The 72089-nt window shown below is 41.8% G+C and overlaps 2 protein-coding genes across 2 annotated transcripts; one reads left to right on the top strand and one right to left on the bottom strand.

Moving 5' to 3' along the window:
* The first annotated feature begins 17082 nt into the window (after positions 1-17082).
* LOC143715951 (uncharacterized) lies at positions 17083-19520 on the top strand. The gene is made up of 4 exons (XM_077207886.1): positions 17083-17370; positions 17693-17824; positions 18839-18976; positions 19252-19520. The coding sequence occupies exons 1-4, from the start codon at positions 17253-17255 to the stop codon at positions 19392-19394; spliced, it is 531 nt and encodes a 176-aa protein (XP_077064001.1). The 5' UTR covers positions 17083-17252; the 3' UTR covers positions 19395-19520.
* A 9007-nt stretch (positions 19521-28527) lies between these two features.
* Positions 28528-61167, bottom strand: fcgbp (Fc gamma binding protein). The gene is made up of 23 exons (XM_077207885.1): positions 61029-61167; positions 60819-60873; positions 59282-60517; positions 58693-59030; positions 51475-52039; positions 50979-51394; positions 50182-50361; positions 49501-50071; positions 48879-49144; positions 48109-48441; positions 47370-47952; positions 46526-46725; positions 46268-46409; positions 45754-46082; positions 42855-43431; positions 40895-41493; positions 39928-40495; positions 32450-33045; positions 31361-31922; positions 30192-30391; positions 29329-29709; positions 28902-29182; positions 28528-28730 (listed from the first exon to the last, which is right to left on the bottom strand). The coding sequence occupies exons 1-23, from the start codon at positions 61032-61034 to the stop codon at positions 28721-28723; spliced, it is 8994 nt and encodes a 2997-aa protein (XP_077064000.1). The 5' UTR covers positions 61035-61167; the 3' UTR covers positions 28528-28720.
* Between the last annotated feature and the right edge of the window lie 10922 nt (positions 61168-72089).

Genomic DNA, 72089 nt, shown 5'->3' with positions numbered 1-72089 from the left:
AGAAGTTATCCCTCTGGCCACAAGGGACAACCTTCCTGGTCTATAACAATACTGTTTAAAATTCTGAAAATTAATGAATGTTTGGTCATTATGATTAGAGCTGATGCTGGTTAAAAAATTGATGTCAGTGAAAGTGGAAAAAAATATAAATCTATAATATTTTTATGACAGTTTTTGGATACGGACATTTTTGTCCTCTATGTACCTATGAGTAACTTTTTTTAATTGATGCACAAGGGTTAAGTATCAATAAATGTTGTAAAGCACCTAGCTTTGGATCTTTATACATTAAAGGGACATATGAGCGAGAGACAGAATCAATAAATGAATATAATAAATTTAATTAAGGAAACTACATATACGGTAACTAACGTTACAAGGAATAAAAGGTATTTACAACAAAATACAACGACAATGAAAGAGAATGCATCAATAAAGAGAGAGAGAGAGAGAGAGAGAGAGAGAGAGAGAGAGAGAGAGAGAGAGAGAGAGAGAGAGTTCTGCAAAGTTCACCTGGACCAAAACCCTCTGAGAGACCACAAGAAATCAATATCATCCTAAACGGGGATAAACAAATCTTACTGCTATGAAAGCTAGTAAACAAAATACTTGCACATTAGCTCTGTTGTGTGGCTGATATGAAGAAGGCGTGTGTGTCTCGATCCTGGGAGCGTCACGTTCACTCGCTCTGCCAGAGCGAGCCAAGCGCGGCGATTAATGTCCGTTTGAGGTGAAGTTGCCGGTTGATGATTCAGGCTAAGTTCATTTCACTCGTCGGTGGAAATGAACAAAGGAGAATTCGGAAATGGAAAATAAAAACTTAAAGAAACAAAGGAAAAGATCCCCTGAGGGGGAATCGCATATCTGTTACATGATGCTAGGAGGAGGAGAGAGGGTAAGAGAGATAGGAAAGTGATGGACTGTTCTCTTTAAGGAACTCAGTCCACGCCTCTGTGGAGTGCCACTGACCAATAATCATTCAGCAAACCTTGAGCGGGAAAGTTCCTTTTGTCCTGTCGGGAGGCTCATTTGCATGGTTTATGACAGTGTCAGAATTTAGTAAGAATCACTCTAAATATGGTACAGTATAGTAAAATACTTTTTACAGTATGTTCATATACATATATGGCTTGGCCAGCCTTAGGGCGTTCTGTACATATCAGAAACGACATGTAAGGAGGATTATATTGCAAAGTTACATTAAAAGCATAATTAAAAACCCTTGTAGTTTGTTTAGAACTACTATACACTTCCCAGATACCTTCATAGGACCTGGGCAATCGTACGAACATAACAACATATCAAATATATTTCAGTAAAGTCTTTATATGATGAAGTTAATGAAAGTTTCATGTGTGTGTGTGTGTGTGTGTGTGTGTGTGTGTGTTGGAATGTGCTCTGGTGTGTGTCGTACACAAGTTCCTTCTCGTTGGAAACGGGGAGGCTTGGTTTTAACTCTGTTCGCCATGAAAGTGTCAATGAACGCCATTAGGGGCAGACTCTGTGGTGCCCAGCCTGAGTTATGAACCAGAGTCAGAGAAGTTAGAAGCATTCTTACATGTATAAGTGCATGAGTCGTCCTGACACAGTCCAGATACCCTACAATCCTCTGGGTCAGTATCAGAATTTTGCTTTCGGGAAAATTGCTCCACTCCATGGAAAATGAAAAAGTATATATATATATATTTTTTTTATTAAGGGGATTTTACAGTACTAAATATTTACCTCTAAATCATGCACCATTTTTCATCTGTAATACTCTGGTGTAAACAGTAGATGACTGTATAGCCCTGTATATACAGTAAATATACATCCATGACTGTGTATTCCCTAGTTGCTTGGTGTTTTCAGTCATAATTACTTGCATGTATTATGTTGCAACTGAAGGCAAGCCTGGCCGTGTTGTGCGGTCATTGGCTGAGGTGGTGCCAACACCTTGCACTAATGTCTGCAGCAACGGCAATTTCGGTGCTGTCATGAACATAATACAAGCGTGGTTAACACAGTGCAGATGAAACACGAAGGCAGCTCTTATACTGGTGCCAATCACCCAGTCAGTCATTTACATAACTTAGTCGAACGCGCCAGCTCTGCTGCTGCAACAGTTTAAGATGAATGCTGAACATAGATTAGTTAGCTTGAGTTCTGCACGGACAATACATGCGTTGCAAGTAACATCCAAATTATAAACACGTATATAAACACAAATAGCAACATGCAAAGGTGCCTCATTGCCCACCTGGCATGGGTTTTCCACAAAGGGTACTTGGAAGAGAAACCACAAACGATGATGGATTCCTTGTCTATGCTTTTTACACCGTGGTTGCCTACCTGCCTATATTTCAACATGTTTCTGTCGATTTTATACATTTTAGTCTGGCAATAGTTCAACCAGTAAAATGTGTACAAGTTTATGTAACAATAACACATGAGGTTAAAGGTGCAGTCTGTAAGAATGACAACTAGTGGTCGAAATCGGTGCTGCAGTCCAATTCGGCGTTCGTTGTTTCTCCCGCCACCTGCTCCTCAGACTGGACGGCGCTCACACGGCGTGCCAGTTTGAGCACACGCAACAGGAACGAGCATAATGGACAATGAAAATTGGCAAATTGGCAAATTGGCAAGGTGCAGTATCACAGACCAAAACAAAAACAAACATTCCAGCCCGGAAACGCGCCTTGCAAAGACAAAATAACTGTCTGTAGAAGTGTTTTTCAGAGAAACGAATATGTGAACTTAGTATGTTTCTATAATATTTGCAAACATTAATGTAGTTGCTCATCTACTTCGAGGCAAGATAGCGAAACTATTGAGCAAAGGGGCCATAGAGCCTTTATCTCAAGCTCAGAGCGAAGGGGGTCTATACAGCAGATATTTTCTGGTACCGAAAAAAGACGGGGGTCTCAGACCCATTCTAGATCTGAGACAGCTGAACGATGTGCTTGTGAAACGCCAGTTCAGAATGCTCACGACCAGGAAAATCCTCGCGCAGATTTGCCAAGGGGACTGGTTTCTGTCAATAGATCTGAAGGACGCGTATTTCCAAATACAAAAAGATTCACGTCACAGGGGATTCTTGAGATTCGCCTTCGAGGGCCAGGCATATCAATACACAGTCCTGCCGTTTGGCCTGTCCCTGGCAACCCGTACATTTACGATGTGCATGGACGCGGCTCACGCGCACTTGAAACTCCGGGGCATGCGAATATTGAACTACTTGGACGATTGGCTGATTCTAGCTCAATCACACTCAGAGCTCATAGAACACAGGACCATATTACTCGAACACCTCAAGAATCTAGGTCTCACAGTCAATTGGGTGAAAAGTTTGCTGTCTCCCAGTCAGAGAATATCTTTTCTGGGCACAGAACTGGACTAGCTGTCTATGACAGCGCGCCTGTCGCCGGAGCGCAGACTGAACATTCAACGCATCATGAAATCCTTCCAAAAATGGCTTACGCAAAAAAATATTCAGACATATAAAACTGTGCGTACGACGGAACCTGCGCAGAATTCACTTCATAAATCCCAGTTAGCGTAAGATTGTGCGCACATGTGTCTCCTCCCCAAAACAACCATATATGGAGCTTACAACGCCTAGTTTTACTATGCATATCCTCATCTGCATATTATTTGCATATGATTATTCATCCACGTTATAACATGTTTAGGTACAAGACACTAGGAATATATGAAATGCGGATGTGATGTCACAATAGTTAATCATTTAGTAGCCTATCCTTGCACTGTTTTTGAATAAATACATTAAATAGTGAAAAAAACCTTTCGGAGAAAGTTTTTCTCAATCTTTTCCACTGGCCAAAGAGTATTTTTAATTGATTTATGTTTTTAATGGAAAAAGATAGACCTTGTTGTGCATTATTTGCACGAAACTATTTTCTCAGACAATCTGCTATTATCATGATAAGCAATTATCTCTGTAGTTAAAACATTAAAACACAGGATGCCACAGCAAATATTTCTATTTATTGAATATAAAAAATGTTGTAACTTCTCAGTAATTATTTCATGTAATTGAAGTGTTTAACTCCATTAATCAGAATGGCATATTTAATCTAAATATTTACAACAGAAGAAAAACAAAGTTTAAATCATTCTTTTATTTATTTAAACTGTTATTGTGAACATTAACTTTATTTATTATTAGGACTTATAATGAAGATTTACGGTTTTAGATGTGTTAGATGATATGCGTCAGTTTCACTAAACGGCCCAACGCGCTCGCTGGCGAAGACATTTAAGAAGGGATGGATGTTTGCTTCATGTGATAGGCTTGGTGAGTGAAATTATATTTGTATTATCTTTCTGTATATGTATAATTTGTTTTTAGATTTTCTGTCTAAAAGTGACCAACAAGACATGTAACTCCAGCTCACCATCGGTGTCGCCAAACTGCTCCATCTACCAAAACGTTCGTACGCATGGGTCAGAGTTTGCGTGCAGGTGCGCACATTTCCCCGTCAAGTTTGTTTTTATAAATCACAACTTGTGCGTCGAAAAGTGGCGTACACCTCTTTCAGGGCCTGTTTTGTGCGTACGCAACAGTTATAAATGAGGCCCCTGGGCTTAGTACAATCTGCTCTCACTAAGAACAGCACATGTGCCTGGTCACCTGAATTTGGGACCAGACAGACTTTCCAGAAACAATGTTCCAGTAGGAGAATGGTCTCTGCACCCGCAGACGGTGCTACTGCTGTGGGAGACATTTGGCAGAAAGCAGGTAGACCTGTTTGCGTCCCAAGAAAACACTCATTATCCCAAGTTTTTCTCCAAGAGCAGAGATGCGCTGGCCCACGTATGGCCACGCTGCCCACTCTATGCTTTTCCCCCCGTCTCGCTCCGGCCTCAGGTATTGGATCGAATCAGGGAAAATGGATGCTCAGTGCTGGTTGTGGCTCCGTTCTGGAAGAAACTGGCTTGGTTTCCAGTTCTGATGCAGCTGACCAAAACTGCCCCATGGCCATTACCGATGAGGAAAGACCTCCTCTCTCAGGTCAGGGCTCGATTTGGCATCCTCGCCAAATCGAGTGTTAAACGCGATCCCTCAGGCTAGAGCCCCATCCACTAGATGACTCTACTCCTCAAAATGGTCAGTGTTTTCTGGTTGGTGCAAAGCTTGAGGCTTTTCACCTCCAGACTGTGGAGTTACGGAAGTTCTCTCCTTCCTTCAAGAGCTACTGGATAAGGGCAGAACCCCATCCACGCTCAAGGTTTATGTGGTGGCCATAGCAGCGTTTACTAAACCAGCCACTGGTCAGTCACTGGGGAAGAACTATCTGGTTATCTGCTTACTTAAAGGAGCTAAGAGGCTGAATCCTCCCAGACCCCCTTCAGTCCCCATGTGGGACCTTTCTACGGTTTTGGAAGCCATGAAAGGTGCCCCCGTTCGATCCAATCCATTTGTCAGACATGAAACATTTGTCGTTCAAGACAGTGTTTCTTATGGCTCTCACTTCAGTGAAGCGCATAGGGGATTTACAAGCGCTCTCAGTAAGCGTGACGTGTATGGAATTTGGGCAAAATGACTCGAAAGTCATACTCAAACCCAGGCACGCACCTAAATCGCGTGCCTAAATCCCTCAAAACACCGTTCAGGGCTCAGGTTTTTTCCCTGTCTGCCCTGCCGGTTTACAACGAGGAAGAGGATGCGGGCCTCCTTTGCCCTGTCAGGGCATTAAGAGCTTATGTGTCCCGCTCATCCTATTTCAGACAGACTGAGCAGCTCTTCGTTTCGTTCAGCGGACGTGCTAAGGGGCTAGCCGCTTCAAAACAGAGCCTATCCAGGTGGATAGTTGATGCCATAGCACTGGCCTACACTTCTAAAGGCTTGCAGTGTCCTTTGGGTGTCAGAGCGTACTCCACAAGAGACAAGGCCTCGTCGTGGGCGTGGTTTAGCGGGACTACCTTGCAGGATATATGTATGGCGGCTGGCTGGGCCTCGCTGTCTACATTTATAAGGTTTTATAACTCAGAGTTTCCCGCCTTACAGGCTCAACTACTGTCGATCTAAAAATCAGTACTGTCTGCCCCATTGCTTCGGCTCAGAATACTGAAACCGCTTGAGCATCGCTTGCCGATCGATAGAATTACCCCATGGGCATTAAATAAGACCCATACTGTTACCCAGTTCAGGACGAATATTTTTCACCCTGACTGTGTGGAACACTGTTGAAGTACTTAGCTCCCTGAGGATGCTACTTGTAGGGAATGATGCTTCTAGCCTCCAACTCTTCTAACTCTGTGAGTCCCTCGTGATTATACACTATATGAGCCCCGGGCACCTGCCCTTGGGACTTTGGTGTAGCACGCACAGCGTTTTACATTGTGTTCCCCTAGCGTAAGATATTACGCAGTACGAGGGAACCTCTCGTAAGAGAACGTACTCGGTTACTAACGTAACCTCAGTTCTCTCTAGAAGAGGGAACGAGTACTGCGTATTACTGCAACACGCTGGTTCGCTTCGGCGATGAAAACCAGATTATATCAGCCATCGAGCTATATTTATAGGCCCAGGCCACGCCCGTTTCGGCGGGATGTGACGTAGTTGGCGAGAAGCGCCCCCATTGGATCTGACATCACATGGGGCCTCTCTCGATAGGCTGCTGCTGTTGCTGCAGGGCAGCCAATAGCCACGCGAGCAGTCTTACCTATGTCTGCATGCTGCTGCAACACGTTTTACATTAATTTAATATTAAGGATATTTTTTTTGCTTCAATATCTCGTGGAAAAGAGTTTTTCCCCTAGCGTAAGATTTTACACAGTACTCGTTCCCTCTTCTAGAGAGAACCGAGGTTACGCTAGTAACCGAGTACGTTTTCTGAGCTTGTGAACATGGCAATGATGGTATATTTTAGTGATTAAACCATGTAAATGGAAGAAACTCTCCTTTGCTTTATTTCCTTATGATATTGTGAGAATATTTCAAAGTTTAAAATACTTTAAAAAGTGGAAATATTAGTTAGAAAATCTATATAATATTTACCATTGAGTCTTGCTTTTTTGGATGTGGAGTGTGCCTTATGATAGCTATCCTTCCCTGTCTTGTCATTACATTTAAAAAATACATTAAAGACTTATAATGTTAACAAAAATTTCTATTTTAAATCAATTCAAATAATTCACATTTCTATTTTTCTTTTCATAAAAACCTCACTGCTGACATTCACTTCTGCTATATAGTAGTGATGTGACGTTCGGCACCGAGGCTTCGAAGCTTGTATAAAAAAAACGAAACATCTCACATGAACCACTGTACCGGAGCTTGATTCGTCTTGCCATAACCATGTGATCAGTGACGTCCGAAGCTTCGTTTCGACACACAACAATGTGACTTCATGCACTTCGGTAGTGAACTGAGACCGACTCAGACAGAAACTGAGAGTGAGCTCTTTTGAATTTTCAGCATAAAACCAGCCAAGAAAAGAGGCCGTTCGGAAGTCTGGCAGCATTTTCATAATAAACAATGTTAAATAATAGGCCTACATTATGTATATTAAAAAAAAAAGTACTCAACATACATGTGACCTCCTTCTGTAGCTTGAGTGCCTAATATGTTCTCAACAACTTTCTTAATAATATAACCAAGGTATAAAACTTCTGATCAGTCATTCATTTATTTGTTCGTCAATTTCTGTATTTAATGAGGTATCTTAAATAGTGCATAGTTATGTAATAATCAGTTATATTTTAAATACTTGACTGTATTGCAGGGATCAGAAAACAAATGATTGATGGGGCTACTCAAAAGGGTGTCTATCCGCATTCATCGTCTTGCCCTGGAATTTTTATGCACTCCTGCCTCCTCAGTCCCATGTGAGAGAATATTCTCAAAGGCAGGGGAAGTAGTAAATAAATAAAAAGAAGTAGACAGCCCTCACACTGTTGAACATGTCCTGGTCCTTAATAAAAATCTTTATTTCTTCGATGATATGCCTATATGAGCCTTGCCTATGAATGTCATGATTCTGTCCTGTATCCTTGTATTATTCTAGTTCTGAGGCAGGATCATGACAGACTCAGGTTGTGTGTGCAAACACATGGCCTAATGTTTTGGCTATGTGTTTGCGTTGTCTTGTGTCGTTTACCACGCCCCCTTGTTCTCCTCGTTCAGTCATTATTGTTTCATCAGTGTCACCTGTGCCCTTGTGATTATCTCCCTTATCTCCTTGTGGTTGTTACTTGTTGCTTGTTCGTTTTGTATCCTGTCTGTGAGTAATTCAGTCTAGTGTATTGTCAGGTCAAGCTTATTGTCAGAATTGCTCTATGTTCATTGTCAAGTTCGACGTCTAGTTATAATCAAGTCTTGTCAGTGTTTGTTTTGCCTTGTCAATGTTCGTTTGCCCCCTTGTGGGTTTTTGTTTCTGTTTATAAAATAAAACTGTGTTTAGAGAATACTGTCTGCGCTTGGGTTCGTATTTGAAACCGTGACAGAACGAACAAGCCATTTTTGAACCCAGCAGACAGTATGTCCCTTCCCGCCAGACGCCAGTTAGATGACCATGAGCAATGGTGGCAGTCGACTACCGCCGATATGAAGAGGGACAAGGCTCCGTTTTCTCCCCAGGGAGAGAAGTCCCTGGAGAGATATGCCCAGGGCCTGGAGGAGAGGAGGACATTCATGCCGGAGATCCTCCTCAATTCCTACTTCATCGCGGGTCTCAATGTACCTCCTCCTTTGACTGAACGGGAGGGGCTGGTCCGACGCCCGTTCCGTGAAGTGGTGGACCATGTGTGTCGGGAGGAGCCGCAGGGTCCCACTAGGACATTGCCATCTTTCTCACTGCCAGTGATCCCGGAGGGTCGCGTCCTAGCTGTCGCAACGCTTGGGGACCATGTTCTCTCCACCTCGACTCCCGAAGCACCTGCCATAGCTGTAAGCCTCCGCGGAAAGAGAGGAAGATGGGAGTCTGCATCGGAGGCCTCTTCTACTGAGTCGGCTTTGCCTGTGGCAGTCCTTCCAGTTTCAGCAACGGCCCATGCGGTGATCACCTTACCGATCACAAGTCCTGCTATGGCTTCTGCCCCGCGGCCAAGGAGAAAGAGGAGGAAGAGAGCTTCTTGTCCTCCGTCTCAGTCCCCTTCTGGGCCCGTGTTGGCTCTCCAGCCCGCTGCTGCTATTTCTGTCCATGTGGAGGTTGATGGGAAGCTGACTGAGTCCAGCCCTGTCCCAGTTAAGAAGTCTATTCCTGTCCACGCTGAGGTTGATGGGAAACTGACTGAGTCCAGCCCTGTCCCAGCTAAGGAGTCCAGTCCTGTTCCAGCTTCAAGGCCAGCCGCAGCGCCTTTTGTCTCTGTTCCACAGTCGCCTGCTGTACCCCTTGTCTCAGCTTCACGGCCAGCCGCACCGCCTTTTGTCTTTGTTCCACAGTCGCCTGCTGCCTCTGTCTCAGTTCCGTTGCTGACTGCAGTGTCCCCAGTCTTGGTTTCTGTTATGTCTCCGCTGCCAGCTGCAGCGGCACCTGCTTTGTCCCCTGTTGTTCCCCCGGTCACCCCTGCTACTATTTTACCCCGGTCTGTCCTCCCCAAGACTGTACCTTATGTGCCTCCGCCCAGACCTGTTCGTTTTCCTTGTCCTCAGCCCTCGCCCACGTCCAGTGAGTCTAAGACTTTTTTCCCACCCGTCCACTCTGGACCTCTGCCCCCCCCCCCCCCCTCCCTTGTTTGTTATTTTTATTGTGTTACCCAAATCCTGTTATTATGTATTCTTGTTTGCCAATGTTGTTAACTGTTATGTTTTGTTTGCTTGTGTCTATTTTGCAGTCTGTTATGTCTCATGTGGAGCGTCTGGTATCCGCTCCTTAAGAGGGGGGGGTTCTGTCATGATTCTGTCCTGTATCCTTGTATTATTCTAGTTCTGAGGCAGGATCATGACAGACTCAGGTTGTGTGTGCAAACACATGGCCTAATGTTTTGGCTATGTGTTTGCGTTGTCTTGTGTCGTTTACCACGCCCCCTTGTTCTCCTCGTTCAGTCATTATTGTTTCATCAGTGTCACCTGTGCCCTTGTGATTATCTCCCTTATATAATCTCCTTGTGGTTGTTGCTTGTTCGTTTTGTATCCTGTCTGTGAGTAATCCAGTCTAGTGTATTGTCAGGTCAAGCTTATTGTCAGAATTGCTCTATGTTCATTGTCAAGTTCGACGTCTAGTTATAATCAAGTCTTGTCAGTGTTTGTTTTGCCTTGTCAATGTTCGTTTTCCCCCTTGTGGGTTTTTGTTTCTGTTTATAAAATAAAACTGTGTTTAGAGAATACTGTCTGCGCTTGGGTTCGTATTTGAAACCGTGACCATGAACTCATAGGTTTAGGACAATACGGCTAAAGTTTTAAGGCTGCATTTGTTGTACAAAGCAGAGTTAATTTGTCCTATGTATTAATTCCTTCATAAATTAATAGACTCATTTGTTCATACATTGTGTAAACATCAACAGTAACACTAATTGTTTTTATTGCTTTGTGGTTTTCATAGCACAAAGTGATTTATTACATAAAACAATTAAAAAAAATGGGAAAGGTAGCTTTTCCACCTTTTGACCACAAGATCTCGTTAGTGTGCACCGTGTTGAAAAGCTTCGAGTAATGAACCAATTTACGATACATTTGAGGGGAAAGCCTCAGTGCTTCACAAACCTTCATTTCATCACTACTATACAGCAGACAATAAGAGCACTACTTCATGTTCACATCTCAGATTCACAATGAATTAAAAACAAATCACATAGTCTGCTTAGAATATTCTGCAATTTCTTCTCAATCCACAGACAATTCCATATAGTGTCCACGTGGATTAACTACGCTAAATCATCTCCTAATTATTGAGATCGTGAACCCAGCTCTGCTCCTCCAAACTTAATCAAACACACCTTCTTCTTCTTCAATGTTTAAATGGCGGTTGACAACTATTTGTTGCATTACCGACACCGCTGGACTGGAGTGTATAACAGGATTTACATATTTTCTATAAAATTAAATTCTTTTTAAAAGCCTAGTATTCTTTAAAAACAAAAAATAAAAATAAATTCCCAGCATTTCTTTGTAAAATATTCCTGTATTCAAAGATAATTTCATTAGCTTCTACTTGAGCAATAAGCCTATCATGATAATATTTTTGACAATGAAGCAATACATGCTCTACTGTTTCAGGGCTACGCCTGATACAATACCCACAGTTACCATCAACATACTTTTTCATTAGAAATAAGGTACTATTAAATCTGGTATGCCCAATTCTCAGCCTGGACAATACCACTTCCTCGTGTCTAGTTCTGATCGAATCTGCAAACTTTTTAACTTTAGGCTGTATACTAAAAAGATGTCTCCCAAAGGATTCATTATCCCAACAGAATTGCCATTTTTCATAAGTTCTTGTTTTAATAATGCTCTTAACCTCTGCTTTGCTGTATTTTATGTCAACATCAATATTGTCTTTCCCTGCTACTTTCTTGGCATATATATCAGCCAGCTCATTCCCCTCCACCCCTATGTGGGCTGGAACCCATAAGAAGTAAAATTTGAAACCCGCCTTTTGGAATCCATTCGCTAACTATAAAATATCCAGAAGAATGTCTTTCCTGGACCCTGAGTGGGAATTCTGGATACTTAGAAGAGCAAAACTAGAGTCAGATGCAATAACTACTTTTCTATTACCCCCATTACTTTCTACCCATAACAGGGCAAACCATATAGCTACAAGCTCTGCCGTATATACAGCCAAATCATCATTTAGCCTTTTACCTACAGCCAACCCCAATTCAGGCACCACATGCGCCACTCCCACCCTTTTATCAGTTATTTTCGAAGCATCTGTAAATATGATCATGTCCTGCCTGTATTGTTCTGCTATATATCTACTAACTCTCCATTTGTCCACTTCCTTATCCTGCTTTTCTTCAAGTAGCCCTAGATCCACTTTTAGTTCCTCAAAAGTCCAAGGTGGAACGTATGGTACTGTAGTACAGATATTAAGTTCACTTAACCCCATATTCTCAACTTTTTGTTTGATAGACCACCCAAAGCTTTTAACTCCCTCATTCAGTCGCTTTTGACAATTTCTTAAGACTGGTTGTGCAATGTGATCATCATTATGTCCCATAAGATTAGCCCAGTACACTAGAGTAAGCTGATCTCTTCTCAAATAGAAGGGCATCTCACCCACCTCCACTTGGATGGCTGCCACTGGTGAGGTTTTGACAGCTCCACTACATATTCTCAGTGCTTGGTTTTGCATTACATCAAGTTTATATAATAATGACTTGGAGGCTGACCCATATGCTACACACCCATAATCAAACACTGATCTCATAAGCTCAGTGTTAATTGTTCTCAATGCTGACCCATATGCACCCCACTCAACCCCACACAAGCATCTCATTACATTTAGAATTTTCTTACACTTATCAACCATCTTCTGTATATGAAAGGCCCATGTCAACTTCTTATCAAACCATACTCCCAAATACTTAAAAACCTCTGCTCTTTCCAGCTCTCTACCTGACAGGTGAATTTTAAATTCAGGACTTATGTTCCCCCTAGAAAAGAACATAACTTTTGTTTTCTCTACTGAAATCCTAAATCCCCACTGTACTGCCCATTTCTGGACTTCATTTACTGCAATCTGCATTTTATTTACTATGAAGTCCAAATTCCTCCCTTTCTTCCACATGGCTCCATCATCAGCAAACAAAGCTACTCCATCATGCCCCTGTACATTTTTAAATATCTGATCTATCATTATAGCAAACAATATAGGGCTAACAATACTCCCCTGAGGAGTACCATTCTCAGTTATATATTCAGCACTTAATTCCCCATTTATTTTAACCCTTAAACTTCTTTCAGACAAAACGCTTTTATCCACTTTAGCATTCTGCCCCCAATCCCCATTTGCTGCATCCTAATTAACAGGCCATTTGTCCACATTATATCATACGCTTTATCAATATCAAAGAATACTGCCACCACTGATTCTCTATTTACTTTAGATCTCCTTATAACATCTTCCAAGCATACTACAGGGTCCATTGTACCTCTACCTCTTCTAAACCCACCCTGGTAGCTATTCAGAAGCCCCTTAGACTCTACCCAGTAATTCAACCTATCATTTACCATTTTCTCCATAGTCTTTCCCACCTGAGAAGTTAAGGCTATTGGCCTATAGCTACTTGGATTGTGAGGATCTTTACCAGGCTTCCTTATTGGAACAATTATGGATTCTTTCCATTCCTTAGGAATCATTCCCTCCATCCATATCTTATTAAATAGCAGCAACAGCTTTTCCCTACATCACTCAAGTTATCCAATATATCATAACAAATGTTATCCCTCCCTGGAGCGGATTTTCTTAACTTCTCTAGGGCAATATTTAGTTTTTTTCTAGTAAAAAAATCATTAATCCTGCCTCCTTCCTCATTCACACTCTCATATGAATTAGAATATCTTAAAATTGTCTCTTCCCTTCCTTTCTTTTCCTACAGACTTAGGTTATCAGAACTATGCACTCTTGCTAATGTTTTTGCAATCACTTCTGCTTTATCTTTACTCGTAGTCACAATATTCTCTCCATCTATGGGCATAGGATAACCCAACGCATTCTCATCCTTTGGCGTCATATAGGTGACGCCATATGACATTTCGTCGAAATCTTACGCACATGGCATCCTTTAGCGTCAATATAACACGCACTGTTATGGGTAGGTTTAGGTCTGGGGTAGGGTACGGTTATGACGCCTTGGGATCTGCGTCTCATATTCACGCTAAAGGATGCCATGTGCGTTGGATTTAGACGAGCGTCACCTGTATGACGTCTTGGGTTCTGCGTCTCATATTGATGCTAAAGGATGCCATGTGCGTAAGATTTCAACGAAATTTCCAAAGCGTCACATGTATGACGCCAAAGGATGAGAACGGGCTGGATAACCATAGTTTCTATCTATTCCTTTCATTTTCTTGATCATACCCCAAATCCGCCCCACAGTATCACAAAATCTCCTCCAGTATTCCTTTTTTGCCTTCCTGACAGCTCTTCTCACCACAGCTTGTGTTCTCTTATACTCTATCAAGCACTGAAACTTATGGGACTTCTTCAATTTCCTAAACGCTCTATTCATTTCTTTAACTGCTTCCTGGCACTCTTTTGACCACCAAGGTACTATTTTATTTATAGACCTGGGTTCTGACTTTGGAATACCTACCCCTGCTGCATCTACTATACTTGAGCTAATTTCTCTACATAGCTCTTCAGCACTCATACTTCCTTCAACAATTGACAACCACTCATCACTGAATTCTCTAAACTTCTCCCAATCAGCTTTTTCTAATATCCATCTTCCTCCTCTCATTTCACCGTCTTTTTGTAACTCTATCCCTACCTGAACTCTAATGGGGTAGTGTTCACTCCCAATTGTATTATCCTCAAGAACTTCCCACTCACACTTATCAGCTACATTCCTGGACACTATAGTCAAATCTATTGCTGAATCTGTTCCTTTAGAAACATCTACCCTAGAGTTATATCCATCATTTAAACAAACTAACCCCTCCTCCTCCATAAACTCTTCTAGGACAATCCCATTACCGTCGTCCCTATCACCCCACAGTGTACTATGCGCATTCAAATCCCCACACCAAATTATTCTCCCAGACAGATCCCTCCAAATTCCTTCAAGTTGTCTCATTTCCAACTGTCTACATGGATTATACATATTAATAATCAATATTTTACCATTTTTAGACCAAACTTCAACAATAATATACTCCAAATCATCTCCTTTCCTTACTTCCCTGAACTGGAACCCCCTCTGAATGATTGTAACTACCCCTCCACCTTTACCAGATTCCCTGTCCCTTCTTACTGACATATATCCCTTTATACCAAAGTCTAACCTTGAGATCAGCCAAGATTCTTGAATACATATATCATTTGGTTTTACCTCAAGATCTTCAACATATTTCTTAAATTCTTGTCCATTAGAAATCAAACTCCTTGCATTCCATTGGATGATATTTAAAACCTTTAAAATTATCCTTAACATGACTGATCTTGAGATGACTCCTCGACGGTATTATCTTCTGATTCATTAAGATAATCTACGACATTCCCCCATTCCAACCCTTGCACATTCAAAAACTTTTAGCTGATTTAACTATGATCCTGATCCTATCTGTTCTACTTTTTATTTGTGCAGCTCCATTAATAACATCTGCCATAAAAAGCACAAAATCCAGTTTCTTTACAATCAGAGTGTCTTCTTGATTTTTTTTACATACTGTACACTGTCCTTGCATTTTGCTTTTAACCTTCTTTGCCTCGGGGATTAGTTTAGGGATTTGCCTCACTGCTTCTGCATAGGACATTCCTTGCTCTGCTTTCATCTTCTGAACTTCTCTCATGCGTTTATAAGCCTCACATCCTCCATACGCTGCACTGTGTTCGCCACCACAATTGCAAACTTTTTGAGTTACCCCTTCTTCGCATTCACCATACTTATGTTCTCCTCTGCACTTACTACACCTAATCTTCCCTTTGCACACAGCAGCCACATGCCCATACCTTTGGCAATTGAAAAACCTCAATGGAGGAGGGATGTATACCCTGACATTATAGCTCATGAATCCAATAAAAACCTTCTCAGGGAGTTGGTTTTCATCAAACGTTAGCAATATTGACAAACTATCACTCAAAACACCATCTCTTTTCATTATCAGATGCTTGGCTTCCTTTATTTTCACATTTTTTATGTTTCTCATCAGCTCTTATATATATAAGAGCTCCTCTGACCAATTCCTCGTCACAAGCTATTACACCTCTCACTCCGTCCATTCATCTTTCTTATCTTAACTCCTTTCTTCTGTTGTTCCTCATCAATACATTCTACCAACAGTGACCCCTTTCTCAATTTTTTCGCACTCATTACTTCCCCTATCTCCTTATGTACACATTTTGTTAGCTGGATAGGACTCCAATCAGAAAAAGATGCTCCCTCCTTTACTATGGAAATAAATACCTTTTATGTTTCCTTCCTTACAAACATATCCATATCCTCATCATCTGGGGCCTATACCATGAAGCCGGTTTAGGTGGCTAGCCAGCTATGTTTCAGTTTAGTTTGCGTCAACCCTGGGTTTTAGGGACCATGAAAGTGGTTTGACTCTTAGCTGTGTTCATCGCCATAGTAACTTACGCTCCACGGCTAACCTGGTCCGGGGCAGGTTATGTTCCAGGTAAGAGGTTGCAAACCGAACTTGGACCAATCAGCTGTGAGCAAAGTGTCACATGACTGATGCGATAAAGTCACTCCACCTGTTTCTACTCCAAATTAAAGGTCACTACATAGCAAATGATTTTTAAAGACAAAATCGTCTGGTTTTTAGTGATGCTTATTTAGAATAATAAATTTGTATGACTTAGATATTATTTATGTAATTATTATACCATTAATCACACATGTACAATTTTAGTTAATTATTATTAAGCAGTTTAAATGAATAAATATATAAAGGTAATATAAATTCGCTTTAGCATCAATAGATTAAGCTATAAAATGACTACATGTGAGCTTAAATGTTCAATTCTCTCTATACCTTTATCAACTGTATAAAATAACTTCACAACTTTTACTTGCACTGATATACAGTAGCGAGACTTGTCCTCTTTCATAGATAGCTATTTTCTTCCTGCTGTGTAAATTTGTTTAAATTCTTAATATTTTAATATTCACTTAATAATAAGTGATAATAAGTGATAATAATAATACTTAATAATAAGTGAATTGCGTTGCTTCTCTCGCGAGAAATTAATCTCAGTTTCACTCTTTCTCAACATGTGATTGGCTGTTCGATACTGATTTCACACTTAAACTCAGGATCGAAGCCTGAGTTGACAGAGAAAGTTTATGATCAGTATCATGGTACCAACAAAGCCTGGTTGAGAAGCACCCTCAGATTCATCCATCCCCCACTTCCTACAATTAACTCCAATCCAGCCATCAAACACACCTGAATAAGCTAATCAAGGTCTTCAAGATTAGGCTAAAGCTACAGGCAGGTGAGTTTGATCAGGAGTTATTTACCCAGACCTCACTGGATCTTTAAAAATGCGTTTTCAAATATCCCTTATAGCGATTTATGTTGCGGGATTCAGCAGCTTGTTTTTAGTGAATTTTGTGTCGATGTCCCTCCTGACTCACTAATTCAGCGCGTTTTCCAGAAGAGTTCATTGAGTTCACAGGTCGAGAGGATGACAGCTCGGGTGTACTGCTCGTTGAGTGCTGTTTTAATGTGTCTGTCTGCATGTTTGAGCACAACAGACGCTGGATCTTTTGGCTTCATACAGCCGGAAGAAGATCGCTTTCAAAGTATGACTTTTGTGTTAGGTACAGTAGGCTATCTTTAGTTACAATAGTAAACTTATGGAAAACCTATGAACTGTCTTCTATAAGCAACTGTTACACCCTTTAGGTGGAAGCAACTCTATTTGTCTTTGAAACTAATTGACATAGTGTTGATAAATGGTATTTCTACTTGATTTAAAACAGATACATTTACACTTAATTTACATTTACATATTTTCACATTTGAAATTCATATTGCAAGACCCCTGACTTACAAATGCTGAAACAAACTAATACAGCACTCCCTTGATGTCCGCTAACGATCCTCTTGAATCCTCTTCTTTAGTGTCCGGTCAGTGTCCGGCGAAGCTGAAGGTCGTGCCGTCCCGTAGAGGATGTTCTTGTGATAGAGACTGTTCTGTAGGACACAAATGCTGTCAATTTCCCCGTGGGCCCGCGTGCGTGCTGCCTGTTTTCAGTGAGTTTCAATTAATGATGGATGCTAGAGGTCTTCCAAAGGAAACACTGAAAATAAAGTTTTCACTCAGAAATTGCTAGTAAATTTCACGAATAATTGTAATGAAATCACAAGTAACTCGTTGAACTAAACATGATACTATCTAGTAGAAAGACTGAACTAGTATTTTCTTAAATTAATAACTTAACGACAGTGTTTTGTGTAATGGCATATTTTTATGAATGAAGGCCAGTATCATGGATACTGTACTGATGTCTCTATGAAATAGATTTTTATTTTTAAACGATGATAGAAATTCAACATTACAGTAGAATTGAAAGCTATCAATTTCAACACTTATTAGGCTTTAAAAAATAACTTAAGTAAACTTAAAACAATCTTCATATAAACCCATTATAATAAGTGTAATTTACCAATGGTCTAACAGGTAGGAAATATACAATTGAGTAAGGTTATCAAACACTTTACAGTCTTAACTACATAAATTATAAATTAAATGTAGATTAATCCTTTTTAAAGCAACAATGTTCTTTGATTAACATTTAATGCCAGACATAGCAACTGGTTTATTAGGCTGGTGTGACTTTAAGACCTGTTACTGATGCACATGATGTGGATCTGACGCATCTCATTTTCTTACAACTCTTTCTTAAGTTAATTTAAGACTGCTCTTTTATAAGAATACTTGACAAAACAACGGGCATTTTGGCATAATTGTGTGTTATTGTTTGTTCAAGTGCGAAAGTTACAGCAGTACATTCACAGACAGTGCTTTTTTTTTGTCCCGCTTCAATGGTTTTAAAATATTTGCATGAAGAGCATGATCATATAATGTAACTTAAGCCAAAGGATGACGGGAAAAAAATGGATGCTGCGTTAATTTGTTTTTTAATGTTAAATTGAGAATTAATCGCATGCTTAACACAAATTTTGACACCTCACACTCACTATTTAAATGGTAAATGAGACCTTTTAGCATTCAGTGATGTGTTCACTGACATGTCTGTATAACAGCAAAGCCAGGAGAGTGTCCAAGCACACCACCAGAAGCAGGAGAGTGTGCCCAGTTGTGTGACTATGACAGTGACTGTCCGAACAATGAGAAATGCTGTAGCAATGGACGTGTACGTCAGTGTATGGATCAATATACAGGTATTTTTTATTATATTAGTTGTTTTTTTTTCTTATCAGTTTGTCTTTTATAATGATCATATCCTACTCTGACAAAAGTAGGCCTACCATAATTCAGCCCAATAGCAGTTTCAAGCACCGAATAGATTTACAAAATGAATTCCAAAAAAAAGAAATGCATAAATTACAATTTACTCTGTAAGGAAAACTTGCTATTCATGATTTGAGTGGATGAACATCTGAGACTGAATGCTGCTGAAAGGATGGAATAAAGCTGACTATCTGTTTCCATGCAGTGATGCCTACAGCTGAGCCTGCAGCCGAACCACCGAAGCCTGCAGCCGAACCACCGAAGCCTGCAGCCGAACCACCGAAGCCTGCAGCCGAACCACCGAAGCCTGCAGCCGAACCGCTCAGTGCACAAGTAGTACCGCATTAGCAGTGATCACTGTGTCAGTTATAGCTAATGTCAGTAAGATTGATTTTGCGTAATTCATTCTGGTGTTCTTTCACAATCAATTTAGTACTTGGTTCAAATGGGATGTTTTCCATTTATGACCAAATAAATCTTTTTGGCCTAATTGAGGTTTGTATTTGGTACAAGAAACCCTTCTCCATTGCCTTGTTTTGCCAAAAACTAGCATGAAGAAAACCCTTATTGTTGCAATACTCCTAGATAAAAATCCCTTGCCCCAAGGTTTCCCCAGCCAAGAAACAATGGCTTCAAAAAAATCTCAAGTGTAGTATTATTGATGCATTTATGTCTTGCAATAAAATGGAAAATATCTTGTGCTTTTTCACTACAAACTTTATTTTAGCCATTTACCCAAAACCCTGTTCAAAATTGGGACATTCAGTACGATGGAACTAGAATCTGTGGATAAAATTGCCATAAATGTGTAGTCTCATTCGATTCGAAGTAAACACTCTTTTAGTGTTGCAACAAATACTTTTCCATGGAGCTTGGGCTGTGTAAAAAAACATATTGGACGTTTTATTTATATTTGATTCTCAACCTTATTGTGTTTAGTGATGCATATTTAGGCCTTCACCTAAATTAATACATATGGGAATTAAGTTTACTTTAAGTAACATAGAAAATATGATTAGAATTTTAGATTATAGGACAGAATTCATAAAATGTTGAAACCAAAACAGGCAACTATAACCATAGAACCCACATTCAAAAAACAATTTCTATAACTCAAAAACACCCTTGTAATACATTAATATTCACATATGCCCTTCAGTATATTCATATGCATTTGTAAACTGTGCTAACTGAAATCTTTCAAATGTTTTATGTATTGCTAGAGGAGCTCAAATCTATCAGGTTACTTTTGTCTCTATTTTATGAATGTAAATATTTAAAAAAGGCTACTCCATAATGGGTGGGTCACAGTGTTGGGTTTGTGTTCCCCAGGTGTCCACTAGATGTCCTCCTTCCCCACGGTGTCATCCACTTTATGAACTGCATTCCCCACAATCCTTGTCTGTACCCATCATTGCACTCAGCTGTTCCCCATCTTCATTGCACTCAGCTCTTCCCCATTTTCATTGTTAGTTCTGTGTTATATTTACCTTGCCTGTTTAGTGTTTGTTACGGAGTCCTTGTTATTCATCACGTCACTTTTGAAGTCTGTTCTGCTTTGTGCTAGTTTGTTTATTGTTTTATGTTTTTGGATTGCTACGTTGGTTTTGACCCCTGCCTGGACTGGATTTATGTTTTGGATTACCCTAATAAATAACTGCAAATTGGATCTCTCTGTTTCCCGTGTGTGCATCGTGACAGGGTTGTTTTAAAGTAAAATAATGAATGCTGAGAAGTTCCGTGCTGATTCATGTGACCAATGTGAATCTTTCTCAACTTGTGTCAGATATGCAAGTATTAGTTTCTATATAAATGTGCAGCAGGATCATTGTTGCTCCTGTGAATTGACAGGATCATTGTTTTCTGTAAAATTCAGATCTTCAAGTGGATAAGCTGAAAGAAAAGGCAAATGACAAATAAATGAAATCTCTACAAATATATATCAAATTAATACTGAGTGTACAGGTCAATAGATTTTTTTCAAATAACTACTTTACTAAGTTGTACTATGGCTTAAGAAAAAGACTTGGTTGAATGGACTAGTAGGGTACTTTAAAAAAAATTGAGCTTGAAAATATGACTCACCATCAACTAAAAATCTGCTTGAGTAAAAGATAAAAGTTAGTTTTGGGTCAACTATACCATTGAAACTCACTTGACATTTCTCACTTTGTTATCTGGAAGAGCCAGAAGAGCTGCTCCATTGTTGACGTTCCTATTTCATTCCCAGATAGATGCAGCTTACTCAAGTGTGAGGGGTTTGTTGTCAGAGCAGAAATCAAAGCAGCACAACCTTCATCTCTGACACCACAATCATTCAACCTGCAGAGGCAACAAAGACATATCTTCTCTGTTCAGATACACCACCCATAGACAGAATTGTGATTCCTGAGTTTGACTTGCAGAGTCATTTAATCACTGTGACTTCATCTCAGTGTCTGTAGTTTACAGTGGGAATTCTCCAGTGCAGTAGACAACCGCTTCAGCCCTGAGTCTCCTATGACGTTGCTTGATATAGATTTAGCTGTTTCAGCTGTGAGAGGTTTGATGTCAGAGCCAAAGCCAAAGCTGCACAAACTTCATGAGTGATATCACAACCAGTCAGCCTCCGTAGAGAAAAACAACACTATTTATCAGTGTAGAGAATACACATCATGCACATATTATTGTTGAGGGGGGACAAGTGACAGTCCTGTGTAGGTTTAGTGGTATGATTTTCATTTTGTGTACATGGGGACCTGGTTTAAAATCCAACTTAATATACATGTTTGGTAACACAGTTTCCTTGTTAAACTTTACATGAAATTACTATAGTAATAGTATTGCTATAGTAAAATGCAAATAACCCTAAAACAAACCCTAATTCTAACCCTATGCAAAAGTGTAGTTAATTAATATTACTAATGTTAATATGTATAATTAAACTGTAAAATAGACACCTTAAAATAAAATGTAACCTAATTTTTGTTTGTGTTCCCATCTAATAATAATATTATGACTGCTCAACCCCATTCGGGCTATGAAGCTATAATATTAGCAACTGCTAATTTAACGTTGAAAGTAACTTCTGTTATTCATGGTCCTACTGTACATCTGCACAGGTTGTTGACAGATGGTGAATTTGAGAGTGATGACCACGACTGCCTGACCAGAATCCAAACTGCGACTGCCTGCAGGCCAGATGTGTTTACATCTGTCCTGGAGGAGGGAGATAATTGGTATATAGACGGATCCTGTTTCAAGCCAAAAGACAATTTATACTTGTGTGGATATGATAATGTTGAATTACCTGATCGTGTAATTGAGGCATATTAGTTGCCATATAAATCAGCACAAGTAGCAGAATTAATTGCTCTAACGAGAGCTTGTCAATTGGCACAAGGTCGGTGATTCAATATATACACTGACTCCAAATACGCGTTGTCCATGATTTTGCTAAAGTGTGGGAAGAAAGAAATTTCAAAACCTCCGACAGAAAACCAATTTCCCATCACAACATCGTGGCCGAGCTCATCAGTGCAGCACAGCATCCATCGAAACTTGCTGTCATTAAAGTAGCTAGTCATAAAACAGGTGAATCGGATGAGGCTAAGAGAAACAGGTTTGCAGATGAAGTCGTGAAATGTGCTGCTAAAGAAGTAATACTTAGTCCATACGTAAATGAACAGAGCACCGAAGTGCCTATGATGAATTCGTCGCTGATTAATGATTTGGACATTAAAGTACTACAAGCTAATCCTACGCAAGCCGATTTGATTCATTGGGCCGCGAACGAAGTAAAACCAGATCAAGCTGGTATTCTAAGAGACAAGCAGGGTAGAATCGCTCTACCATCATCCACCGTTGTAATGCTGTTCAGGCATTATCACGGGGTATCATACGTGTCAAAAGAAAAAGTGATCCAAAATTTGAATCAATCATACTGCATAGCAAATGTTCGAAAGAATACTTTGTTGATAATGGATGCTTGCTTGGTGTGTGCACAAACTAACAGACACAAGGCAACCCGCCATGACGCTTTACCGCATCCTGAGCTTCCTTTTCAATATTTACAGATCGATTATACACACATGCCTCCATGTGGAAATCACAAATATTAGCTCGTGATTGTTGATCGATTTTCAAAGTGGCCAGAAGCTTTTCCGTGTGGTAAAGAAAACGCGCAGACGGTTGTAAAGGTTCTTGAAAAAGAAATTATACTGAGTTTTGGTATTCCAACCGTTATCGCAAGTGATAATGGAACTCCGTTTGCTACAAAAGTCACACAATTATTAGCCAAAGAGCTTAATATTAATTGGCACTTCCACATTCCCTGTTCGCCGCAATCATCAGGCAACGTAGAGAGATTTAACAAGACGATAAAAGAACGTCTGAATAAGGGGTTTCTAGATACAGGCAGAAATTGGGTTGATTTGCTGCCTGCCGTATTGACGGAAATGAGCATGTCTCCATCGGCAACCACAAAAATGTCTCCATTTGAAATTCTGATGGGTAGACCTTTCCTGACCCCTTAGGTCAGAGGTCGCGCTGGCAATTTCTCCACAGGTGACACATAGGTGATCATCGCGGATTACGTGGATTCCCTAGTTAGAACATTGAATGGCATAAATGGTGATGTCTCTCTCTCTCTCTCCCTCTTCCTTCAGAAAAGCCGACTCATCCTTTCGTTCCAGGACAACAGGTGCTGTTAAGGTGTCCGAAGGCCACGAAACTCGGTGAGCCGAACTACTTAGGACCATCCACTGTTATCGCTGTGACGAGGACAGGTGTTCTGACTGACCTCCAGCCCCAGTAGATCCATGCCAGCCGAGTGAAAGCAGCTCCATCCCAGGGGAACGCATAAGCCTATGCGGAAGCAGTCATCGAAAGGAGAACGAGGAAGAGAAGTAGACGAAGAACGAAATTGCTGATTGAGATTAGCAATAATTATCATTGAATCCATTAAACCATGTCTGCAAAGTTGATACTACACCTGATCGTGCTAACAAGCATGCTCATATATACACAATCACTTATTATCAGTGGCAATGAAACTTGGTTGAAACAAGAAGACGAGCCACATGCGTTTGCCTCCAATATGTGGTGGAGGTTAGCCAACTTCACTGCTAAGCAGAAGGGGAAAAAGGGTGACTGTTATGTTTGTACTAAAATGCCACAAAGTGCTTTTTGACCTCATGTAACTGTTCAATCGCCAACGACAGAAGAAGAACTGTTCTGTCCCTTATATCTTAGTAATATTGGTGCACTTGCTGCCCAAAATTCAACGGGAAATTGGACTTGTTCTGGTAATAGGGTACTGACAGTTGCAGTACAAGTACATGTTAAAGTGGCAACTGTAGGTCCTATTCCAGACTCATTGTTCTGTATGGAAAGAAAAATAGGAGCCGCTACATTGGGTTCAATTCCTGAGAATAAATGTAATCAAATATATCGCCGTTGTGAAGTATGAAATATGCCCTGTTGTTTGAGCTGTTTGACGAGAAAAGGAACATTTGACGTGGAAGAATGCTCAAAAGGATCTTCACTCCATCTAACTACCCTGCATGCTTATGCAGGGGCAACTCCCGAGGAACAAGAATTATGTGATTAGTATTGTGGACTTTATTCGGGTAAAAATTGTAATAGGTATGTGCCATCTGTAAAAGGAACAAGAGCTTTGAAAGATTGGTTTTGGTTATGCGGGCACATGGTTTATACCTCGTTACCTTTTAACTGGAGTGGACGATGTGCCCTAGTAACTTTGGAAGAATATTCTATGATTATTAGACAACAAAGAAATGATAGAGTAAACAATCAAAGAAACACACGTGCTCTCTCTGACCGCAGTTCAGTTAGACTTTAGACTTTATTTGTCCCCATAGGGCAATTGGTTTTGCAGCAAGATAAACACAGGACAGTCACAGATGCACAAATACAAGACAAAAACAGGCCCTGGATATAAAACAGAGTATTGAGAAAAATAAATGTGACCAATAAAACCATTGTTACAATAACATCTGACAATTCCTATTAAAGCAACATTTCCGTAACCATCCCTATTTCAGCAGCAACATCATCAAAAACAAGCAATACTATACATATCATAATAGTAATAACCCCATCACTATTTAATAGTTATAGTCTGTCTACTCCTCCGGGCAGAATTAATGAACAAGATGGCTCTCGGGACAAATGCTTTTATCTGTTATACTTCACTGGAGGTAATCTGTACCGAGACCCGGAAGGCAATATCTGGAACTCAGAATGAAGGGGGTGGTAGCTATCAGAGATAACTGCATTGGCCTTCCTATGTGTATCATACAGGTCAGCGAGGCTACTCTGCCGGACACCTATAATTTTACTGCTGACCTTCACTATATTGGAGAGAGCCGTTTTGGCCTTGACAGTGAGACTACCATACCAGCAAATTAATGAGAATGTTAAAACAGACTCAATGTATGATTTATAAAAAAGGGTCATGAGAGTCTTATCTACACGAAATTTTGACAGTTTGCGAAGACAAAACAGTCTTTGTCGGCCTCTTTTGCAAAGAATTTCAGTGCTCGAATTAAAATTTAACTTATGGTCAATCAAACTGCCTAGATACTTATATGTTTCTACAAATTCCACCGTCTTCCCATTTATAATAGTGGTCTGAGGAGTTGATGACTTACGCCTGAAATCAATCTGCATATCCTTTGTCTTTTCAACATTTAGTTGAAGGAATGCCCTATCACACCAAAGTGCAAAATCATCCACGACAGGACCATGATCACTTTCCTCATTGGAGAGGAGACTGACAATAGCAGAATCATCTGCAAATTTTTAAATGTGTCTATTTTCATGCTGGCTGCGGCCAAAGTTAGTAGTTTGGGAAGAGATAATCCAGTACCAAAAGAACACTGATTATGGACTGGTACAGAAAAATTCTTTGAAGGTATTTTTTCAGTGATAGGTGTATCCAGTCTGCAAATTGAAGTAGAAGTGACAAGATACGAATTGATGTCCTTTATTTAAACTACAAGGTACACCTTAGCTGGTGTCAAAGAAGAGCTTCGAGCACTTCGCTTAACTGCTTTACAGAATCGTTTGCTATTGGATCAGCTTACAGCGGCCAGAGGAGGGGTGTGTGTTATTGTTGGAATTTCATGTTGTACATACATCCCTGACAATGACGCAGATGGTCACATTATAGCTGACGGTATAGATATGACAAGAATTACTGACGAGTTACAAAGAAGAGAAGTGAGTGATAGAAGTGGTTTGGAGATTGGATCACAAACTGGAAACAAATGCTTATATCTGCTTTAATCCCAATAGGAGTCATACTTTTAATCCTTGCATTTATTGTTTGTTGTATTATTCCATTTATTAGGATGTTGATTCATCGTGCTATGAATACTTTTGTATCTTCTCAGTATGCTTTGATGAACAGAACTGTCAAGTACTGATGATGATGAAGGATATTTCCTGTATTATTGTAACAGAATGAGTATGCTGAAGAATGATGTGATATGATAATTCTATTATATGATAATTATCGTATCAAAGTGGCCATTGTTAGGATATCTTTCTCCTTCAGCATACGATATAACAGTCTATGTACATTTCTTTAATCTAGCCAGCACAACTGCCATGTCTGCACATTTTTTCCTTTTGAGTAAGCTAAACATCTGGTATTCATTAAAGGAGGATGGAATCGCCTCTTCCCCTGAATGTTCGTTCTTTCTATACATTGTGTGTTTGAAAAGCTTCTAGGGTCCCAGGGATATGTTGGAAATCTAACAGGATACTGCCCATTTTAAGAAGCTGTTATATGACGTCTATATGATATCTATGATGTAATGTTTGATTTTATTGGTTAGACTTGTATTCTTTTCTTTAAGACTATCACTATATAAACCCCAGACAAAGGATATAGGGTTGAGCTTCTACTCCAACCGGCGCTGGTGTATTGTGTTATCTATTCATAATAAAAGACCAAGGTTTGGGGCACTTTTCGTTTGGACCATTTCATTTCCATTTCTAACAGGTGCTCTAAGCGATGTTGGGGGATGTCACTTCTTGTTGAAGTTTAAAGTATTGTCAAACAAAACGGAGGCTAGTTAGACCCTCCCTCCTCCTCATCCGCGCACTTACCCCTAAATCCTTCTTGTTGGTTATTGGCTGGAACAGTTTGTTATGTTTCGTGGTTTGTTATGTTTTGTTTTTGTTGGCGTTTTTGGAGCCTGGGGTGTCTGCAGAGACCGTGTTTTTTACAGTTTGTTCAGGGGACAGGCAGCTAGCGGATAGATGTTTGCTGTATGTGACAAAAAATGTTTTGGCCTAACATCGCTTGCATCTGCGTTACATCTCTTACAGCACCTTTAAACGAAGGAAGAAAACAACTTCAACATTGCATCAGGTTGACTCTGCAGGAACTCCTCCCTTTCTTCACAATTCCTGAAACCTTACAGGATAAGGGCAGTAAAACAACTGGGCAATTGTTGTGAAGTATGCAAATCGCATGCAAATACTGACGAGCCTTTGGGCAGTATAAAATGCGGAGTAGCGACAATTGCAACAGAATCTTCTTCACGCTGCCATCATTGAAGACGCAACAGAAAAAGGCGCAATCAAAGTAAATTTTTATTTTCTCAGAATTACTATACTGAAAACATTTGCTCATTAATACTGAATAAGCTATGTGTTGTACCTGGCTGAAAGACATATTAGCTAAAATTAATTATGATACGTTTGATGCAGACTGGGTGTTTAGGAAGGCATGTGGGAAAAAAGGGGGAAAAAGACATTCAAGTAAGGAATTGTTGGTTGCTGCCATCCACCGGGGCTTTCTGTACATATCTATTTTAAGCTATACTGTGTAAGATTTTCTCCCATATAGCGGTGAAATTTAATATGACTACCAACTGAATATTACTTTCTAGCCCCTCCCATTCCGAGGGCGTTTTAACTCCTACGGTGGCCGTATTATATATCACCCTTGGAATCTGCTACCCCAGTATTATCAGGTTAGGCTACATTGTGTACAAAGTAAAATAACAAAAATTAACAGTGTCCTTTGATATAGCCTACAAATGGCGCCAGTAAAACTATTCTTCGCCTGTGATCCGTCGCAACACACATATTTATGCTATAAGGTAAACAATCCTTTTTCATCACTGACGCAAGGAAAAGTATCCTAGACGTAGTTCTAGCATTATGCACACCCATGCTATACGTAGTTAGGCAAGCAACTATACAACTATTTTCTATAAATTTACTCAAATAGGCTGAATTACCTGTCGAAAAGAAAGCAGGCAACTTCGGCGTCCCTTTTAAAATCCTTGCTCCTCATGAGCTCTTTCCATCTTGGAAATGCCACTCCAATATTGACTTTGGTCTGGTTAGATTTGCTTGGAGTGTTTTTTTGCTAAGAATCAACTTAAAAAATTACACAGTGTATCAAGCAAGCTTTAAGCAAGATGAAAAGAAATATGAAAAACCATCACAATTGTGGAGGTAGATTTCAGATGTGTATTTTAATGTGCATAATCTTAAATCATGTGCAGAAATACGATCAGACTAAAAACATAGTATGTAGAAATCATTCAGTTTACACCAAAGCGTCATTCTAAAAACCCAATGTGCAATTAAATATAATTTACAATTTTCTATTAGAAATCTCTGTGGTAACAAAATCTTGCCCAGGTATGTTACACATCACTGTAATAAAAGCATAAGAGGAGTAATAGGTTAGCCATTGACATTACATTTGAAGATTATAATGTGTTTGTTTTACAATGTCCATTGATGAAGGAAGCACAATTACATGGCTTTAGGATGACAAAACTAGCATATTTTGTTATTGTCAAAAATTATACGTAAAGTACTTACCATGTAAAGAAGTCTTCAGCCTGCCAGGATGATATAGACATCATAGTGGAGTTTCTCCCATCTGAAGTTCTCATATCATCTGCAGGGTCTCCATTAAAGTTGCCACAAGCGCCACAAACCTTGTCTGTCAGGTCTCTGTTTACGGATAACACGACCCCTCCAGTGACAGAGTAAGTCAGTCTCATGGTAGACATCTTCTCAATGACCACGGCCTCATTTCTGTATGTGACTGACACCCCCTCTTCAGGCATAAAGGGATATGAGACCTTCTTTCCATTCACCTGTTTCAATAAGATACATCTTTTCTCAACAGTTTCTCTGTCACCAGCACTTTTTATTTCTTTGAATCAAATATTTTAAGACTATGGTTAATGTACCACAAAAACATAATGCTATATTTATAATCTTTAAAAACATATCCACTGACCCAGCTGTGCTGACGATTGTTGACTGTGATGATCATGTCCTGGAAGAAGACGTGGACCATTGTCACTTTACCAGGATCATTCCTGGCACATGCAAGTGCATCTAACACCACACGGAACCAGTCATGAGACTCTTGATCACATAAGAACGCCATTTGAAAGGCTACTGGCCTGCCAACCGTCTCCTTTACACCATTAAATGACTGCAACCGGTCATCTGCATCAAATACACAGTGGCCTTGATCAGGGTAACAATCTCGTTTGCCACCCTGAACATCACAGATGTCTCCTCTGTCACAGGCTTGTTTCATACACTTCAGCACCCCTGCGGAATGACACACACACTTCATGTCGCAGGTGTCAGTCACTGAGACTTCGCCAACCTAAGAAGACAGAGCAGAGAAAAGCTTACCCATAGTTTCCTGCATCATCACATTTATTATTGAAATGCAATATAGAAATGTGTGTGTGTGTGTGTGTATGTGTATGTGTGTGTGTGTGTGTGTGTGTGTGTGTGTGTGTGTGTGTGTGTGTGTGTGTGTGTGTGTGTGTGTGTGTGTGTGTGTGTTAAAATACATTTTCTTATCTCAGTTTAATATAAACAGACAGGGGATGATATAGGTAGGATGATGATAGCATTATTCTGCAGAAATTGCACTTGTCAGCTTGAACAATGTTTTGAGTAAATCAAAAGACACAGAACAATGGATTTATTTAAATATTTCTAAAAAGACATTAAAATGGCTGGCAGTTAATTTGGAGAATCATAGAATCTGTGACAAAGGTTTGCAAAAAAGAGGATAAGCAGCTCTTATCAGACACAGAAACGATCATTAATGGATTTAAGAAAAGCAATAAATCCCACCTTTAGGTATTTGCCATTATGGACACATCCACAGTCTCCCACGGACACACACTTATCGCCATCTGACAGCAAACCTTCATCACACTGACAGCCTTCCATGCAAATATTTGGGCAGTTGTAGGACCCACTAAGGCTTGCACAGGTGTTGGCACAGTTATTAGAGCACTGTACATAGTGACTGTTAGCTGGACAATCGGCCGCTTACAGAAAGAAAATGCACAAATATGTATGTTAATAAAATGCATCATCATATTAGAGGTTATACAATACAGTTTAGAGTTGGAGAAATATATTTTTTTTTTACTGTTTTGAAAAGAAGTCAGTCACATGATCCTTCAGAAATCATTTTAATATGAAAATTTGTTGCACAAGAAACTTCTTATTATCATCAATGTTGAAAACAGTGCTGCTTAATATTTTTGTAGCAACATACATTTTTTCTTAGATTAATAGAAAGTTCAAAAGAACAGCATTTACTTGAAATAGTAAAGAGATTTATAATGCTACAAAATATTTCTGTCACTTTTAATGCCTCCTTACTGATTGAAAGTTTTTTTTTTTCCAAAAACCTTTGAAAGGTAGCTTATATACATTATTTATATAGTCATATGCAGTGTTGGGTTAGTGCATTACAAGTAATTCAAGTTAGGTAATCAGATTGCTTTTTTCAAACAACGATTAAAGTAAAATTACTTTTAAATTTATGACAAAATATCTTTAAAAAAAAGTTACTTTTTCAATAAGTAATGCAAGTTACTTTGTTTTGTCATGTATTGACTGGCAGGCAGTAAGTCCAGAGGCGTTGTGTAAACATTATGATTATTATAGTTCTAGACTAAATGTGAGCATTAATTATTCATTTCACTTGCACAAAAACAGATTCAGTATTCCTCAAAATGAACAAAAACAGTCAAATGCAAACAAAGAATATTACGCAAAAAATGTCAGAAAAAGGTCAGGAAATGTAACACAAAAGTAATGTAATGCATTACTTTCCATAAAAAGTAACTAAGTAACGCAATTAGTTACTTTGTTAGGGAGAAACAAAATTTTGTAACGCATTACTTTTAAAAGTAACTTTCCCTTATATGTATATATAACAAATTGAATATGACGCAAGCTTAAATAAAGTGGTAAAAAGAAAAACAGCTTTAGCTTTACAAACTTACAGCAGAATGAACTATTTCTCCATGGCATGATTGGTATCCCTGCTTGTTGGCAGATAATGGCATAAGCCTGAAGATTTTGACATAGCATGGCTCTGTCTCCATCCATAATACACATGTCAAATACACAGTTAATCACATGGTTCTGAGGATTCACCCAAGCATGACATGCACTGAAGGGACCATCGGCAGTTGCCATAAGTCCACAGGCATCTTCTCTGTGGTATCTCTCGGCTTCGGCCTGATTGCACTGCTTCAGGGAATCGACGTCTACACACTGAACACCAGTTGCCGGCAATGCCCACGCCTGTCCAAACGCATCTACACTGGAGCTTTGGGTCCCATTGGGCAACAAGAAGTCATCGACTGGGTTGCCATTGTAGTTGCCACAAAGGCCACACATGCTGCCTTGATAGTTTGAGGGTACATGAACTTCTGCATGGTAATCGGCGTCATACAGAACTCTCAAGCCGAAATCAGTTTGCACTACGACAGTGAAACCAACCTGGTTAATGGTGACTTGATGGCCAAGCGATGTAGGGAGGTTCACAAACTCGTCATTTACCTGTCAAAGAGAACCAACAGCAAACATGATTTCAGCTTAATTTTTAATAAGTAGAAATAAGTGAACCATCAGCACATATTATGTATTATATTTTCTATTATTAGTTTCTTTCATATTGGTTACTTATTAATCATGTATTAATATTTGATCTTAATTTCCTCTTGCTTATTTCATCAAAAATAGAGTTAAAACTGTAATTGTGGAATATTATTACAATTTAAAATAACTGTTCTATTTTAATATAATTGTAAATGGAATTTATTCCTGTGATGGCAAAGGTGTTACCACATGATCCTTCAGAAATCATTTTGATTTGCCGATCTTGTCTTCTTATTGTCAATGTTGAAAAACGGTTGTGCTGCTTTATATTTTATTTGAGGAAACTGTGATGCATTTTTTTTTATATTCTCTGATTAATATAAAGTTCAAAAGAACAGCATTTATTTGAAAACGAAATCTAAGATCAGTATAATGGATACTTGCTGAATACAAGTAATTTCTTACTGAGGCTAATGATGAACACTTACGATGACTCTCCAGCGTTCACCTCGTCTGATGCTAATTGTCAAGTTGTAGACATCCACAGTCAAGTTCTTGATGACAGAAACTCCCATGTTTCCAATCTGCTCATTCTTGGTGTCCACAGAAAAATCCAACAGCCGCCCTCTGTTCCGATCACACACCTTAGCGAGTGTATAAGCACATGCACCTTGAAAGTCAAACCTCTTACCATCGAAAGAAAAATAGTGAGGGTCACCAGTGGCGACACATCTTCCGTAACCTACAGGGTGGCATCCTAATACTCCATTCACAACCCTGCAAGCTTCCCCTGGGCCACAACTTGATGTCTGGCAGGAAACGGTTCCATTTTCCCCACACCTGCAGAGCTCCAAGCACGGCTCATGGACGTAAAACATTTGGTGTTTCTTGTAATAACGTCCTTGATAGAAGCAGCCACATTCTGCTTGTGGCACACAAGTTCGGCCGCTCAAGATGTATCCATGATCACACTGGCAGGCCTCAGCACAGGGTCCGCTGCAGTTGAGCTCAGAGAGATTAACGCAGGTCTCGGGACAGTCTGGGGCACATGGGTTGTAGTGGCTGTTGGGTGGGCAGGACGGAGCTGTGATAGACAGATTGGAGACATTGTTCATTTTTATTTTAGTCATTTTTTGTTATTTTGATCAGTGTTGTAATTGTTAACATTAGAGCATGGCGATAGCAACAGCAAGGTCAGGGATTTGATTCCCCGAGAAACTGATAAAATGTGTACCTTAAATGCAATGTAAGTCGCCTTTTGGATTATGCATATACAGTATGTTCACTAAAACTAAAACTATTAAAAATCTTTTTTGGTCATTTAAATAAAATGTATAAAATAAATGAAAAACTTAGTTTACACAAAAATGAAATTTACTTCCCCCCTCATGTCGATCCAAACCTTTATGAAAAGATATTTAAAAAAATGTTGGTGACCAAACAGTTTTGGTGACTATTGACTATAGACAAAATAAATAAATAAAATAAATACATAATAAAAAACAAAACAAAACAACACTGAGATACTTCTAAAATATATCTTCTTTTAAGTTCTTGAGAAGAAAGAAAGTCATACAGGTTTGAAACACCATTAGGGTGAGTAAATGATTTTTGTAAATTTGTAGATGTACGATGAACTTTGTCCTTGGCAATAAACTAAAACAAATACGATTGTACTATCACTAAAAGTGCAATAAATAAATAAAAGCTATATAGCAATATATAAAAAACTACTAAAAATGACAAAAGCACATTTATTTTTATTTTTTTTACATTTAGTCAAGTCAGAATTATAATAAATCAGCATCTAATTTAAGTAAATTACATTTTATTATGCTTTCCCCCCTAATATTATCTTTAATGTAGTGTGTAATATAGCTGTTTGTGAATGTGAAAGGTCTGCAAAGTTTCAAAGATCAAAGTACACAACAAATGAAGGTATTGTCTCTTAAAAGAAAGAATCGACTCTGAAAATGCTGATGATTCGTTTCAGCAGTTCACTTTTACTTCCTGTTACATATCTATGTAACAATGTAATACATTTGCATAATGCTCAACTATGGTCTTCATTAACTGCCCTGTGAACATCTACTTTGACCCTCCTTCAAACACTGTAGTTGTAGCAAAGAGTTTGGTTCGTGTTGCCGACATGCCGAGAAGACGCTGTTCCCTTTCAAGGGAACTCGAGCTGCGTTGAGACGCGGTGGGAACGCTCTGCGTGATTGCGTCGTGAAGCACGTGTATAATCAGTCCAATGGAAGAGCGAGACGTCATAGGCGGGTGACGTCATAGACCAGGAAGCTATAAAGCACCCCTGAAAACAGACTGCGACAGCTTCTGTTGCCTTCAGCAAGCGCTCTCTGTATACTGTCCGTGTCTATTTACTGTTGTCTATCACAAGCACATTATATATATATATATATATATATATATATATATATATATATATATATATATATATATATATATATATACAGGTCCTTCTAAAAAAATTAGCATATTGTGATAAAGTTCATTATTTTCCATAATGTATGATGACCTGGGCTACAGAGAAGCAGCACTGGACTGTTGCTCAGTGGTCCAAAGTACTTTTTTCGGATGAAAGCAAATTTTTCATGTCATTCGGAAATCAAGGTGCCAGAGTCTGGAGGAAGACTGGGGAGAAGGAAATGCCAAAATGCCTGAAGTCTAGTGCTGCTTCTCTGTAGCCCAGGTCAGGCGTTTCTGCCGCTGTTTCTGGTTCAAAAGTGTCTTGACCTGGGGAATGCGGCACCTGTAGCCCATTTCCTGCACACGCCTGTGCACGGTGGCTCTGGATGTTTCTACTCCAGACTCAGTCCACTGCTTCCGCAGGTCCCCCAAGGTCTGGAATCAGTCCTTCTCCACAATCTTCCTTAGGGTCCGGTCACCTCTTCTCGTTGTTCAGCGTTTTTTGCCACACTTTTTCCTTCCCACAGACTTCCCACTGAGGTGCCTTGATACAGCACTCTGGGAACAGCCTATTTGTTCAGAAATTTCTTTCTGTGTCTTACCCTTTTGCTTGAGGGTGTCAATGATGGCCTTCTGGACAGCAGTCAGGTCGGCAGTCTTACCCATGATTGCGGTTTTGAGTAATGAAACAGGCTGGGAGTTTTTAAAAGCCTCAGGAATCTTTTGCAGGTGTTTAGAGTTAATTAGTTGATTCAGATGATTAGGTTAATAGCTCGTTTAGAGACCCTTTTCATGATATGCTAATTTTTTGAGATATGAATTTAGGGTTTTCATGAGCTGTATGCCAAAATCATCAGTATTAAAACAATAAAAGACCTGAAATATTTCAGTTGGTGTGCAATGAATCTAAAATATATGAAAGTTTAATTTTTATCATTACATTCTGGAAAATAATGAACTTTATCACAATATGCTAATTTTTTGAGAAGGACCTATATATATATATATATATATATATATATTATGGCGAAACAAGAGTTCAAGCGTTGTGTTGTCCCTTGCCCTCGTTTCATCACGGGTGGGGACACACATCAGCTTTGTGTTGCTTGTTTGAGAGTGGAGCATGCCCAGTCAGTTCTGCAGGGAGCTGACTGCGAGCCTTGCGAGAAGTTGTCCGTGAGGACGCTCCGCTCTCGCCGGGCGTTCTTTGAGGAGGACGGTTCGGTTCGCGCTCCCCGAGGTGCGGGTCCCGCTACTGCCGACGCACAGCGAAGGCTTTCATCTTGGGGTTCGCATATGGATCTAGTAGCGGGGCTTGTGATGGGCCCAGCCTTTTCTCAACCCTTACCTGCTGAGTCCGGTGCCTCTGCCCAGGAAGGAGCCCGCGCTGCGGCTTCTCCTTCCCAGGTTGAGGCACCAATGCTGAGGCTATCCAGTTCTGAGGATCTGGATGTCATCAGTATTGATATGGGGGATTATGAGTCTTCGCCAGCTCATACCCCCGGTAATGATGAGGAGCTTATGGAGGTTTTATCTCGTGCCGTAGCTAGATTAAATATTGAATGGCCAGCCGATGATTCTCAGAGTGTTACTAAAAAGAGTTTCCTAGATGAAAGATTTCTACCATCTAGAACACAGCCTCCGCGTCGGGGACTCCCGTTTTTTCCCGATCTCCACACTGAGGTGTCGAGATCGTGAAATAAACCGGCGTCATTCAGTGTGTTTAACCCACAAACTTCCAACTATAGTAATGTTTTGGGTGCATCTGATTATGGTTATTTGATGGTGCCTCGGGCTGAAGAGACGCTCGCGAGCTATCTCTATCCCGAGTCACCGTCATCATTAAAAGCCCCGACGTTACCCACCAAGACTTTAAAATCTACATCTTCGCTGGTGGGTAAAGCTTATTCGGCAGCAGGTCAGGCTGCGTCATGTCTGCACACTATGTCTATACTGCAGGCATACCAGGCTGATCTGCTGAAGGATATCGATGAACATGAGGAAGTCAGCGCTGACGCAATTCGAGAATTGCGTCGTGCAACAGACCTGTCTCTCCGGGCCACCAAGGAGACGGCCAAATCATTGGGCGGCATCTTTGGTTAAATCTGTCAGATATAAAAGATAAAGATAGGTCTGTTCTTCTGGATGCACCACTTTCACCTTCAAGTTTGTTCGGCGACTCTATCAACTGTGTCGTCGATAGGTTTCAAGAATCGAAAAAACAATCTGCTGCGTTCCAGAGGTTTCATTCTCGATGTTTCGATGTCCGCGAGACTGCTGGGCGGAAAGTGATTATTAAATCTGAGCAGTCTCGTCCAAATACAAGCTCCGCACAGCACAGAGTGCATCAAAAACAGAGCGTCGCCACTCGGGTTCCTCCACAATCTGGAGAAACTGGGTGGCGGTCGCAGTCCAGGCCAGCTAGGGGTAGGCAAGATCTGAGGACTGTCATCTCTAAGAAGGCTTGGACTAAGAAGAAGTCCTGACGCCCAGGGTGTCAGGCTTCTGAGGTTGGTCCCCTCAGGGGGGAGGGTGGTCCCCTTCGAGAAATCGTTCATCCTCGGCGCCCTCTGGGGGGCGATTCTCTGAGGAGAGTCGCAGCGCTGCCACATCGGTTGTTCCCTGCCGGTTCGCCGCTTCAGGGCACCGAGGTGTCAGCCTCCCCATACAATTCTCCGAGGAGGGTCGTAGAACGGTCACAGTTCGGTTGTTCCCTGGCGGTTCGCCGCTTCAGGGCACCGAAGTGTCCGTTCAACCGAATCCCGAGGCCAGTCTCGAGAGAGAGACTTAGTAGAATTTCTGGCAGCGTGGAAACTACTGCCAAATATTTCTCAGTGGGTCCTGCATATAATAGAAAAGGGCTACAGAATTCAGTTCGGTTCTCGTCCACCCAGATTTCAAGGGGTCCTTCCCACAGTGGTGGACCCAGAGCAGGCTCGGGTCATGGAGCATGAAGTACTGACCCTTCTGCAAAAAGGGGCAATAGAAAGGGTTTCTCCTCCCAGCAGAGAGTCAGGGTTTTACAGCCGTTACTTCATCGTTCCCAAGAAGGATGGGGGGTTGCGTCCTATTCTAGATCTGCGTCAGTTAAACAGCAGTGTTCAGAAACTCAAGTTCAAGATGCTTACACTCAAACAGATTGTATCACAGATTCAGTCCGAGGACTGGTTTGCCACAATAGACTTGAAGGACGCTTAATTTCATGTATCCATTCATCCTCATCACAGGAAGTTCCCGAGGTTTGCTTTCGGGGGCGATGCATACCAATATCCGGTCCTTCCATTCGGCATAGGTTTATCACCCCGCACCTTAACGAAATGTGTGGATGCAGCGCTGGCTCCTCTGAGACTCCAGGGCATTCGCGTATTAAACTATATCGACGACTGGTTGATCCTGGCTCGTTCCGAGCAGTTGGCAGTTCGGCATCGAGATGTCGTTCTGTCTCACATAAAGAGGTTGGGGTTGCGGCTAAACACCAAGAAGAGTGTGCTCCTCCCAGCCCAGAGGACCACTTTTCTAGGGGTGATGTGGGATTTAACAACTATGCAAGCACGATTGTCTCCAGCACATATTTCTGCGATTCTCACAGCCATAAAGAGGGTAAAACTAGGCCAGTCACTCGCTGTGAAACAGTTCCAGAGACTGGTGGGTCTCATGGCAGCTGCGTCCAATGTAATTACTTTTGGCCTTCTGTGCATGAGACCCCTGCAGTGGTGGCTCAGGACCAAGGGGTTTTCTCCGAGGGGAAATCCGTTTTGCACGATCAAGGTCATGTGGAAGAAACCTTGGTTCCTCGCCCAGGGCCCAGTATTGGGGGCTTCTTGTCGACGCCTAACGCTATCGACGGATCCTTCCGTCACAGGCTGGGGGGCGGTCATGATTGGCCGCTCGGCGACAGGTGTCTTGCAGGACCATCAGCTTTCGTGGCATATAAACCGACTAGAGATGATGGCGGTATTTCAGGCTCTCAAATACTTCCTGCCAGACCTGAGAGGCCATCATGTGCTTGTCCGCTCAGACAACACATCGGTGGTCTCTTACATCAACCATCAAGGGGGTCTGAGGTCCTGATTAGTATGCAAACTGGCTCATCAGATCCTCCTATGGGCCCAGGGGAAATTACTGTTAGTCAGGGCAGTTTATATTCCAGGGTGTCTGAATGTGGGAGCAGATATCCTGTCAAGGCATTGGCTGAGGCCCGGGCAGTGGAGACTTCACCCCGAGGTGGTGGAGCTCCTATGGGAGAACTATGGTCAAGCTCAGGTCGATCTTTTCACATCTTACGATACAACCCACTGTCCGCTTTGGTTCTCCCTCACATATCCAGCTCCTCTCGGACTGGACGCTATGGTTCAGGTGTGGTTGAGGCTGCACCTGTACGCATTCCCCCCGATATCATTGCTTCCGGGAGTTCTGGAGAGGGTTCGCCAGGAAGGGGCTCATCTATTATTAGTAGCCCCCCACTGGCCGGCCCGAGTGTGGTTCTCGGACCTAGTGTCCCTTCTGTACGGCTCTACCATGGAGATTCCTGTCAGGAGGGACTTGTTATCTCAAGCGGGGGGCATGATATTTCACCCTCGCCCGGAGTTGTGAAAACTGTGGGCTTGGCCTCTGAGGGGGCCCAGCTCTTAGCATCCGGTCTCTCGACTGAGGTCGTTGAGACCATCCTTCAATCCACGAGGAAACTTTATTCATTGAAATGGAAATTGTTCTCTACATGGTGTGGAGAACGTTTTTTAAATCCTGTTAAATCCTGTTAAATCGAGACAGGTAATGAGCAAGTGGGTAGTAGAGGCTATCTCACTTGCTTATGAAGCGGCCGGACAGCCTTCACCTATGGCTGTCCACGCCCATTCTACAAGGATTATGGCTGCCTCTTAGGCTTTAATTTCAGGTGTACCCCTGTAACATGTAACCCTGGTTCCCTGATAGCGAACGAGACGCTGCGTTCTCCTGCCATACTTCCTGCATGCCCTGATCGACTTGCTTCAGGCTTTTCAGAAGCTGTCGCGGTCTGTTTTCAGGGGTGCTTTATAGCTTCCTGGTCTATGACGTCACCCGCCTATGACATCTTACTCTTCCATTGGACTGATTATACACGTGCTTCACGACGCAATCACGCAGAGCGTTCCCACCGCATCTCAACGCAGCATCTCGTTCCCTGTCAGGGAACCAGGGTTACATACGTAACCTGTGACGTTTTCAGCGCTGCGAATCACTTTGTTTCCACGCAAGGATGAGAAATTTATACAGAAAAGTATGCGCTGTAAGCTGCATCAATCAAAACAGATTGGGCAGTCTGGCCAATCAGAGCAGAGTAGGCTCTCGGAGACGAAGGGTTTAAAGATACTGAATCTGCAAACAAACTGTTTTCATGTCCAGTGTATATTATGAGAAAATTAAAGTGTTTTTTGACCTTTGATGCATGTAAACCTATTGTTGGAGATCTCCAAAACAAAATTAAAAACTTTAATTATTATTAATCTTTAAAATAGCATAAATAGGGGCACTTATAGAAAATCAGTCAATTACTTACGACAGAAAGTTGCATTTCTCCATGGGTGAATTGTGACACCTTGACTCTGACATGCAGAAACATAGACTGCCACCGCGTCACACAACACAGCCTGATGTCCTTCGAAGTTGCAGGTTTTGAATATGCAATCCTCTAGATAAGATCCAGGATCAATCTGGGTTTGACATTCTCTGAAAGGTCCTGTCTGGTTTGTGATGATCTCACAATAGCGCCGGGCGTTCTCCCTCTGGGTTGCAGGGCAGGGTAAACATCCAGTGCCAAGGCAACCATCTGACGAACATTCAGGTGTTGCAGCAAACTGCCAGCTCTGTCCCAGACTACTGGCATTGGGTGCCATCATACCATTGCGCATTGCAAGGTCATCCTGAACAACACCGTTGAAGTTCCCACAAAGGCCGCACACTGCACCGCTGTAATTGTTAGGCAAAGTGACCTTAGCCACACTGGACCAGTCAAAGGTCACCTGGAGACCAAAGTTGGTCTTCAACACAGCAGTGTTACCACATATATAGTAAAATACAAAGACATCTCGCATCGAAAAGGGAAGTTCTGCTAACTGGCCATCAACCTAAAGAGAGAATGAAACACATTTGGTTACCATCACAAAAGTGATTTATTGTTCATTTTTTAATTGTTTAAACTGTTTGAAAAGTGTGTAGACCAGAGAACCAATTCCAGTTCCAATTCAAACAGATCCATTAATGATTCTTTAGTATTTTGAAGCAAAAATATTAATAATTATAACAAATTAATTCAATTAAATAAATCATTAATAAATCTATAAAACACATACTTGTTGTTTATACAGACATTTTAATGATTTTTCACATTGGAGAAATTCAATAATTGCCCTTTTATATTTTATAAAAATGCTAAACAAATAATTGTATACAATTTGTATAAAATACTACTGACAAAACTCATCTTTGTCTAATTTGATGTGTGTAAGTCTATATTGCGTACTCACCAGTATTCGATACGGATGTTCTCTGGTCATTGTGATGGTGAATCCATTCACAGACACATTGACAGTTTTAGTGAAGCTCACTGCTCTGCTCCAACGATGTTCATTCTGAATGGTCACATTAAAAGGTACAAGACCCTCATTATCAATGCACAGGGCCGCCAACTGATACACACACGTGCCCTGGAAGTCAAAACGGAGTCCGTCGAACGTGTGGTAATGTGGGTCTCCTGACGCTACACATACAGCAGAGCTCATCGGCTGACAGATCCGTCTTCCATTAACCACTGAGCAGCTCTCACCAGAGCCGCAGGAAGATTCACGACACACCACGACTTTCAAGTTACGGTCACACTCGCACAGCCGATGACATTGATCATCAGCCCAGAACGTTTGGCCTTGTTGGTAGTAGGCGCCTTCGAAAGAACAGCCACATTGATTGGTGGGCACACAAGCGCCAGCACTGAGGACAAGACCGCTGTCACAAACACAAGCTTCCACACAAGTGTCAGTGCAATAACGCTGCTGATCTGGGTACGGACACGTTACTGGACACGGAGAAGCACAGGCCTCATAATGACTGTTCGGCGGGCAGCTCTTAGCTGTTGAAGAGCAAAGAAGAGGTTCATGGTTAAAGTTTAGCTAACATCTATGCACAACTTGACAACAGAATCACCACTAGAATGCTATTTTTTTTGGTTTAAAGACTGATTTGAAAGCATAACAACTAAACTTTTAATAAAACAAAAGTAAATCAAGCATTTTTTATTTTATTTTTTAAGATCTTATGGGCTGTTAGTGATGCTTGACACATCATTGGTAATTCAGTATGTCTGTAAAAATAACAACAATACTAATTATGTCATGACAACTCTTGGGAGAATGGTATGGTAATAGAGATTTGCATGGTAATGGATATAGCAATGTTAATGTATTTGGTCTTTTCGTGATAGATCTGCAATGCTGCTGCAGAGCAAGTACAGAGACTTGCTACTGCCAGTAAATTCACAGACATTGCTGTGAGCATGTAAGACATGCTGCTGTCCAGGTAACATACATGATTTAACCCTGGAGCAGATCTATACATGTGGAGCTAAGGAAGGTGGAGGGTTTCTGAAAGCACGCTGCATACTGCTCCTAGTGACACCCTGGTATTTGTTTGAATGTTGAACTGCAGCTGATGACGATGATGCAACCGCAACCAATCAGCTGTGTCATGTAGATAATGTGATCGCTACCAAATGAGTAAAGACTTATCAGCCTTCGCCATCTAGAGTTTCATACCAGAACTAGGTAATTAAATAATACTACCACAGATTGTACTAGTATAATAAATAATATAACACACTCCAATGTTTGCTCGGCTCATGAAATTACATTACACTGTGTATGCTTGAACTGATTTGCTGATATTTACAGTAATAGGTGAGCACTAGCCAATCAGATTGCTGCTTGGATTTCAAACACTCATCAAAGTGTTCAAGTGTAGACGAGTGAAACTTATCTGTGCTAAAAATATTCTTACTATTTAATTCCCTCACAGGAGAGTGAAATCTAAAAATGTATTAGCCAGTGGCTAACAATAGACATTTAGTCACCTAGTGTGAGATTTATTGCACTGTAGAGGGTTGTTAAAGTCGGCATAAAACGGAAGTTTTGATAGATATACGTGACAATAGGGGAGAAAAGACTGAGTAGAATGGCTTCTTGAACAAATAGCGCGGGTCTTGGTTTTTGTCCATCGGAAATTAATTGGATTGTTTTTTATTCACCGACAAACACGTCATCAGAAAAGTTGTTACAAGATGGAAATGAATATATGCACATAAAATAATGATGTGCACGGATATATCATTTACAATAAACACTGTGATATTCCATTGAAAAATAAGAATTGTCCATTTTGATTTCATGGTGACTAAGTATACAAACGTGTGCCTTATGAGTGCTTAGGCTAACTTACAGCAATGGAATTTCTCTCTCCAATCTGTAATAATGACGCCCTCTTGACGACACCGAGCGACGTAGGTCTCCAGAGCCTGACAGAGAATTCCTCTGTCTCCGTTACTGAAGCACAGGTCAATCACACAGCTTTGCTGGAAGGCCTGTGGGTTCACTTTAGCATGACATGCACCAAAGACACGCAGACCTGTAGAAGTAAGGACACCACAGAAAGCATCTGTTTCATACAGGGCACGTATGTCAGGAGAGCAAACAGGGCAGTCGGTCTCACAGCCATCATGACATGCAGGTGTGACATTGTCTTCTGCTCTCCAGCTCTTTGCCCATTGGTACACACTTGGCAGAAGGTTTCCAGCAGGGTTTATCAGCTCATCTCCAGCTTTCCCATTGAAATTTCCACACAGGCCACACACAACTCCATAGTAACTACTAGGCAGCTGCAGGTCAACCCTTGAGTTCCAGTCGTATGAGACGCGCAAACCAAAATCAGTTTCCAAAAGCGCAGCATTGCCACTCTCTCGCACCCTCACACGGCCACCATGAAGATCAAGTGGAAGATTAAACACCAAACCATCCACCTGACAGAAGAAATCAGAATCATTAAAGAGATTATGATTTTAAATTACTGTTTTATCACTTTAATATTGTTTTATTTCTGCCTGTCTGTTTTTTTAAGTTGTTGTTCTGTGTTTTGGTTGGACAAATACAAATATCCAACCTGGTTGACAAAAAAAATCTATTCTATTCTATTCTATTCTATTCTATTCTAATATTTAAACAAAACCGTTACGTTCCACCAAGAAAAAAATATCAATATCAATATATTTGACAAATGCAAGTATTAACAGCATAGTTGAAATGAAATATAATTTCCAAATAATAAAAATATTTTGTTTAAACTTCCAAATTTCAAAACAAATTACTTTATATATTCTCTTTTTAACTTATGCACAAAATAGCTTCATGTTCTTGGAAAAATAAACATCTAAAATATATTTTAATACATTTAAACATATTCAAAACATATTTTATATTTCAAAAATATTTAATACAATTTCCAAACTTTTTCCATTATTTATTAATTGCATGGTTTGGATATAGTTGACGGTCAATGGGTGTTTTGGGGTCTGTTTAACAGGATCATAGAAGTGATAAACCATTTTATTTTTGTATTCAGTTAATATTATATTAAATGAATATACTAAAATTTTAATATAAAAAGTATATTATCAATAAAAATGTATACTAAGATAAAAGCTTATTTGTTTTTATGACTCCATTCATGAAATGTATTTGTGACGAACAGGACGGCCGAGGGACGTGAGAGAACGGCGCGAGGCCGGTGGTGCGATTGATAATGAGCAACACCTGTGAGCACACCGGTCTCGCATCTCTCACGGAGGAGCGGAAGCATAAAGGAGGAGCGACGACGTTGATGATCGAGAGAGGAACAGGCCTGATTTTAGTTGTTCTGGTTTTTGTATTTGTGTTTTATTTTAGCCAGCAGTCGTCCGCGAGGGGCTGCTGGCCGTTATGTTTTATTTTGGGTAAGCCAGCAGTCGTCCGCGAGGGGCTGCTGGCGGTATTTTAGTTTGTTTGTTTTATTTTAAATAAAGTTTATTTCGATTGTTCGCCGGTTCCCGCCTCCTTCTTCCCTGAACATTGCTACACTGGTGCCGGAACCCGGGAAGAGGGAGGAACGCGCTGTCAGAGAGTCCTCGCCGCTGTGGGGAATCCGCGGTGTCATCGAGCATGGTGCGCGAGTCGCCGCCGCTCGCCGTGGGCCGGAGCCTGCTGCCATCCGCCAGAAGGGGAGGAGCAGGGAGCGGGGGACTCGCGGCCATGGACGCTCGAGGCGGTGCGCTGGAGAGAGTTGCCGGTTGGACGGTCGAGCTCGCTGCCGGCCGCCTGTGTATTGGAGGGGCGGCTGCCATCCGGGAGGGAGAGGAGGAGTCGCCGCCGCTCGCCGTGGGCCGGAGCCTGCTGCCGTCCACCAGAGAAGGTGAGGTGCAGGGAGCGGGGGACTCCTACCGTCTGCCCAAGGCACCCGAGGAGCCGTCGCCGTCCACCGGGCGGCGGAGGGGCGTCGAGCCGTCCACCGAGGGCCATCCAGCGTCACCGCCAGGCACCGCGGAGGAGATCGCCCAGCTGGTGGGGGACCAGATGGCAGCGCGTTGTGGGAACCGGACCATTTTTTTTTTTTTTTTTTTTTTTTTCCTCTCTCCCCTCTCTCGATCTGTCGCTCCTCATGCTTCCGTCTCCATTTCCCTCGGCTTGTCGGTCCATACCCCCCAGGGATCGCCGCCGCCGGGGGGGAGTAGGCACAGGCTTGTGGGTACCCCCCGGCCTGTGAGGGGCGATGGGGGTATGTGACGAACAGGACGGCCGAGGGACGTGAGAGAACGGCGCGAGGCCGGTGGTGCGATTGATAATGAGCAACACCTGTGAGCACACCGGTCTCGCATCTCTCACGGAGGAGCGGAAGCATAAAGGAGGAGCGACGACGTTGATGATCGAGAGAGGAACAGGCCTGATTTTAGTTGTTCTGGTTTTTGTATTTGTGTTTTATTTTAGCCAGCAGTCGTCCGCGAGGGGCTGCTGGCCGTTATGTTTTATTTTGGGTAAGCCAGCAGTCGTCCGCGAGGGGCTGCTGGCGGTATTTTAGTTTGTTTGTTTTATTTTAAATAAAGTTTATTTCGATTGTTCGCCGGTTCCCGCCTCCTTCTTCCCTGAACATTGCTACAGTATTTTTTTTGTATCTTCATTTATCTAAAAAAAAGGCACTTCTGTCAAGACAAACAGGCTGAGTAGATCTGTTCATATTGTGAATTTAAAATCATACTTTCACAGATGACACTTAGTAAGATTGTATATTTAAAATATCTGAAGTGACGCATTACCATGATCAGTCCATTCTGATGGTTCATCACGGTAAGAGTGTTGCCATATACAATAACCTCCACCTCCCGCACATAAGACACATCAGGGTTGCCCCGGTTTTCATTGCTCTGTGTCACAGAGAAAGGCACCAGTCTGCTCAGATTCCCACAGGTCTTAGACAAGACGTATTTGCAGGTGCCCTGGAAGTCATATTCATATCCATCAAATGTGTGGAAGTGCGGATCGCCCCACGCCCTGCAGCTGCTGTTGTACAGGGGCACACACATGGCCTTGCCACGTTCAAAATGGCAGGTCTCTTTCTCTCGACAGAGGACGTCTTGACATGGATCTGTAGGCAGAAACAGCAAGAAGAAACACACAAAACATCTGCTATTTACTAATACACTATATATGCTGTTTGTCTGGATTTTTCCTGTAATTTGCATATTGGTAATAAGTTAAATATACTCAAAACCAAAAATAACATATTTTACTGATTACTTAGACAATGAATAAAAGGACATTTATCTTGACCTGGGTGATAACAGGCCCATACTCCCTCTCTCAGTAAACACTGTGTGTCGTTAGGACAGTTGATTCTCTCACAGGAAAGTCCCTTCCCTGGATCACATTGACACTTCTGCTTACACTGGTTCAGGTAAACCACCTCCCCAGCCTGAAAAATCAAACTCGGTCATATGCGAGACAAGAAAGAGAAGGAAATCCAAATAGGCACTTAGAGCTAATTTGTGCACATATCCAACATCACTACGATTAACTAATAGTAATCACCTTAAACGTGCGTCCCAGCTCATAGCAGCCGCATTGCTGGTGTTCAACACACTGTTGGCCATCAAAAAGATAACCATTGTCACAAGCGCAGCCCTCTGTGCATGTTTGAGGACACTGGATTTTTGTAGTGATCCCAGGACAGGGAGCAGAGCAGACGTCTGCACACAGCTCATAATGACTGCGAGCTGGACACAGCATTGCTGGAAGACAATGATTTAGAAAGAAAGTACATGATTGGACGAGAAAATAAACTTCTGATAAAACAGAAAAAACACTGGTTTAAATTTCAGACTGTGACTAATAGTTGCAGCTAAATATTACAATTAAGTCCACAATATGCCAATATCTACTGATTAACAGAGGGTCCCAGACATCACATGACAAGTAATTATAATATACTTATAAATAAGTAAATAAAAAGGGGGCATTTTATATTTCATATTTTTAGTATTTTTCTAGGAATATGTTGGCCATATTTTATATTACATATTAAAATATAAAAGTATATTTGTTAAAATCTTTTTATACATTTTAAAATTGCATTTCAGCAAGAATGTCGTGACTGCATATCTAGCCCCTGATTTTTTTTTATTCTTAAATTTAAGAAAGGCTTTTTACCAAGGCTTCATTTATTTGATCAAAAATACAGTATAAACAGTCAAATTGTGAAACATTATTACAATTTAAAATAACTGCCGACTATCTTCATAAATTTTGACATGTAATTTATTGAATGTGAATTAAGTGTGTCTGCTGAATAAAAGCAGCAACTAGTTCATTTCAACAACTAGTTCAATCAGAAATCATAAAAAAAAAAAAAAAATCTCCAGAAGAACAAACTTACGGCAGAAAGAGTTTGTTCTCCATTTTTGGATAACGACTCGGGCTGCACGGCAACTAAAAGCGTATCTCGCCACACTGTCGCAAATCACCTTGCTGTTTCCGCCAGACGCGCACGTATCAAAGACACAGTCGTTCAGATAAGCTGAAGGGTTCAGCACAGCATGACAGGTGGCAAACGGTCCGTTGGGGTCAACCAGAACTCCACAGTAGGGATGTTTCTCATAAATGGCTTTCAGTCTGGGATCACAGTCCACACATGTGCCGCTTTCACATCCGTCCCCACACACCACTCCAGGGACGTACACTTTCCAGGCTCTCCCGAATACATTCACGTCCTGTGTAATATTGCCATCTGGGAGGCGGAAGTCATTGGAAGGGACTCCGTCAAAGTTACCGCAGAGCCCGCAGGTTTTTCCACGGTAGTTGCCAGGGACCGTAACAGTAACTCTGTAAACCCGGTCATAGGTCACCTGGAGGCCAAAGCCGGTCTTGATGATGTAGTTACTACTGTCAAAATACACCTGGACCAAGGAGCCATTTAAACTGTTTGAACTGTACGGCACATTAGTCAAAACCCCATTGACCTGTGGGAATAGTGTTGTATTAGAGTCATACTACATTGGCAGCAATTCAACAAAAGTTTCACATGTTTAAGAACCTCAAATTCACATATCACCAGGCATTATGGGAGCTTCATTGAGCAGCATCTGAACGGCAAAAGCAGACAAACCTCCACTTACCAAAATCTGGGGCTCGTTTTGTCTTACGACAAGGGTGCTGCCGTAGACGGTTATGGCCACTAGCTTGGTAACAGCAACTATCCTATTGGGCCACCATCTCTCATTCTCCACCTGGACGGAGAAAGGGGTCAGGCTGGTCTGTTCCAGGCCACAGGATTGGGACAGGACGTAGGTACAGGTGCCCTGGAAATCAAAGCGCTGCCCATCAAATGACACATAGTGTGGGTCTCCAACAGCTTCACAAATGGCTTTCCCGATTGGTTGGCATCTGCGAACGCCATCCATCAACTCGCACTTCTCATAGGGGCCACAAGATAACTTATTACAGACCACCTGTGGAAACAAACACAGGGCATTCATGTCTTTTGTATTGTGCAAGATTTGTGAGATGGCTTTAATTGATGATCTGAAATGCATACAGTAGATTCAAAAGCAGCAGGTTCAGCCTCATATCATCTCACTCTAAAGAGACAACTAACAAGATATGATAAAGCTGTAAAACATTGTGCCACATCAAATGTCTTATAAATATCCATGTATTTTAATATAGCATTAAATATAAAAAATACTCTTTATAAACCAGGGAGGAAGACTGAACTCTCATTATATTACAAGACCAAGGACAAATATGATTTCTCATTATATGACTCCTCTAAACCCTTTCTTAAGATAACAAGCCCTTTATAACCCTACAAATCAAATACAATCACAATTACAATGTCAAAACTGTAGAATATTCTCCTTAACATATCCTTGACGTGTCCACTTACATGCCCATCCGCTGTACATGTGCACACCTCCTCACAGTTATTGCCAGGATAGAACTGTTGGTAAAGTAAATAGTAGCGTTTGCTATAGAGACAGCCACACTGAGAGAGGGGGACGCAGTGGTCGCCACTCCTGACAAAACCCTGGTCACACACACAGCCCTCCGTACAGCGGCTACGACAGCCAGTGGGAGGAGCCAAACTATGACATGTGACTTCACAGCCAGATCCACATAGCTCATAGTGGCTGTGAACAGGACAATGAACACCTGACAAGACACAGACATGTGAATGGTTAATGTATATTTTTAAATGGTTCATTACAATAGTATAGTATAATAGCATAGTGATATTTCTGTGGCTCCAATCACTTTGAAAACCCTCAGACTAGATTACATGTCAGATTTGATTATTAACTTAAAACCCTTCTCTTGAATGTATTAAAACACCCTTGTATCCTTAACAATTTTGCTGTTGAGCTCTGCTTTATATTTGTTGGCTTTTGTTGAGATGAATGGAACTGGTACAGTAGTGACTTACAAAAACTCTTGTATATGAACACAATATTACACTGTATATGGTTTCTCAGAAAGATCTAGATACAATCGACCAGTATTTGTCTTACCACAGAATTCAGCAGATCTCCAGGGGCTGATGGTTTTTCCCATCGCCTGACAGGCAGATACATATGCTGTTATGGACTGGCACAGTATATCTCTCCTTTCGTTATACAAACAGACATTGTGAACACAATCCTCAAAAAATGGTTCAGGGTTCAGCCTGGTCTGACAGTCCCTGAAAGGCCCCTGTGGGTCACGCAGCAGCCCACATAAATCAGACGTTTTATAGAGACTCTTTTTGGCCGGGTCACACTTTAGACAACTGTCTGTACAGCCATGGACACAGTCTGAGATCTCGGCTACAAGCCAGCTGGCACCAAACTCCACCGGTCCTGAGGAAGGTAATGTTGTTCCTCTGACAGTCAGATCATCTTCTGGATTTCCATTGTAGTTCCCACAGAGGCCACAGACGGCACCCATGTAGGTGCTGGGGACGGTGACGGTGGCAAAGCTGTTCCAATCAAGCGTAACTCTGAGACCAAAAGAGGTTTGAATGACAGCAGACCAGCCACTTCTGAAAACTGAAACCTGACCTTCAATAAGACTGAAAGGGAGGTTCAACAGCTCACCATTGACCTAAAAGAGAAATCCAATTTTGCTTAAATTTCTCATTAAATGACAACAGCAAGCTATTTAGAAAGATAAAATCGTTTGCCCAAGGTTTAATGCATGTAACTAGAACTTACGGTAACAAAACTGCTGTATTCTCTATCAATAACAATGCTGACATTATATACTTTGATCTCCAGTAATTTAGTGAATGTGACCGCTTTGCTTCCCCGAAACTCATTTTGCACCAGGACATCAAATGACACCAGTCCAGGATCTGAGACACAAACTCCAACCAACTGATATATACAGTTTCCCTGAAGGTAGAATATAATAATGCTAGCATTAAAGGGTACTCATCCAAACATATGGACATTTTGATCCTACACTACAGTACATGCTAAGTTATTTTTTAATGTTGTCTGTCCACGACACTTTGAGTATGCAGGAAATATTCAGGCAGAAGAAAATATATTTTTGTAGTTAATGTGGAGGAAAAAACAACAACTATATTTCACCAAGTGCAACATGTTCCTGCATTAACTTCTTTGTTAATCCTTTAAAAACATTAAAATATACCAATCAGATTTGAAAGTTCAGAGTTACAACCAGGGTTAGGCTTCTAAATCTACCTTTCATTTGTTACCTTTCATTTCCCTCTGATTTTAGTGATAAGGTTTTGTGTAGGGTTAGGTTTAAGGGTAGGATAGGATTAGGACTACATTTTCAGACAGAAATGTTGTTCCAGGATCAACAAAATATGTTGATACAGGAACATGTCTTACTTGGAAAAATCACGATGACTATTTATACCTACACTACAGAAGCCATGAAGAGAGAGGTTTTAAAAGAACCTTTTAAGTTGTTACACAATGCAGAAAATATATAACGTAGAATAAACTGCACAGTTTGTTTTATGTCAATAGAATAGAACCTGGAAGTTGAAGTACTTCTTGTCAAATGTATAGAAGTGGGGGTTGCCCCCTGCCATACAGGTGCTTTGGGAGGCAGGATAACAGTCCCTAATGCCATTCACTTGCTGGCAGTGCTGTCCAGCCCCACAGCCTCGATCTTGGCATTCTATTCGTCCACTTTCTGTGGAGCAACGACAAAGCCGCTGGCAAGTATCATCCGCCCAGAAAGCCTCCCCAGCGGGAACGTAGCGTCCATTGTAGGAACAGCCACATTGGGCAGAGTGTACACATTTTGATCCACTCAGAACAAAACCAGGGTCACAAGTGCATGTTTCGGCACAGGGCAAAGTGCAGTTCAAATGAGCCCTGAGGCCGCAGGTCAAAGGGCAAGCGCTACCACAAAATTCATAATGACTGTTTTCAGGGCATCTGTAAGCTGAAGACACATTCGGAAATAAAACATCACAATTTTGCTGAACAATGTCAAGTCAAGATGCTTATCATACTATTACTCACAACAATTGGCTGCTTCTCTCCAGTTGGTTAGTTGTATCCCAAAATGTTGACATACACTCGAATAGACCTCCAAGACATTACATAAGTAGTTTCTGTGGCCATCTGCCAAACAGACGTCATACAAGCAGTTCTGAATGTAAATAGCAGGATTGATAACAGAATGACACTGACTGAATGGCCCCTTCATTAAGAGTCCACAGTAGTTTTCACCCTGCCATTGTTTAAGTGCTTGAGCATCACACTCATGGCCGCTATTGTCATCTCTACAGCCCTCATCCCATGTTAAGTTGTGAACTTTCCAACTCTGGCCAAACGCTGTTGCATTGGCAGCCTGGGTGTTTGAAGGCATTGTGAAATCATCATTGGGATCACCATTAAAGTTGCCACAGAGGCCACAGACTTTGTTCATGAAGGCAGTGGGCATGGATACCACAAGATAGTGATTATAGTCATACTGCACATTCAGCCCAAAAGAAAAAAGGATGGTGATGAAGCTGCCGGACTGGAACATGGATACTCCAACATCATCAAGAATGACAGGAAGGCTCCACACACTTTGGTCAATCTGTACAAATAAAAACAAATTATTGTATATTAAACTGCAAAAAATTATCAGTCTGTATTTTTTGTCTTGTTTTACGATAGAAAAGCTCTAGATTGTAAGCATTTTCTCTCAAAATATGGTTTAGGCTTTTATCAGTATTTAAAGTCTCCATGAAATCAAAATGTACTTAATTTTTATAGAATATTTCAGTGTTTAAGTGTAAAATTTTTTCTGGTTTGAAAAGTCATTGCACATGGATATACTCTAATATTATAACATTATTATATTTTATAATAATAATAAAACTTGTTTTTGGCTTTAAGCATAAACTTCACTATTTGTTTTAAGATGTATGCTTAATCCCTTAATCTCTTTTGCAATTTTGCTTACTGAGTAAACTGATCATTATAAGGATGTTTAGATACATTTATAAAAATATGACAAAATACTGATCATTTTTTTAAATGAATGGCTTAATAGTTCCCTTTCGTTGTCACTCCGAGTTACGTCGGATGACGACGAATGGGGTTTCGCTTAGAAAGCCTATCAACTTCGAGTATTACAAAACGAGCCAATGGCAAGGAAATGCCATGGGTCTGCGGAATTTGCATGGCGTAACTCCGCCCCACCTCGTGGGTATAAAAGGAGGAAGCCGGCAGCAAGCAGATATGTTTTCGCTTCGGAGCCAATTGTATTCTTCTCTCCACAAGCCATCTCTGAATTGTCAGCTTTACAAACGAGTACCTCGAGTGTTGGTGTGACGGCGATCTACGGCGAGAGCGTGCTTCCTGCTGATCTGTTGCAGTGGTCTGCCAGTCGCTGCGTTTCTCCCCGGGTGCTTCAACACTTGAGTTTTCTCTCACTAAAAGAGCTTACACGTGGCACGTCTTTTTAAAGATGTCTCGCCCGTGTACTTCTGGTTGCGGCAGATTGGTATCGGACTCTGATGGGCACGAGCGTTGCATAGTATGTTTGGGCATTGATCATGCTAGAGCAGCGCTCGTGGATGACTCATGTTCTCTCTGTGGGAACATGACCATCGCGTCATTACGGTCGAGACTCCGTGAACTCGCAAGAGTGAGAGTCCCCTCATCCACCCCCCGTCCTGCGGCTGGTGGCCAGGGTGACCTGAGGGTTACGGTCTGGAACAAGGCGCCGACTATGTGTCCGCGACCCCAGCCCCCCTCTTCAATGACGGTGCCCGCTAGTGAACTGCTGATTCCCGCGGGTCTACCCTCTGGTGGCCCGCGTGCTTCAGTTGAAGCTACAGAGGAAGATGCCATGTCTGTTGCAGCATCACTAGGCGGGTTTGACTCTTCTGGAAGTGAGGGCTCGTCACAGCTGCCACCTTCCGGTGTGCATACGGCTGTGCTCGAGTCTGATCCGGAGATGACGGCCATGCTTTCCCGGGCAGCCGCGAGCATCGGACTTGAGTGGAGGCCTCCACCCTGTCCTGAGCGCTCGCGGCTGGACGATTGGTTTTTGGGTAAGGCCGCCGACCCTCGTCCTCGGCAAACCCCAATACCTTTCTTCCCGGATGTGCATGATGAGATCTCGAAGTCCTGGAAGACCCCCCTGTCTTCTCGGGACCGCTCGCTGGTCTCATCCGCCTTTCCTCCCCTCGATGAGGCAGCTGCCCGTGGGTACACTGGGCTTCCCCCGGTTGAACGCTCTGTTGCCATGCAACTATGTCCTCAGAGTGCTTCTTCTCGGGGCGAGCCTAAGCACCCATCCAAAGCCTGTAGATTTTCGTCGACCCTGGTGGCGAAGTCTTACAGAGCGGCGGGACAGGCGGCTGCTTCACTGCATGCTATGGCCACTCTGCAGGTCTACCAGGCCCAGATGCTCAGAGACATGCACGAGGGTAGGACAAACCCAGGGCTCTTTGATGAGCTGCGCGCCGCGACCGACCTTGCTCTCCGGGCGACGAAGGTTACCGTGCGCTCCCTGGGTTTGGTGATGTCCACAGCTGTGGTCCAGGAGCGACATCTGTGGCTGAACCTGGCTGACATGCGGGACGCTGAGCGGACCCGTCTGCTTAACGCCCCCTTGTCCCAGGCCGGCCTCTTCAGCGGTGCAGTTGAAGACTTTGCCCAACAGTTTTCAACTGCCCAGAAACAGACCGAGGCCATCAGACACATTCTGCCCCGCCGGTCCGCTGCTGCCTCCACCTTGCCGGCCGGGCAGACGCCTTGACCTGTTTCCCGCCGAGGGCGCCCTCCTGCGGCTCCCGCCCCTCCCGCCCGGACCACGCAGCAGCCTCCACCCAGGGCCGGTCGCGGAGGAAGCCGTAAGAGGGCGCCACAGCCCTCTCCTGCCCCGCCCCCCGCTAAACGCCGGGCCAAGCGGCGCTCCTGAGACGGGCTGCTCAGGGATGATGGTTGTTTCGCAGGAGGTGGTAGCAGGACCACTCCTTCCCCCGGTGGAGGGCCGGGGGAGAATCTTTTGTTCTCCACTCCCCACTGCTCACCCACGGGTGGGCAGCACCCTAATGTGGTTAAAGTCAGAAACAATCCCCTCTTCCCTGAGCTCACAGAGTTCTCGGGCGACACAGAGCGCCGCCCACAAGCCGTGCTCTCCTCGCCCCCCTCTGTCCCAGAGGCGGTTGACACGGCGTGCCGTCCACGGACCGCTTCGCCCCTGTCCCCCTCTGTCGCCAGACCCCTGGCAGAGCAGGCCCCCGCGGGACGACCAGCCTGGTCCTCCCCTGGCCCCCTCTGCCAGGGTGCGGTTGCTAACTGTGCCCCCTCTCCGGGCCGCTATGCCGTCCACATCTGGGCCAGTTACTCCGCTTCGCTGCCCCTCCGGGGGGACGCCTGTGGCTCGCATGATCCCGTTGGTTCAGTTCCTGGGAGCCTGGCTAGAGCTTCCCCGTCTGTCCCACTGGATCGCGCGTACCGTCAGGCTCGGCTATGCGATTCAGTTCGCACGGTCTCCTCCCCGCTTCAGGGGAGTCCGCTCCACTTTGGTCGGTGGCAATGCCCCTATCATGAGAGCAGAGATTGCCACCCTGCTGGCGAAGGGTGCAATCGAGACTGTCCCTCCAGCCGAGATGAGGTCCGGCTTCTACAGCCCCTACTTCATTGTCCCCAAGAAAACCGGTGGGTTACGGCCAATCCTGGACTTGCGCGTGCTGAACCGCTCCCTTCACCGGATGCCGTTCAAGATGCTCACCGCCAAACGCGTTTTCGAATGCATACGGCCCCAGGATTGGTTCAAACACAGACCGTTCCTCCGGTTTGCTTTCGAGGGGCAGGCATACCAGTACGCGGTTCTCCCTTTCGGGCTAGCCCTGTCTCCTCGCATCTTCACGAAGGTCGTCGAGGCGGCCCTTGTTCCCCTTCGAGAACAAGGGGTTCGCATCCTGAGTTATATCGACGACTGGCTGATCCTAGCTCACTCTCGAGATCAGGTTTGCGAACACAGGGACCTAGTGCTTCGGCACCTAGCCCGTCTGGGCCTTCGGGTCAACTGGGAGAAGAGCAAACTTTGCCCCGTGCAGAGGATCTCTTTTCTCGGTATGGACATCGACTCGGTCGCCATGTCCGCGCAGCTTACGAGCGAGCGCGCGCAGTCACTGCTGACTTGCCTAAGACAATTCGAGGGCAAGAGTGCGGTTCCACTGAAACTTTTTCAGAGGCTCCTGGGGCATATGGCATCTGCAGCCGCGGTCACGCCGCTCGGATTGCTTCATATGAGACCGCTTCAGCTTTGGCTTCGCGACCGAGTCCCGAGGTGGGCATGGCAACACGGCACGTTCCGAGTACCAGTTACTCCGACCTGCCGTCAGTTCTTCACCCCGTGGGCGAACCTCGGTTTTCTCAGGGCCGGTGTCCCCCTGGCACGAGCTTCCCGGCATGTTGTTGTCTCAACAGATGCCTCCACCACGGGCTGGGGCGCCATGTGCAATGGACATGCTGCTGCGGGCTCCTGGACAGGACCCCAGCGGCTGTGGCATGTCAATTGCCTCGAGTTGTTGGCAGTACGCCTTGCCCTGCACCGCTTCCGGGCGTTGCTCAGGGGTCAACACGTACTAGTCCGTTCAGACAATACCGCCACTGTAGCGTACATCAACCATCAAGGTGGTCTACGCTCCCGCCGTATGTCACAACTCGCTCGCCACCTCCTCCTATGGAGTCAGAAGCATCTGAGGTCGCTTCGAGCCATCTTCATTCCCGGAGCGCTGAACTGTGCAGCCGACGAGCTCTCACGGCTTCAGCCCCTCCCTGGAGAATGGCGACTCCATCCCCAGTCGGTTCAGCTGATTTGGGACCAGTTCGGGGACGCGCAGATAGATCTGTTTGCCTCTCACGACTCGACCCATTGCGCCCAGTTCTATTCCCTGACCGAGGGCACGCTCGGCACGGATGCTCTGGCGCACAGCTGGCCGCAGGGCCGCAAGTATGCGTTTCCCCCAGTGAGCCTTCTTGCGCACACTTTGCGCAGGGTCAGGGAGGACGAGGAGCAGGTCATTCTGGTTGCCCCTTACTGGCCCAACCGGACCTGGTTCCCCGAACTAGTACTCCTCGCGACAGCACCTCCCTGGCCGATCCCTCTGAGGAAGAACCTTCTTTCTCAGTGACAGGGCACCCTATGGCACCCTCGTCCCGATCTTTGGAACCTCCACGTGTGGCTCCTGGATGGGACGAGGCAGGTTTGAGTACCCTACCACCAGCGGTGGTGGCTACCATCACTTCCGCTAGAGCGTCGTCCACGAGACACGTCTATGCGTTGAAGTGGAACCTCTTCGTCAACTGGTGTTCTTCTCACCGAGAAGACCCCCGGAGATGCTCGATCAGTGTTTTGCTTTCCTTCCTTCAACAGGGGCTGGAGCGAAGGCTGTCTCCCTCCACCCTGAAGGTCTATGTTGCCGCCATTGCCGCACATCATGACCTCATCGAAGGTAAGTCGGTGGGGAAGCACGACCTGGTCATCAGGTTCCTGAGAGGAGCGAGGAGACTAAATCCTCCTCGTCCTCCTCTCGTTCCCTCTTGGGACCTCTCAGTGGTTCTAACTGCCCTGAAGAGTGCTCCCTTTGAGCCCCTGCAATCAGTCGAGCTTAAGTTCCTGTCTATGAAGACAGCGCTCCTGGTTGCACTGGCCTCCATCAAGAGGGTTGGGGACCTGCACGCATTCTCCGTTGACGAAGCGTGCCTGGAATTTGGGCCGGCTTCCTCTCACGTGATCCTGAGACCCCGGCCTGGATATGTGCCCAAGGTTCCTACCACTCCCTTTTGGGACCAGCTGGTGAACCTGCAAGCGCTGCCCTCGGAGGAGGCAGACCCAGCCTTGGCACTGCTCTGTGCAGTACGCGCTCTCCGCGCCTATGTAGACAGAACGCGGTGTTTCAGGACCTCAGACCAGCTCTTTGTCTGTTATGGTGGGAAGCTGAAGGGAAAGGCTCTCTCCAAGCAAAGGTTGTCTCACTGGATAGTGGACACCATTGCTTTGGCTTACCAGCAGCAAGGTCGACCGTGCCCCCTTGGTGTGACTGCCCACTCCACCCGGAGTGTGGCGTCCTCTTGGGCTCTAGCGCATGGCGCCTCGCTAACAGACATCTGCAGAGCTGCAGGCTGGGCGACACCTAACACATTCGCCAGATTCTATAATCTCCGAGTGGAGCCTGTGTCCTCTCGTGTACTCGCTTCAACCAGCTAGTACCGGACCCGCTCAGGTGTCTTCGCTTGCTCGCCATTCCACTCCACGGACTGGATACGTGCGATATTTTCCTCAGGTGAGCTTCTCCGAAAGCCCTGAGCTCCTCCAGCACTCCTGACGTCGGCGCCAGTGTCTATTGCCTGTGCGTCGGCTAGGTGCCTCCCGTGTGCATGGTCCCTCCTCTGAGCGACCCCCACATGTGTATTTCCACTGTAAGCCTCTCTGAGCGTGTGTCTTTCCCTTGGCAAGCCACCTTGCCACCCCTGGGGTTGAAATATTTCACCTGCGGCTGGACACCCCAGTGTTTTCCATATGCTTCCTTCGGGTCATATGTGTATTCTCTAAGTCCCCCCCCCTCCGGGCTGGCATTAATTGCATACTTCCCCTAAGCTTGGGATATGCTTCCCAGTGTACCTTGGTATTCCTGTGTTATATGGAGTCCTTTGTCCAGGCTGACAGGGATCTCGATTTACGCAGGGCACTGGAAGACAGCTGAGAAGGTGGCGTGATTAGACTGGTAACCCCATTCGTCGTCATCCGACGTAACTCGGAGTGACAACGAAAGGGAACGTCTACGGTTACGTATGTAACCCTCGTTCCCTGAGTAGGGAACGGAGACGTTACGTCTGCCTGCCACTTTCCGCTGTACCGCGGGGATCGCCTGAGCTCAGTCTTGGCTCCTCAGCGAAGAAACATATCTGCTTGCTGCCGGCTTCCTCCTTTTATACCCACGAGGTGGGGCGGAGTTACGCCATGCAAATTCCGCAGACCCATGGCATTTCCTTGCCATTGGCTCGTTTTGTAATACTCGAAGTTGATAGGCTTTCTAAGCGAAACCCCATTCATCGTCATCCGACGTAACGTCTCCGTTCCCTACTCAGGGAACGAGGGTTACATACGTAACCGTAGACGTTATGAGGTCTAAGCTATTATTCTCACATGAGACAATACTGTCAATATTGCAGTTCCAGTTTTAGTACTAAAAACATGCAATAATTAAAAATAAAAATGTTTACCCTGACTTTTCCACGTTCGGAACCTTCAACGCTGATGGTGATTCCGCCGATATTCACAATTACAAGTGCCACATAGGAGACTCTTATGTCGCCGCGGTTTTCATTTTTAGCCAAGACTTCGAAAGCTGGAAGACTGTCATTTTTCTGACAGTTCCGGGTGACAACATAAGTGCAAGTGCCCATAAAGTCAAAATAACGCTGGTCAAATGTGCTGTAGTGAGGGTCGCCCATAGCCCAACACATTCCAACTGGTTTCTTCACACAGCTGGGCAAGGAACCCATCATCTGGCACTCCTCATCCTGGCTACAGCCGATGCTAAAGCAAGAGCGAGGCACAACTACAACAAAGGGAGAAAACAGAACATACTCATGATGCTGAAGTAGTAAAGTGAGGCAATTAGGAGATTACTATGGTTTTAATAAAGCAATTAAGACAGCTGTGTTAGCTATTAAAAATGCATTGTTGGACTATAATGACATAAATTTCATTTTTGGGTGAACTATCCCTTTAAGACTGGCTATACTGCATTAAACACAAACGTAAAAGCTTTTTTAAACAAAAGGAGGAATGTGTTTAATTGTGACATACCTGGATCAATGCATGGGGCTGGAGCTCCATATCCATTCACTTGCTCGATTCCCACACTATAGACCCCAAAAGAAGCACTTGCATGGGTTACTTTGTGCCCACCTGCCCCAGGTTGATAAACCAGCTCAGTCCAGGAGTACTGGCTGTTTTTGATGACCCTCCACTGACTTTTTCCAGGTAAAGGCAAGCTATCAAAAAGAATCCCTGCTTGTTCATTTGTTGGCACAATCAACAGAGCTCGGTTGTCAAAGCCAGCTATCCCATCAAGTGCGTACGAAGAACCGAAATGGTTGTTGGGCAAAATATTTACAAGAAACGGGTCGTACATCACATTATAGGATGTTCGCACACCATTAAACAGAAAAAACACCTGGATTCCGCTGTCAGCAATGATGTTAAGACCATCTGGAAACTTGATTTTGTATTCTATGATCATACCACGCTGAAGTATATCATTTAATATAGTATGGCCAAATTGAACAGTTACATTCGTTGACTGCGATGCCTGGATATAGACGCTGTCAAACTGACTCTGGATGCTAAACGGAGCCACCAGGAATTGAGTTCCCCACCTTAGCACCGGCAGGAGTTGCTCATAAACGTGATTGCACTTAGAAAAGCGCCACGTGCACATGTGGCCCGAGTACACGGCGATGAGAAGTTGCGAGGATACGCGGGTTCCTGTCAAGTCTCCTTGGCTTTGAATTTGTGCATTTTCGAAAGGGTCCATCACCAAAACTAGTTTACTGCCGACTCCATACAAGCGGCCCTCAAACCGGACCGCCGCTCGAAGGAACACTTCCACCGTGTTCTGCTCTTTACCGTTGACAAGCACAAACTCCTTCATCATGGATGGAGGGGAATTAGTAGGGGTGAACACAAAATATTCAGTGCCCCATTCACTCATAGGGTAGACCAGGGACGTATCTGCCGTGTATTGTTTTGAGTTTAGTGAGGAAACCGTAATGTCATCGGTTGCCTGAATGAGGGCAGTATTGCGGGACCTCTTGGTGCCAGACAGTTCGACTTCTTTAGGGAGGCTCACAGTGATGCCCTGACCTGCAGTCAGTTGCATCTCCTGGGTGAAACGAAGACCAGGCACGTTGACCTTCACCAGGCAATTAGAACTCACGGAGGTGATATAAAGCTGAAAGAGCGGCACATCAAAAGGGGGTACATAGTTTTGCATAAATGCGGTGGCAAATTCTTTTCCTGCAGATCGAGTCTGGCAGCCATCTTTAAGAGGTCAAGAGAGAAAGACTGAGAGAATTAATTCCACACACAAAAAAAAACAACAACGTTGAAAGCAGATGTTTAGAAGACAATCGTATTAAATAAGTGAATTTAACAAAACTTTCAAAAAGTTTCCAAAAATTGTTATAATAATATATAATCAAATATTTAAATTTAAATGATTAATTAAAATGTATTTTAATTAATTCATAAATCAAGAAATGTGTTTACATAACAGGTATTATCATATACAATTTTTTTATATGTAATAAAATAATAATCCAAAGAAAAGATAGAGCCTTACCCCAAAAGAGAAATATCGCAAAACAAACCAGTAAAAGTTTTGCTCCCATGATTAGCTGTAAATAAATAGTAGTCAAATTGATAAAGAAGCAGAAAATTTCAACATGCATTATTTATTTTTTTAATTGCAGCATACACAATAAGTATCATCCACAATTATGATGTATATACGCATGGGTCCACATGAAAATAACTCTATAATGCAGCTTACCTTCATGGGTATCAAGAAATATACAGTCGATCTAATACAGTATTCAGCCTTTTAAATACTTATATTATCCCAATCTCAAAACCAATCAGAGATTAGATCCTGGAACCGGGGACGTGACCCATTTTAACAGGATCCATTTCTTCCCCCAGGACATGAATGGATAGCATTAAATAACAGCGATATAATTTCCGCATACAACAAAGATACAACCTTTACAAACATTTAAAACAATCTATGTTTGACTTCTACCACAAAAAATATGTAAATAGTCATACAAACAATGTGTAAATTGAAATACTCATGTTGCAGTGAAATAAATAAAATAAAATAAAAGTCTGCAAAAAAAATTGAGAATGCTTTTTCACGCCACACAAACAAAGCGCTATTGAATCCTGAAACATTGTGAACTTGTGATGGTAAATGATGGTGGGTTTGAGTTTTCATAAGCATAAGAGACTATGGTTCCGATTCTCCAGCTCAGAATAAAAACACACTGTCTACAGCAATCTGTCTCAAGACTATGATATTCCTGAAGGACCCAAATGATATGTACAGCATTACCACGAATCATTTCTAACAATTATTGACTGAAAGGTTTTATGAATAAAAAACTGTTTCTACCATAGCCTGCAAACAAGTCTAGATGAGCGGATTAAAATATGGTTAATGAAAAAAATGAACAAGCATAAAGTTTTAGCTTTTACTTATAAAACAGATGGGAAAGTTTAAAGGGGAAGTTGCAATCTAATATCTTTTCCAAAAAGACCCTAAAAGTTAGACTATCCATGTCATAGGTTATTACACACTGTCACAAAGTCTGGGAAAAGACAATCCACATGGGTTTTGAGCTTCAGAAAGGCCTGCAACCTCACAAATACTATTATCAGAGCATATAAGAGAGGACATCAGATTGTAATGAAACTTCCTGCCTGGTTTGATGTTATGTGAAAAGATATTCCCAGAGCGTCTACATCAGAGAGTTATGGCAAAAGAGAGAGATTAACAAAACAGCCCACAATGAAGACAGACAGAAGGAGAGGAAATAAAGTTAACACGAGGTTTCACGAGTCCCATGAGTCTAGAAGAATAATGGAATGAACATCACAGTACACCTAAGCCTCAATTTACAGAATAAGCTCGATGAAGCAGGCAGTGAATAATGCATTATGCCAAACTCAAGAAGACAGGAGCACCACTAAAACCTATTCAAAATGTACAGATTTAATGATAAAACGGCAACTGAAGCCGTTCACTTGCACGTGTTGCAGTTTTCTTTAAACTCACGTAGGCCTGCTGCTTTTATTCTGCAAAAGTCTTGCGGTCAAAGGAGATTCATATCCATTCAGCGGCCACTTTTGATCAATTTAATGCATCCAACTTTGGAACATTAGTGCATCTTCACCTCAGTCTTAACTCCAAATCTGTGATCACTGACAGAGAACCAGCAAAGCTTTCCATAAAAAGGAGCATGTTTATCACTTACATGTTTATTACTTTTTTAAAGTTTACTTACTTATTTTAACAGTGCAGAAACAGTGCCATTCCCTTGTGCTAAATCATAAGCAACGTTATCGCTTACTGAAGACTTCCTCTGGGGCTCGACATTTACACAAAACGCTATCTGTCTACAGGAAAAGCTTCGTTCTCTGACCTTTCTGCACGCACGCACACGCACACACACACACACACACACACACACACACACACACACACACACACACACACACACACACACACACACACACACACACACACACACACACACACACACACACACAAATGGCCAAACAACGGTTTCTGGGTTTTCCACAGTAGGCTGTCATTGGAAACATCGAGTAAAACATCAGTGGGCGAGTGAGGTTGATGGTGAGAAAGCACATTCTTAATTAACAATGTAGGTGTCGTTGATGCTACTGTCAATCGTTAGCTGAGGATTAGAAGTTCTGATAGAAGTGGTTAAGATTGCAACTTATTGCTTTACCTCCCCATTTTGGTCTGAGCGAGGAAATGCCATTGTATTTCCAGGGAGGATGATGGATAAAGAGAACACAATATTGATCAATACATAAAGGATTTGTATTAAGGAAACTTAAAAGAGATACATCAAACCAGTTTAAAGTAAACCTACAGTTAGGCTGTGTAAAATGTATGTTTAAAATCTGTTGGTGCAAATGGATACATTTATAGTCACACTACATGTAGAGTCTAATCCTCCACACACAGCTCTAAATACATGGTGCAAAACTGCCATCTAGTGGTGATATATACAATCCATTTAGGCCCTATTGGCTGCACTGTTCTTAAATAGATGCCAAGATGAAATTGCTCATCTAAATACTTGTCGTCAATAACGGCTGTGCATTAAGAATGCATTGCACAAAGCTGCCAGGGCTCACATCTGAATATGAATAGCTCAAACTCACAGCTTACCGGCATTTACTCTGCACTAGTGCCATCGATATCATCTTATAATATATATAGGGGCTTCATTTGGCAGGGTTTCATTTGGCAATATGCCATAAGTAGCTCATTATGCCGCAACTAATGCATCAAACTTGCTGTGGGTTGCATGAATGGGAACAGTCAAAAAAAAAGTCTTGTCACTCAGTGCAGAGGGGAATGATGCTGCATAGGCCAAAATAAGTTTGTTAAAATTGTTTATCTTTTAATCTGCATAGAACTAATACATATACAGTACCTTCACAAGCATTTGTCCAAAACCCAGGACCGCCCATTTAAACATCACTGTATGATAAATAGCAGTTCTCAACTGGTTGGTCGTGACCTGAAAATGATTTCAATGAGTGTGATAGGGTGGCAGACAGCAGGGGAGAAAACAAAACAAAAAAACAACAATGCTAAATGCATGGAACTATGCATTTAAACTCTACATAAACAGTATATGCACATTTTAATACACTGAATTCAAAAGTGAAAAACAAAAACAGCTGTTCAACAATGACAGTAAATGCACAGGTGTTTCAAGAAGAACAAGTTCAACCATTCTTTTACATAACAGTTGCAGTTCCCACAGAGGCCACATGTTGCAGCAAAGTATTTGCTAAAGAGGGCAAGACTGTGGAGATTTTGAGACACCTTTTTGCTAAAAAAAAAACCATGCAAATCTTAAATTAAAAAGGCAGTGAATGAGTTATGTTTATGTTATTTATGTTCAAAATATTAGTCTCATACATCTTCAGAATCTGTAAATAAAAAAGACAACAGGTATGTCCACATACTGGTCTTGGCCACTTGAAAGCGTGTCCTTGTCAGGAAGTGCACAAGACTGTCCCATATCTTAAAAATGCCAAAGTGCAGTGCCATGAATGCACACTAAACCCACGATATCCGAAGAGGTATGCGAGGCTAAGCATATCCCATCATGCATCATGTTCGTGAACTCACGTGCCCCGAAATCGCGAGATGTCTGGGAAAACATTCCACTGTAAGTTACATTAATTAGATATTACATATAATTTGGTAGTAAAACGTAAAGTTTTGCACATTGTATTTGTGCAAAGATGAGTAGGCTGTGTATTTTATACAACATTTGCAACTGCTTTTAACACTTAATTAGAAGCACCACAATTTTAAAAAAGCTGAATTTTACAGGTTCAGCCTGGAGAGGATTAGAATTTCAAACACATCCATAACTGTTTAATTCAAGTCTTCTCTGGCCGTTAACCTAGTTATATCACTCCATATCTTAACCCTACCAAACTTACCTGACACAAAAATCTACCTGTTGATTTTCATATACAAATATTCAGTCAATGTTTTTCTCCTCAGAGCTCCATTGAAACGCCTCGGGCTGTTGTTCAAACTTTTGTCTCTAACTGTGAACTAATTGTTTAATGAGGCGCTTTAATATCTGAATGTCAATGCATCTACCTGTGCAGATAACCCAAGGCTCAGTCAAAGCATCATGGAAAAAATGTGACCTGTTTTTCAACTCGGCTTGCAAACCCATTGACCTTGCAAACATTTGTGTACGTGAACATACAACATGTACTAAAGCATTTGCGCTGGAACCTGCTAGTTATGACGCAACCCTTGCAATTGGTAACAAGCTGCCCCCATTCTTGACTCACCGTTCCCTCCCCACACCTCCACAGCAAACAAACACATAATATAGCGTGTTTCTGTTTGTGGCTACAGCAGGAACATATCCAGACAACACTACTTTCTGCCCTTTTGATTGGTTATGTGGTCTTTGGGCAAAATAGTGTGTAGAGTTTTTACTGAGGAGACTGTTTCTAGATGCTGATCATTCTCAAAACAACTTGTTCTCCACTATCAGTCCATCAAAGCTACAGTGCCTTATCACAAGCCATGTTCATTTTTGTGCATGCAGGTTTTGAGTTCATGTTAGTTTACTTCTAAAAGTTGACAAAATAAGCCTTTAACCAAGCATTTGAAAACTTTTCTCTTCTGAGAGAACTGACCATAAATATTCATGACTCATCCAGCACCAAACAGATCTTTGGCCAATCAAATGTAGTATGAGATTATCCCACCCCTTATACCACCTGTCACTGGCTGTGTCCGGAATTGCAAACTCTTTTGAGTAGGTACTTACTACGCTAAAAAATCATGTTCTATATAGTATAAGTGTGTGTAGTATGAATGTAATCTGGACGTACTACATCTGCCATACTGTCATTATCATGTGACCTACCAGCGTCAGTACATCACTTCACCTCCATTTACAAATTCTCTCCCGTGGCCTCATGGGATAGTAAAGTGTCCATCGAATGTGAACTTCAGGATCTCGCCAGTAGAAGTAGGTCATCCAGGTACTTTTTACCTACTCTTTTATGAGTACTGTGAATTCGGACATACTTATTTTGTCACATACTGTTTTGTCACATACTGTCGCCTACTTTATTGTGAGTATTTGAGTTCAGATGTAGCCTCTGACTAGCAATACCTGGGAGCAAATAATTGCTCATGGCTTTAAAACAAACTAAAGGCTACTTCCTGTTTCAATAGGAAATATGCAAACACCACAAAGAAAACAATCTTCAAGAAAACTTGACTTCAAGGGTAAGCATCTGTACAAAAGCGTTTTAGTGATATGCTAAAATAAGGAAAAAGAATAAGTTAAGATTAAAATTGTTAACATTATGTTATCAACATCATTTCATAACACTTTTAGGAGAATATTGTCACAGTTTCAAATTATAAAAAGTCATCAAAAATGTATTTTAAATTTACATGAAATTAATTTTGCAGCATTGGTAAATAGCTTTCTGTGTATTTACGTGTGATTTTAATAACATTTATATTAAATTTAAATTATATTCCAAAGTTCTGAGTCAGTAAGATGTTTTTTAAGCAAGGAAGCATTATTGAAAAAAATAAATGCAGTAAAGACATTTACAATGTTACAAAATAATAATAATATAATGATAATAAATGTTTATTGAGCAGCAAATAATCATATTAGCATCATATGATTTCTGAAGGATCATGTGACACTGAAGAATAGAGTAATGATGCTAAAAAAATCAGCTTTGCATCACAGGAATAAATTATATTAACAAAGAAATCAGTTATTTTAAATTGTAATAATATTTCCCAGTATTACAGTTATTACGGCATTTTTTGATAAAAAAATAAATCAGTATCTGCGAATGTAGTAATGGGTGTTAACTGGACTTATATACTCCATATGTCAACTGATGATTGGCTAGATCTGTGGTTAAAGAATGACGTGACATTAGAGTCTTACTGGTAGAACTTGCACTAGAGCTCCCATTTCTTCTCTAGTGAATAATGATGCCGTCAATTTCAAACCAATTCGGGACCAATTCAGACCCTGACAATGTTAACGAACAAGAGGATTCGTACAGGAGTGCATTTGCCAAAAGCATCGTTGGCCAACCATGGTCGCAAGTTCCGTCGTTACCAATTGAGTTCAATGGAAATTGCGACCATAGTTGGCCAACGATGCTTTTGGAAAACGCACTCCTGAACGGATGTAATGCACAGACTTTGAAAGTACTTATTTCACAGGACGTTTCAGAGTGGTATGTTTTTTGTAATTTTATTATACATTATAGATACAATGTTATCCACCATTTAATAGTGATATTTGTCGGAAACTAAGGTAATACAAAAAATAATCGATCACAAAACTATGGCTAATGTTCCTTAGGAGTGATGAACCGTCTAACAAAAGCGAGAGCTAACAAAAGCAACAGGAAACAAGCTGTTCTCCACAAAATGAGCAGCACAGATAAACATTGGGGATATAATGTTCTGGAACAGTGTTTAAAATAAATTTTGACCACACTTAAGTTTGTCGGCCTTAGGAAGGTTAAACAAATGAGTTTTGGAAATGGGGATTACAAAACAGCATCTCTTTGACATAACAACAACACTTTCTTCTCTAATGCAGCTCAACCAGGCCTCACACCTTTTTTGTGTGCATTCAGTTGGTGCTGATTATTTAAATGTGTAACATTATGACTTCCTAAGATCCGGAAAAATCACTTTGTAGTCCAAACAAGCCGTTTGTTTAGTTCTTGAAAAGTGGATTCTGTTAAATAAAATATCTTCCTTTGGAATAGACCTCGAGCTTTGTAACCTTGCAGATCTTTTTTATGCTCAAACAGCAACATTACACACTAACTAAAGTTGAGGAAGTGGAAAAGCAAAATAGGACCCCTTTAACACAGCACTATTGTACCATCTGAACTGTTAACAAAATCAGAAAAAAAGAGACTTTTCTTTAACATTTTCAAATTTGGACTCATGACAAGCATGAAGATCAGAAACTAATTATATAATACAATCCAGGGTGACTGATTAATTATTTTAAGAATATAACAAAGATCTCATATAGTTCTCATAGTTAGAGACTTTATACATTATGCCTCCTTTCTTTGGAAGTGATAAATAGTGTCAAGTACCTTTTCAAACAAACTGTTTATCAGATCACCAGTGACTCAGAGGCCTAAGTTACGTATCCAAGAGTGACGAATAACAATGCATTTGGCAAAGCCACCTTTCACAACAAGTGTGGGACTATAACTGGTTCCTTTGCTTCTCCACAGCTGTATGAATGCCAGCAGAACCAGTCGTACTTCTGCTGACTTCAGCTGAAAAATCCGCTAGAAAGGGCATGGGAGGAGCCCTGCGGGTAAGTGTTATTTTGGCACTTTAAAGTAGCTGAGGAGTAACACCTTTGCCTACAGGTCTTCAGCAATCCTTCCTCAGCTAACTTGAAGAAAGCCAGACGTGAGTAAGTCAGATGCATGACCGATACTCAAAACAAGATCATATCATGGCGTCAAGGAACCAGGCATACAAATAACCCATATCGTCAAGGATGTACAAAATAGAGATTTTCATAAATATAACAAAAAAGTTTTTAGTCTTTAAGGAATAGTTCCTTCATATGGAAACTTGTTTCCACTAAGGAATAAAAAAAGACTACTTTTTTGTCCTCTATTTCTGAATTAATTCTGAATTGTGAGAATAAAAAAAGTCAGAATTACCTTTTTTTCCCTGTGGAAACAAGCTTTCATACTTTCGTCATTTACTCGTCCTATTGTCTTTCAAAACCTATAAGAAGTTATTTCTTCCAATGAGCACATTGTCCAAGCTGCTAACACACCAAAGGATACATTTAGCAGAATGTCTGAGCTGTGCTCTTTCATACAATGAAATTGAATAGTGACCACGGCAGCGTTTCTCAAAAGCATCGCAAGCTAAGCTGATCGTAGAGACTGTTGGTGGCAATGGTTCTAGGCTGCACTTAGGCTTACAATGCTTTTGGGCTTTCATGCAAGATTTTTAGTGAATGATGACTTGGTCTGTATGTTCTGTGATAATGAAATGGTCTGTTCCTCACACAAAGCTATTGTATGGCTTTAGAAGACTTGAGATATAGTGCACAAGTCGTACAGGCTGCTTTTGAAGCTTTGACAACCTGAGGTGACCATCCACTTTCATAGTTTGAAAGAGCACAGCTCAGACACTGCTAAACAACCTCTACTTTGGTATTCTACTGAAATAAGAAAATCATCCTTTTGGGGTGAAATAACTCTTTAATACACAGACCCATTTGGTATACAGGAGCCTCTCTTCCACTGACAATCGGATCGGATTCAGCGCAATCATTTGCTTAGACATTGTGTCCGTACATATGTTTAAATGGGAGTTGGCTGAGCAAGTCAAGGCTTGACTCTAGATTTGAAGGACATGAGGATTGTTCCATTAGTTTAGGTGGATTATATGACTAATCCATCCCTTAACCTGTTTGCTGATACCCAAAAGACATGAAATCAATCAAACACCTGGCATTAAAATAAATCTTTCACAAAATTACGCTCAGTTGTGTGATCCTTATTTACACATGTTAAGCCTGACATATGATTTTTTATAAAATGGAGGAGTTTTATAAAACTTGTATTTGATACATTAGACTTTTATGTGTCTGTAATAAAACATGAGAATGCTGTACCCACATTGGACCAAAAGGCACCAACTTCTGGCGAGACAGGACTTCATTCAGCACAACCTTAACAGTGCATTATGGGTATCTCTAGCATTGAGCGCATAGATATATATATATACATAGATTCCTCATAGCGGTTTCAACAGGCTGTTATACTGTACGTAAGCGGTCCGCCATATTGGAACGGTCAAAACACCGGTCTGTGAACGTTCGAGGGGCAAGTTGACCGTGCATCTGCTACCGCATGTAGGAATATCTATATCTGCAATAGACTTCAGAAGATGATTCTGCTAAACTCAATACAACAAGACGGAGTCAGCTAGCACGACACTAAAAAGTTACCATATAAAAACCTGTAATATTACGTTAATACACATACAACACGCTGTTTTGGCATCAGTACATGTACATGTTCTCTAGATCGGATTAAAAAAGGAATAAACCATCCCTCGAAACTCCAATCGGATCGATCTCAATCAGATTGATTAAGATGTTTACATGAAGGTTTTTTAGTCCGATTGAGCCGTCAATCCGATTATAAGGGTCCATGTAAACACAGCTATTGATTCTTACAGTGAATGACGACTAATCGACCAACCCAAGATGGTGGGTGAGCCGACATGTCTGGTGCAAACGAATGTGCTGTATCTATGGTTGAGCGTATGTTAGTTGTACACTCTATTGTGGTGCATTATGAGATTTAAAGAGTGGCTTCAGACACCACCACGAATGGCTGTCCCCTCAAATAATGCCCTATTTAAGGGTATAGGGGCGATTTCGGACATTTTGTTGTTCTTACGGGAATAGACACACTTCTGCCACCTACTGGGTTGAAGCATGAAACCAAGAAAACTGGTGTAGTGTTCAATTTCAGAAGAATCTGTTTTTTTGTTCATGAGTCAAACAAAATTGAGCACTACCTAGTGAGTCATCTAGTTCGTTAATGAGGATCTGCTTACCTACTGGTTGCGTTACAAAATGACTAATATGATCGTACACATTTAAACAAGAAACTTGTAATTATTTAGGCTAGTGTCTATGTTAGAACCACGTCTTTTGTTTGCTTAAAATTATGCAGTTGACAAAAAATAGAATACTACATATATTTGCTCTGTTGCTCTGATTTGTGGAAAATGATTGATGCTTAAACTGTTTCTGGAGTATTTCAGTAGTTTACATGCATAATATGTGTTGCAAGGCTAGTTGTGGCTGTGATGAATGACTCATGAACATGAAAAGACTTGCAACCACCTACTGTCGTAACGATAACCTGAAGAGTCACTGAATGAATCCTGATTCAAAAGAGTTATTCAACACTAAGTCGAATTATAATAATTTCAGATTTTAAACAGCCAAAAGAGGCAACTGTAAATATATATTTATTGCTGAAATATTGACAATATTTTTTTTTTCTGATTTTAAACAGCCAAAAAAAAAAAAACTAAATATATATTGCTGAAATAGACAATACATTTTTTTTTTACATTTTAGCATTTCACAATGCGACCTGCAAATGGACTTAATTAGCGTTGCTATTGATTTAAAAATATAGCGATTCCATAACATCTACTAAAATACAAGTTCTACAAGCACGTGGAGGCTTTTTACAGTTCAGAATCAGTTTGGTAATTATAATATGGCTTAAACACATTTCAACAAGTATGCGTTACATCTGGTTACAAGCCAGATATATAGAAAAATAAAGCTGGCAGAACTTTGTGAACTGGCATAATGGGAAATAAAGCAACATATCTAGTAAAATACTAAACGAATAGGCTTTGTGTATTGTATCAGGGTGTGGTGCAGGCAGAAGAAAAAGAGGAGTCCAAAGTTCCAATGCAAAGCATTTACTTACAATATTACTCAAATAGAGGCAGAAGGTTCACACACGAAGTACAACGGAGAACAAACCAAGACTGATTGAACTGAAGGGAGTTTAATACAAACACAGATGAACATTGATTAACAGAAAACAGGTGAAACAGATGATGAAGATGATAATTAACTAAACACAGGTGAAGCAGATGAACTAAATGACAGTAACCATGGAAACATATGAGTGGTGGGAAAACAGAACAAAGGAAGACATGTGACTAGTGACAACAAGACTGAGACGGAAACACAACTGTGACATACTGGTAAACATGTAAATAAAAATTATGCATTTATACAACTTTTGAGTTTGTGTATAGGTTGCTCAAACATAAAACAACGATAACATTAAAGTCACTGAATTCAGAATTGACCAGTTTTATTTTTATATGGAATATTGCAGTATTTGTTATAAAGGATTTATCCGTGCACATAATTATTATAAAAAAATTGTATTCATGTGCCCTCATAATCTTTAACCCTTGCGTTTTTGGTCAGTTTGACCCTTTTTGAGTTGTTGAAATACCAGTTAACCTATGTTTTTTTTTTGTTTCTTGATATTTTGTGACATTATTATGGCCAGGAACAGGCATGCAAAGTTCAACACGCTGACGTGTTTTGAAATCTACACAAAATTTCTATTACGTTTGTGTTGGGTCAAATTGACCCACATAAATTAACGTTTTAAGGCAGCTGTACAGACAAGTAAGGCAAGCTATCTG

Source organism: Siphateles boraxobius, unplaced genomic scaffold (assembly GCF_051911475.1).
Source record: "Siphateles boraxobius isolate OS27281-9 unplaced genomic scaffold, OSU_SipBor_1 6, whole genome shotgun sequence".
NCBI lineage: Eukaryota > Metazoa > Chordata > Actinopteri > Cypriniformes > Leuciscidae > Siphateles > Siphateles boraxobius.
Note: the sequence above shows the minus strand (reverse complement) of the source record. Positions and strands in the feature narration are given on the sequence as shown.

Bases quoted from the DNA above. Each gene is read 5' to 3' on its own strand.
- LOC143715951 (XM_077207886.1), top strand. From the start codon at position 17,253: ATGACAGCTCGGGTGTACTGCTCGTTGAGTGCTGTTTTAATGTGTCTG. The intron at 17,371-17,692 runs GTATGACTTTTG...CCTCTTCTTTAG, and splicing joins GGAAGAAGATCGCTTTCAAA to TGTCCGGTCAGTGTCCGGCG. The intron at 17,825-18,838 runs GTGAGTTTCAAT...TCTGTATAACAG, and splicing joins GTGCGTGCTGCCTGTTTTCA to CAAAGCCAGGAGAGTGTCCA.
- fcgbp (XM_077207885.1), bottom strand. The intron at 60,518-60,818 runs GTAAGGCTCTAT...GACCTCTTAAAG, and splicing joins TGCGATATTTCTCTTTTGGG to ATGGCTGCCAGACTCGATCT. The intron at 46,083-46,267 runs GTCAAGATAAAT...TTCTGCCTACAG, and splicing joins ATGGGCCTGTTATCACCCAG to ATCCATGTCAAGACGTCCTC.